General features: G+C 42.7%; 4 protein-coding genes, 1 non-coding gene and 1 pseudogene across 6 annotated transcripts in view; 3 read left to right on the plus strand and 3 right to left on the minus strand.

Moving 5' to 3' along the window:
- Window positions 1–8,587: 8,587 nt before the first annotated feature.
- Window positions 8,588–27,678, plus strand: LOC139565151 (casein kinase II subunit alpha-like). The gene is made up of 13 exons (XM_071385271.1): window positions 8,588–8,684; window positions 11,623–11,889; window positions 12,078–12,189; window positions 12,320–12,421; window positions 12,514–12,564; window positions 13,416–13,475; window positions 13,797–13,880; window positions 14,143–14,253; window positions 14,474–14,575; window positions 14,853–14,953; window positions 16,737–16,882; window positions 22,695–22,784; window positions 24,641–27,678. The coding sequence occupies exons 2-13, from the start codon at window positions 11,789–11,791 to the stop codon at window positions 24,757–24,759; spliced, it is 1,179 nt and encodes a 392-aa protein (XP_071241372.1). The 5' UTR covers window positions 8,588–8,684; window positions 11,623–11,788; the 3' UTR covers window positions 24,760–27,678.
- LOC139569002 (small nucleolar RNA SNORA57) lies at window positions 12,885–13,022 on the plus strand. The gene has a single exon (XR_011673839.1). It is a non-coding gene; the product is annotated as a small nucleolar RNA SNORA57 (small nucleolar RNA).
- LOC139565156 (putative nuclease HARBI1) lies at window positions 18,190–21,996 on the minus strand. 2 transcript variants are annotated; one of them, XM_071385295.1, is made up of 9 exons: window positions 20,912–21,996; window positions 20,760–20,821; window positions 20,591–20,677; window positions 20,462–20,503; window positions 20,220–20,393; window positions 20,105–20,140; window positions 19,452–20,006; window positions 19,267–19,382; window positions 18,190–19,170 (listed from the first exon to the last, which is right to left on the minus strand). In XM_071385295.1, the coding sequence occupies exons 1-6, from the start codon at window positions 21,012–21,014 to the stop codon at window positions 20,105–20,107; spliced, it is 504 nt and encodes a 167-aa protein (XP_071241396.1). In that variant the 5' UTR covers window positions 21,015–21,996; the 3' UTR covers window positions 18,190–19,170; window positions 19,267–19,382; window positions 19,452–20,006. The 2 variants fall into 2 exon arrangements, with proteins under 2 accessions (XP_071241396.1, XP_071241387.1); XM_071385286.1 differs by lacking the exons at window positions 20,105–20,140; window positions 20,220–20,393; window positions 20,462–20,503; ... (1 more) ...; window positions 20,760–20,821; window positions 20,912–21,996 and having other exon boundaries at window positions 19,452–20,102.
- Window positions 27,679–31,157: 3,479 nt separating the features above from the next.
- slc2a10 (solute carrier family 2 member 10) lies at window positions 31,158–43,072 on the minus strand. Its single transcript, XM_071385258.1, has 7 exons — window positions 42,961–43,072; window positions 41,835–41,917; window positions 39,731–41,008; window positions 38,957–39,079; window positions 31,985–32,120; window positions 31,775–31,874; window positions 31,158–31,462 (listed from the first exon to the last, which is right to left on the minus strand). Exons 2-6 carry the CDS (start codon window positions 41,836–41,838, stop codon window positions 31,775–31,777), a joined length of 1,641 nt encoding a protein of 546 aa, XP_071241359.1. The 5' UTR covers window positions 41,839–41,917; window positions 42,961–43,072; the 3' UTR covers window positions 31,158–31,462.
- Window positions 43,073–43,522: 450 nt separating this feature from the next.
- On the plus strand, window positions 43,523–44,825 carry LOC139551106 (EKC/KEOPS complex subunit TP53RK-like; annotated as a pseudogene).
- Window positions 44,826–49,343: 4,518 nt separating this feature from the next.
- LOC139565166 (serine incorporator 1-like) overlaps window positions 49,344–71,586 on the minus strand; it is a 25,373-nt gene continuing 3,130 nt past the window's right edge. Inside the window, exons 2-10 of the mRNA XM_071385308.1 lie at window positions 70,788–70,949; window positions 69,577–69,755; window positions 65,443–65,522; window positions 64,455–64,592; window positions 63,819–63,988; window positions 55,317–55,407; window positions 54,737–54,938; window positions 54,142–54,387; window positions 49,344–52,514 (exon numbers count right to left, since the gene is read on the minus strand). Coding sequence (XP_071241409.1) covers window positions 52,376–52,514; window positions 54,142–54,387; window positions 54,737–54,938; window positions 55,317–55,407; window positions 63,819–63,988; window positions 64,455–64,592; window positions 65,443–65,522; window positions 69,577–69,755; window positions 70,788–70,949 — 1,407 coding nt within the window. The 3' untranslated portion in view covers window positions 49,344–52,375. The remainder of the gene's footprint in view (window positions 52,515–54,141; window positions 54,388–54,736; window positions 54,939–55,316; window positions 55,408–63,818; window positions 63,989–64,454; window positions 64,593–65,442; window positions 65,523–69,576; window positions 69,756–70,787; window positions 70,950–71,586) is intronic.

Consider the following 71,586-nt stretch of genomic DNA (forward strand, 5'->3'; position numbering starts at 1 on the left):
ACATCTGCAAGGCCTGGGTGACATTTCATATGGATCCAGTCTAGCCTAACCATTTTGAAGTGGGGAAGTGGCAAGCAAGACCGAAAGTAGACAGCAACAACCCGCATTTACAACTGTGTGTGCGAACACAGGTTCAGTAGGCATACTATAGCCTTTCTGTAACTCACAGTGAGAACTTTCACAGACGCAAGTTACATATCGCCCCCTTGGGTTGAAAAATATATATGGAGTGGGGTGTATTTGTTTTATGCTTTTATTCATTTCTCTTTAAATTAATTAACATTTGACTGTTGTCTGTTAGATGTCCAGATGCCTCTTAAAATATTGGAAGTTTACATACACCTTAGCCAAATATATTTAAACTCAGTTTTACACAATTCCTGACATTTAATCCTAGTAAAAATTGCCTTTTTTAGGTCAGTTAGGATCACCACTTTATTTAAAAAATGTGAAATGTCAGAATAATAGTAGAGAGAATGATTTATTTAAGCTTTTATTTCTTTCATCACATTCCCAGTGGGTCAGAAGTTTACATACACTCAATTAGTATTTGGTAGCATGCCTTTAAATTGTTTAACCTGGGTCAAACTTTCGGGTAGCCTTCCACAACAAGTTGGGTGAATTTTGGCCCATTCCTCCTGACAGAGCTGGTGTAACTGAGTCAGGTTTGTAGGCCTCCTTGCTCGCACATGACGTTATAACGGAAACACTGTAACTTGAAAAGCTTTTACACTGTGTATATCAGGTTTACACCCTTTATGTTGTGTAGAAAATATCAAGGATAAAGAGAATGTTTTTGTGACGTTAAGATTGTGATTTTTGTTCTCTAACGAGATCATAGTAAATTATGATACCTTGTCACGCCACAGGGAGCGTGGGTATAAAAGTTTGAATTAAGAATTAACATATGAGACTAAAATGGACCACAGCTGCAGCGAGGTCTACGATAGTCACGACCCGGAAAGCAAGACGAGGTTGAAGAAGACAAAAGAACCTCTAACAATCCAACGCTACGGTTGAGTAGCTGTTCTAAGTACTGTATCTAAGAAGGTGAATTTAAGTAGGACCATCTGGTTATTCTCTTCAAATCACCGTTGCCTACACTGCTTTCATCACCACTCTGGGAACATCGACACGGCTGATTAGTCATCCTCAGGAGACCACTCTTCCAGATCGAGTGCAAGTAAACAGACAACTAAGAAGAAGGACATTGTGACCTCGTGGACAATCAGAGACTTACACCTGAGAACGAAGGAGAAGGCCATCCGAAATAAGAAGGCCCAATCGAACCCTTCTCACCAAGCGGAACCCTGCTCATGAAGGCCTCGGCCCAACAGAGATACCCAACAAAGAACTTCAACACGTAAATAAATGCATTACTTCCTACCCAAAAGAGTGGCAGTTGGTGGCAAGGTATTAGGGCTACTGTAAGCGTAGTTTACAAATGTATCCAAGTGTTGCTTCTCTTTCTCGCTTTCTCTCTCCCTCTTTAGCTCTCCATCTTGTGTAAGTGTCAAAGTGTGTTGTCCACTAGGGACTTGTTGTCATCGTATTACGTTTCTAATCAATAACCTATACCGTGTGTGTGTGTCTGTATCCTATGTTGTCATGTAGTTTGTTAGTAAATAAATAGTCAAATAAATTTGTGTGGTACGGAATGATCAGTGAGACTCGGGTTTGTGCAGATTCACGAAGTCTGCGACGTTCAGAATGAGATTGATATGAGGAAATTATTAATTAGTTACTCTTATGATATCTATATATTCTTGAGTTAATTCGGGAGATTGTAACTTGTTAAACAACAACCAAATTCCTAATGAGTTGATTGTTACATGATTAATTTAATCTAATAACAATTAAACATAGTAGGTAATTATTCTATGAATAACAGTCATCACATTAATGATAGTCACATCACGACATATTGGAGCCCTGTGTGAGGAATCTAAGAAAAAACTAGGCCTTACTATTGAATTCAGTCCATATGAATTGTGTAGCAAAATATGTTATACACCAATAGCGCTGTAGGCAGGACAAAGTGGAGTGGCGTGTGTGTGGTTCCTTTTCATCCAGATACTAGTAGGGAGAGATTGACTCTTGTGTTGTATATCAGATGAAAAGTCAGTGTGTAGGGAGGTCAGAAACCTGCCCGTGTGGTGCAAGGACAACAACCTCTCCCTCAACGCGATCAAGACAAAGGAGATGATTGTGGACAACAGGAAAAAGAGGACTGAGCACGCCCCCATTCTCATCGATGGGGCTGCAGTGGAGCAGGTTGAGAGCTTCAAGTTCCTTGGTGTTCACATCACCAACAAACTAACATTGTCCAAGCACACCAAGACAGTCGTGAAGAGGGCACGACAAAACCTATTCCCCCTTAGTAGACTGAAAAGATTTGGCATTCGTCCTCAGATCCTCAAAAGGTTCTACAGCTGCACCATCGAGAGCATCCTGACAGGTTGCATCACTGCCTGGTATGGCAACTGCTCGGCCTCCGACCGCAAGGCACTACAGAGGGTAGTGCGAACGGCCCATTACATCACGGGGCCAAGCTTCCTGCCATCCAGGACCTCTATACCAGGCGGTGTCAGAGGAAGGCTCTAAAAATGGTCAAAGACTCCAGCCACCCTAGTCATAGACTGTTCTCTCTACTACCGCACAGCAAGTGGTACCGGAGCGCCAAGTCTAGGTCCAAGAGGCTTCTAAACAGCTTTTACCCCCAAGCCATAAGACTCCCGAATATCTAATCAAATGGCTAACCAGACTATTTGCATTTCCCCCCCTTTTACACCGCTGCTACTCTCTGTTGTTATCATCTATGCATAATCACTTTAATAACTCAACCTACATGTACATATTACCTCAACTAACCGGTGCCCCCGCACATTGACTCTGTATTGGTACCCCCTGTATATAGTCTCAATATTATTTTACTGCTGCTCTTGAATTACTTGTTACTTTTATTTCTTATTGTTATACATATTTTTTTAAGTAAGCATTTCACTGTAAGGTCTACTCTAGAGGCGAAAGAAACGCACACCTATTTAGGAGAGGTGCTGGCTAGCGGAGTAATTACCTAATAACCAGACAAGCTGTCGAAACGTTGGATATTAGGTTATTCTATTATTGCATCTGAGCTCCTCCTTTAATTTTTCAACTGAAAGGTGTACACCTGTTGTATTCGGCGCATGTGACTAATAAAATTTGATTTGAAACCCCTACTCCCTTTCTCTCCCGCTTTCTTACTCCCCCTTTTATTTGTACCACTATGCTCCATACTTGCTTCACTTTCTTCTCCATCACTATCTCCTACCATCTCTGACCAAGTCACAGCACAGCCGTGCCGAACAGCCGCCACACAGAGTAAAATTTGATTGTTTGTTTATCAACGATTGATACCGGAGCTCTGATCAGTATCTAGCTATCAGATTATGTCGCCTTTAAATAAATAATGGTGTGTCTAATTGAACACATTTTTGAAGTAACAAAGACATAGAAGTTGCTTACGTGGAAGAACTTACTGACATTGTCAAAATCTAATGACTGCAACTTTCTTCTGTCTTTTTCTTCTTCTATGATATCACGTTGAAGGTGCATGCTGCCACCTACTGTGCTGGAGTGTTCGATCAATGTTTGCCTAATTCTGTAGTACTAAGAAAATAAAAGAAATCCATACTAACTTCTACTCCCCCAACAAAAAAACTCCCAATCCATTAAACTTGATCTTTTTCATGCTGAAACAATCCACCCATAGGATTATTCAGCATGTCAACAACCATTGACAGTAACATCTGTTATCCCCAATAACTGTTTTGCCATATCCACTACCACCTTCAACCTGGCATTTCTGTCTACCACAACCCGAGTCGTGTTGATAACCTTACCAATGAAAGCTATGAAGTTAACTTTATTAACTATCAGCGTCCTTTGACACAGCACATTCATGATCGCAAGATTCCTGAACAAGTCTTCGAAACCATGCCAGACTCAGCAGAAGCACCAGGTCCACTTAGTACAGGAACAGCCATGGAAGCTCCATCAGTCCGCACTGTAGTTCCACCAATCTATCTCACAACCTCTGCATATGATACATCTTGACTGATTCTATGCTGAACAAAATTAAATGCAACATGCAACAATTTCAAAGATTTGACTGAGTTACAGTTCATCGAAGGAAATCAGTCAATTGAAATAAATTCATTTGGCCCTAATCTATGAATTTCACATGACTGGGCAGGGGTGCAGCCATGGGTGGGCCTTGGAGGGCATAGGCCCACCCACTTGGCAGCCAGGCCCAGCCAATCAGAATGAGTTTTGCCCCACAAAAGTGCTTTATTACAGACAGAAATTACTCCTCACGTGGGCTGAGGGGTGGTCTGCGGTTGTGAGGCCGGTTGGACATACTGCAAACTTCTCTAAAATGACATTGGAGGCAGTTTATGGTAGAAAACAACATTGAATTATCTGGCAACAGCTCTGGTGGACAAGCAATTGCACGCTCTCTCAAAACTTGAGACATCTGTGGCAATGTGTTATGACAAAACTGCACATTTTAAAGTGGCCTTCTATTGTCCCCAGCACAAGGTGCACCTGTGTAATGATTATGCTGTTTAATCATCTTCTTGATATGCCACACCTGTCAGGAGGATGGATTATCGTGGCAAAGGAGAAATGGTCACTAACAGGGATGTAAAGAAATGTGTGCACAACATTTGAGAGAAATAAGCTTTTTGTGTATATTGATTTCAGCGATGATTTCAGCATGTAAATCTTGGTGGGGCAAACCCCAAACATTTTTGGGGATGCATGCCAGCAAAGCCACTACATGACACAATGCTAAACAATACATCAATTGCACTATAACAGTGACAAATGGTGCCTACATAAAGCTGTCCCAACACCTTACCACTGCTACACCTGGCTATCAGCGGAGTCTTGTCTGGCAGCGAAACAGTTAATTCAGCCTCATTTACCGCCTTTAAAAAAACAGCTGATATGGCTGACTTGCCACAAATGTGGTTTCTACTTACAATTGAGATGTACAAACTATGGCTTAAGAGAGGCTGTCACGCCCTGATCTGTTTCACCTGTCCTTGTGATTGTCTCCACCCCCTCCAGGTGTGGCTGATTTTCCCCAGTGTATTTATCCCTGTGTTTCCTGTCTCTCTGTGGCAGTTTGTCTTGTATGTTTTTCCAAGTCAACCAGCGGTTTTCCCGTTCTCCTGCTTTTTGCTATTCTCTTTTTTCTAGTCCTCCCGGTTATGACCCTTGCCTATTTCTGGACTCTGTACCCGCCTGCCCGACCATTCTGCCTGCCTTTACCACGAGCCTGTCTGCCACTCGGTACTTCCTGGACTCCGATCTGGTTTTGACCTTTTGCCTGTCCACGACCATTCTCTTGCCTACTCCTTTTGGATTAATAAACATTGTAAGACTCCAACCATCTGCCTCCTGTGCCTGCATCTGGGTCTCGCCTTGTGTCATGATAGAGGCAATTTGTAATTTAGATGAAGACATTAATGAGCGAGCTAGGACGGGCGTAGTCAATATAATTATTTGCAGTGGTGGAAAAAGTACACAATTGTCATACTTGAGTAAAAGTATACATACCTTAATAGAAAGTTAGTCAAGTAAAAGTCAGCCAGTAAAATACTACTTCAGTAAAAGTCTAAAGGTATTTGGTTTTAAATATACTTAAGTGTCAAAAGTAAATGTAGTTGCTAAAATATACTTATGTATCAAAAGTAAAAGTATAAATCCCTTAATTCCTTATCTTAAGCAAAGCAGATGGCACCATTTTCTAGTTTAAAAAATGTACGGATAGCCAGGGGGACACTCCAACACTCAGAGATTATTTACAAAAGATGCATTTGTGCTTAGTGAGTCTGCCAAGCCAGAGGCAGTAGGGATGACCACGTGTTCTCTTGATAAGTGCGTGAATTTGATTATTTTCCTGTCCTGCTAAGCATTCAAAATGTAACAAGGACTTTTGGTTGTCAGGGAAAATGTATGGAGTAAAAAGTACAATATTTTCTTTAGGAATGTAGTGAAGTAAAAGTTGTCAAAAATATAAATAGTAAAGTAAAGTACAGATAACTAAAAAAATGACTTAAGTAGTACTTTCAATTATTTTTACTTAAGTACTTTACCCCACAGATTATTTGTTCAGCACTTTTAAACTGTACAGCGACAGAATTCAGAACATGGGCCATTCATAAAGTATTCTCCCTGTACACTAAGTCAGAACCATAGGATAAATAAAAGGGGCATATAAGCAGACAATGAAAGCTCTTAAAATATTCAATGATGCTATTTCTCTAAAACAGGCTACAGGCTACATGTGCACCACCAAGTCAGAACAGTAGGCTAAGTTATGAGAAAAAAAGGGACCAAATTATTAGGGTCATGCACATGGGCTACTAACAGCTTACTACACAACATACACTTACTATTACATTCTTAGCTACAGTATACATATCTCCCTGGCATATTACATCCTTTATGCATCAGCATACAATACATTTTTGGACTCATTTGAACAGGAAGATGGTGCAGCAGTCCTTCGTGGGCAAATTTTGGCAACGTCTGGCATTCTCTGGATTTATGGTGCTTTCAAGACAAATGGGAACTCGGAAAAAAACAAGGTTGAATCATGACGTCGGAGCTCTAGAAAGATGCCCGAGTTCCTGACTTGGAATACCGAGCTTGATGACCGTTCAAAACGTATTTTCCCAGTCGGAGCTTGTTTTTGTTTTTTTTCCAGAGTTTCCAGTTGTCTTGAACTCACTGAAGTCTGAGATTTCCCAGTTCCAAGTTTTCAGTTATTTTGAATGTGGCAGAAATCATGCTGAATTGACAGCATGGCCAAGCTTGGAAAAGAGACCCTTCAACCTAGACTTGGACCACACACACTCCACCGAATAGCAGGCTAGTGATTGCGTTGCAATGCTTGCAGTTAGCCACTAATTCCTTCCAAACCACGCATTGTTGAATTTGCAATTTCCAACTTGTTGTGTAATGTTTATGTCCAATTGCCGATGATTTCATCTATAATTTCTCTTCATATGACAAGGATTTAAATGGATTTGTCAGTAGATAGTCAAGTTAATTCATGATGATGACTGCTAGCTTGCTAGCTAAGATTTTGAAAGTATGATGTTGACATGATCAGTCCAATCAAAGCTACCGTAGATATAACATGATTTGACGTCATTTTATCAGTGGCCAGTAACTCTAGAGGCTTGAATTTTCGAGCTTTCCCCATAGATTTTGTGGTGGCGTAGTGTCCCCATGAGTGACAGAACACTGAGCCAATCATGGCGCAACTAGAGAACATTACCAACCCTTTAAAAAAATTTTTTTAAAGCTTAACAGGTGGGGCTCAAAAGAGGTGGGGTTCTGCCCCACCTGCCCTGAATGACAGATCGCCACTGGTTCTAGGAATTTTTATTTCAGCTCATGAAACATGGGACCAACACTTCACATGTTGCTTTTATTGTTTTGTTCAGTGTATATCGCTGAGCTCTGCACCTGGCATCCACCAAATGCTGCACTATGTTCCCCCCCACATTTACAACACTTAACCTTCCCATTTCTCCCACATTCACCATAGTCACGTTCCACTCCACACTTGGCACATTTTTTCTTTCCTTTACACTGAACAACTACATATTCAATTTTTTGGCATTTAAAACACCGCAGTGGGAATGGGACACATTCTCTGACATTGAAACTAAGGAATCCTATCTGTACTTTTCCAGACAAAACCTTCTCAAACCTCAGCAGCACCGACACGCTTTCACTTCTTTGACCCTCTTTCCTACTGATCGAACTTTTGGCTTCGATCACTCTGCCTCCCTTCACATTTTCTTTGATATCATCTATGGACATATATATTTGGGCCCCAGTGATGACTCCCCTAAACCTAGCACCAGAGACAAAACTGACTTTTAATCTTCTTCCCGTTAAGCTCTTCAATTTGCATAATCTTCCTTTGCTAAGTCTGACTACCATAACATATGATTAATCTACATTTTCCAATCAACCGGGCTAGTTTGACTTCACCTATCTTTCTCTAAGCCATTAGTTAGTCACTGTGGTCTCATCAAACACCATCACCACTTCTCATCAAACACCATCACCACTTTCCACTCCAACACATTATTACTCTTGCTTCATACCTTGGCCCTCTTTATGCTTTCTTTACTAGACGTGCCACTGCTTTCAGTATCATGAGCTCTCTTCTCCCTATGTACAATAGTTCCAGTGCAGACCATTCAGGTCCTCTACCTTCACCCTCCCGCTCCATGGCTTTAGAACTGACGGCCATATATAGTTTACATTCCACCACAGCTGTTGCTTCTCCAACGTTTTCCCCATTTCCATCCCGAGCGCATTGTCAAGCCCTCTCTCACACATAAAACACTGGCCAGCCTTGTCCAGATTTATTCGTAGATCAAAAAAATATTCGTAGATAAAGAAAAGGCGTTATACCCATTAATGGTAATAACTTGACATCAAGAAACGCCCCTATCAGAAAACGCCCTCAATTGCTGTCTGCAATTACACCCTTCGCGATAGTCCGCCATATTGTCTCTGAGACAGCAGAAATCATACAGAAGTACACCGGCGAGAGGAAAGAAAGGGAACCTGCCTTCACTTGGATCCCATATTTGATCAAAGAGGTAGCTATATACAATGGAAGTTTGTCCTCTGGTTTAAATTATTTTATGAAATAAGCAGTCAGACATGCTAACCGATTTAGCTAGCCAAACCAGCAGTGGGACCCGGTGACTAGTTAGCTACCTACTAACGTTACGCATGTAAATTGGGGCGAGAGGGTGATGGTGGGGTAGGGAGACTACCGGTATCAATCCAGTTGGATAACAATTTACAGCTGACAGGTTGATTTCGCAAACTTTTGCCAATTAACGTTAGCGAACTTTAGTAGCTCTACGAGCTAACACACTTTTGTTATTCCTCAATACAACGAGACACGTTTCTTATCAAACATGGCATTAGTTAACTATTTTAGCCAGAGGGCAGCAACACCACTTTTCCCCAAGAGATTGCATCCATTACAGAAGGAGACTATTAATAGCCACATTTTTCAATTAAAACTAGCTAGTGTAACGTCATAATATTATGATATGTAGTGGATGTGAAACTCGCCTGTGGCATGTTGCAACGGAAACCGTTTACTCTATGAACCAAACAGAATTTGTCCAATAGAAACTCAAGTTTTCGTTTAACGTTTTGCAACGTAATCCGCTAAATGAATACACTCCATCAATATCACACCGTCCCTGAATTCTAAAGGCAACTGTTGCTCACATAGTGGTAACTGGTTCTCTCCCCATCCCTTATTGAGCAACAGGTGATTTTAGACCTCAGTGAAGGTGTGATGTACTCCAGGCGATTTTTCACATTCGCACCCCAATGGTGCGGTGACCCGGCAGCTGGTGTTCGGAGGAGTAGGAAGGGGTCAAATGGGGTGGATGTGAAACTCGCCTGGTTGCCGGAGTACATTGGTGATATCACACCTTCCCTGAGATCTAAAGCCGACTGACTAGCCTGTTGGGGGCGATGAAACAACGGAAGCCATTCAGTTTAAATGGAAGATGGCGCGGGAGCGTGAACTGGGCGGGACTAAAGTTGGAAAGCTGAACGTTGTGCAAATACTCTGCCATATCAGGGCGCGATTGACCAATCGAAGCTCATTTATGGCTTCCAGACCCTACTGGATTGACGTGCACTCTGTTGTACTACTTAGCTGACAAGTTGTTGCATTATGAACGCTAGTCAGTGAGAGTATTGTGCAATGAATGTTGCAGATCTTATATTCTTGCAGATCTTATATTCTTACCTATCCCAGAAGATGGTACTTCAGTTCTTCAAGTCTAGTCTAATCTGAGGTGTAAGAGCTAGGTCAAAGGAGCCTCTGGGTAAAACCGTTAAACCACAAATGCGTTGACTGCTTTGTTAAGTTGGCTCCAGTGAGGATATCTATGACGGGCACCACAGTTATGACCGTTTGTCCATTGCTGGCAAAGATAAGCGAAGGCTTGACTTACTATATTGCAGATGGAATTGGTATATTGGCAAGAAATATGGATGGATATCTTAATTTAGCAATTCAAGCCTGTATGAGTATTATGCGCCTTTTGCTTAAGAAATGCGATTTTTTTCAGTTAAAAATAGAATAAAAAGCCAAATGCTATATTATTTGTGTCTTAAAGTTGCAGCGTTAATGATGAATTCCATCAAACATATTCATGATCATGGACGTAAGAGATGCAGGGTTTTTCCTGGACAAAAATGGGGCATGGTGCTGGGCGTGGCCATTGGTGCGGTCCGGCGACCAAACATTTGAGGTCTGGTGTTGGCCGCAGTGACAACATTTTGCAGTTTTAAAGCAAATTTCCTGCAATTCTACACATTTTGCTATGACTTATGCAATCTGAATGGCTCAAACATAACAAAATTATGCCATGACAAAAATCATTCTTGGAATTTTAAATTCTTCCTGTGCAGCTTTTATTTTGTTGATTGTTTGTTCTCAAAGATGATCTTATTAAAAAAGACATAGGTCCGTTACGCCGCGGGGCGGCAGGTAGCCTAGTGGTTAGAGCGTCGGACTAGTAACCGAAAGGTTGCAAGATCGAATCCCCGAGCTGACAAGATAAAAGTCTGTCGTTCTGCCCCTGAACAAGGCAGTTAACCTACTGTTCCTAGGCCGTCATTGAAAATAAGAATTTGTTCTTAACTGACTTGCCTAGTTAAATAAAGGTGAAATAAATCATCTTTTAACATATTTTTTAAATCAACTGTTTGGACATAGGTGGCCCGTCCAAGACTTTACTATGCAGATAAAACCCTGGAATGGATTTAGCATTAATTAATTTAACTAGGCAAGTCAGTTAAGAACAAATTCTTATTTACAATGACAGCTTACCCCAGCCAAACCCTAACCGGGACGACACTGGGCCAATTGTGCGCCACACTATGGGACTTCCATTCACGGCCAGTTGTGATACAGCCTGGAATCGAACCAGGGTCTATAGTGACGCCTCTAGCACTGAGTAGACCGTTGCACCACTAAGTCAGTAGTCATATAGCTTATCCCCGCCAGCAGTAGTAATTTAACATTGTGTCAATACTTTGGCGGTGGTGCAGTGACCCATTTTTAAAAACAACCTACTGGTAGTCAGGCCTGGAATTTTGTATGCAACAATCCATAGCCTTCTAGCTTCTTCTTCACTTTTTTTAGACTTATGGTCAACAAATGCAGTGATATAACTGTGCATCAAATAGATTTTACACACACCTGTTGAAACTTTGTGATTGTCTGCACTGGCCATCAGTTCTTCGGAAAGTCCCCCCTCCCCCCCATGTCAATGATGCTTATTTGATCTGGCCTTGGTGATGGTCTCAAATAATCTAAATAATATATGCCATTTAGCAGATGCTTTTATCCAAAGCGACTTACATTCATGCTTGCACACAGTCCCGGGAATCGAACCCACTATCCTGGCGTTGCAAGAGCCATGCGCTACCAACTGAGGTCCACGAATATAACTGACATTGTTTATTTTGTCCCCTCTCTCCCCCCTGTTGTCTCAGCTGTCCAGAGGTTCCCCTGGTGGCTTCCCTTGCTTACAGCCAAAGCCCCCCCCCCTTACCCCCTGCCCTGTCACAAAGAGCCCCCCCTACCTTCCCTCTCCCTCTTCCCTCCTCGTCCTTCTCTGCAGTAAGTGGCCCCTTCCCCTCCTCTGCCAAGCTGTTGGACATGCCAGGACCCGTGCAGAGTCGGGCCCGTGTGTACACAGATGTCAACACACACCGGCCCAGGGAGTACTGGGACTACGATTCCCATGTGGTGGAATGGGGGTACATACCAGTCTCAAGTCACAGTGACATTGGTGCTTGCTAAACTATTATGAGGCTGAAATGACTATTTCTCTTCATTCCATGTTAAATCTCAAGGCTAGATCAAGGTCTGCTCCCTTTGTGTCATTTGCAGTTTAATTTTAATTGCCTTGAATGGTGTAATTGACAAAAAAAAATTCTGCCCGCAGAAATCAAGATGACTTCCAGTTGGTGCGGAAGCTTGGACGCGGGAAGTACAGTGAAGTGTTTGAAGCAATCAACATCACCAACAATGAGAAGGTTGTGGTGAAAATACTCAAGGTAAGGCCACAATGAGAAATCAATATCATTCAGATCATAGATTGCCATTCGATACAGACTCGCATTGGATTCATATTGAATTAAAATCACCCAGACAATCAATACAATTGGTCTTTATTTGTGTTCATAGCCCGTCAAGAAGAAGAAAATCAAGCGTGAAATTAAGATCCTGGAGAACCTCCGCGGAGGCCCTAACATCATTGCCCTCAAAGACATTGTCAAAGACCCAGTGGTGAGTAGGAATGGCGGGAAAGGTGTGAAAACACTATTGTTCTTTTAGAGCATGCCATGACTTTGGTGCAACAACCCTTTCTCTTCTTTCAGTCTCGGACACCCGCCTTGGTCTTTGAACATGTCAACAACACTGACTTCAAGGTAAGCCAGTAATCAGTTTTTTTACACCTGAGTCTTATGCACATCGCAGCAAAATGTTTTGCAACGGAAAATGTAAATGTTTCTGATTGGACAAGTTCTGGGGTGTATTCACTAGGATCCAAATGGAAGCAAACTAAACGGGGAGGAACCTACCTGAATTTATCCAGTAGACTCTAATTTTCAACTGTTTGGACTAATGATTACACCCCAGGTAGTCCCTCTCCGTTTTAGTCTGTTTTCTTCCATTTGGTGCCTAATGAATACGACCCTGATTCTTGACCGTGTACAACATCTCTATTCTGAAACAAAGCCCTGTGAAACCTTCGTTCTTGGCATGCATGCTGTTTCCCCAGTCTCGTGTGTGTGTGTGTGTGGAGGGACAAAAAGGTGCAGTGCTATGTCTTCCGTGCCAGGATGTTTGTTGTCCTGTGGTTCTATCCTCAATCGCTGGTACACTATGATCAAGTTTGGTGTTGAATTACTTAATAATAGACCTAAATGTTACCATTCAGATGCCCAAGTTGATAGCTTGTGATTTGAATATGGGAATTCTTTGTATTGGATAATGTGTTCAGGTTGCAAAGACCTATACGCGTGTTATTTTCATTTCACTAGGCAAGCCAGTTAAGAACAAATTCTTATTTACAATGACGGCCTAGGAACGGTGGGTTAACTGCCTTGTTCAGGGGCAGAACGACAAATTTTTACCCTGTCAGCTCGGGGAGTCGATCTAGCAACCTTTCGGTATTGGCCCAACGGTCTAACCACTAGGTCCATTATCTACCTGCATGTACTGTTCAGGGTGTCGTTAAATCACTGTATTGATTCACTGCATCTGTTCTTACTTGCAGCAATTGTACCAGACCCTAACAGACTATGACATCCGGTTCTACATGTTCGAGATCCTCAAGGTTAGTCTCGTAATGTTGTAATTTGTGTGAACTATCCCATTAATTTGTGTTAGAAGCCCAGAGACTTTGACGGACATGAGTCAGCATTTCCCCCTCTCAAAACAAGAACATTCAGGTGCTTAGAGTATAGGGCCCTTGTTTGTCTTTGTCCAATGGTTACATACCAGCTCTCTATTTTGCCATCAACATGTTTGTGCACCGAGACTGGTAGACAACATCTGTTTTGTAATTTCTGCCTTTTATTGCATTACTGTGTTGAGTAAATCCCCAGCCTCATCGTTGCTAACCAGAGGCAATTTTGGCTCTTGGCTCTGTGCACAGGCCCTGGACTACTGCCACAGCATGGGAATCATGCACAGGGATGTGAAACCCCACAACGTGATGATTGATCACGAACACCGAAAAGTGAGTGTTTACGACCAATGCGGCGGAGACACAATAACTATCTGATTCGCCCTAGTCAAGACCTTTGTCATCCATTGAATGTGACTACAATATGTAGGTTAGTTTAAATAGAAATTGGATATTGTTCCACAACAATCCTCAATACAATACCCCAAAGTCCAAGTAGTCTCTCCCAGTTTCACTCTGTTTGGTGCCCTAATGAGCACAACCCTGTTGTATTTCTCTCAGTATTGACTTGCCTCTGTTTTGTGTATTCTTCCAGCTGCGCCTTATTGACTGGGGTCTGGCTGAGTTCTACCACCCGGGACAGGAGTACAACGTCCGAGTGGCTTCTCGCTACTTCAAAGGACCCGAGCTTCTGGTCGACTATCAGGTATGTTGTCCTGCTACTGTTATGAATTGTGTGACCAGCTCAGTCTATATTATTTGCTGTTGTGTACATCCCATGTATATGCATACAGATACCCTTTTCACAATACTGAGCTGTGCTGGTTACGCATCCACCATAGTTACTGGAACCGTGCTGGACAGGGCAATGTGAAAACAAAATATCTTTATTATTTTATTTTTTTTCTCTCACCGTCTTTGTGCAGTTGTATGACTACAGTCTGGACATGTGGAGCTTGGGCTGCATGTTGGCCAGCATGATCTTCAGGAAGGAGCCTTTCTTCCACGGCCACGACAACTACGACCAGGTAAACACACACTCTTCAATACCTTGTCCACCATGTCTCAAAGGTCACACTCATTACCAGTGAAGAAAATAACCTTGGGCCTGTTCAGGAGGGTGTATGGTTACAGAACAAACAGATAGAAATAGACTGTGTAGAACAGATATGATTCTGTTGGGGACAATAGGGAATCCTGTCAGCTCTATTCATTCCATTTCTATCTGCAACGTTCAGAGCGTTTCACGTCACTGAATACGCCCCAGGTGAGATGAATCACCTGATGTTGTTTCTGACTTTGTAGTTGGTAAGAATAGCCAAGGTGTTGGGAACGGAAGACCTGTATGACTACATCGACAAGTACAACATTGAGCTGGAGCCTCGGTTCAATGACATTCTGGGAAGGTACGTTGTCTGTCTTCACTAGTGTGAGTTTTTTACACTGGGTTTGTAAACTCCTTTCTCATAGGGTTTACGGTATGTTGCATGTAAAAAATAAATGCAAGCAGGCCCATTTCCCCCCCCCCCCCTTTCCCCCCCCCCCCCCATATTCTCGCCTGAATACACCTTTTATACCTGTTGTGCGCATGCCGGTGAAGAGTGTGTAGATGTGGGTGGGTGTCTATTTTAATAAATCCAATGAATATATATACCATCACAAAGAAATCCATTAGTTTAGGCAGGTCATTATTCATTAGTTAAGATGAAAAAAATGTGTTTTTAAAAGAATAGAATAATATATTTGGAGTTAATTGTTACTGGTCTGTGCAGCCTGTAGGCTACATGGCAGCACCATGCAAATTAAATCACTAGTTTATTTTGTTGATTAAAGCAGACAATACACACTCACATTCCCTTGCCCTGATCAGTCAACACACATATATTTTATAGTAAAAATAGAATGGAATATAACAATAAAATAGAAAAATATGGGATCGTGTTGAACCGCGGTCATATAACAAAAGAGTGATAATTTTTAAACAGATCCCAAGCCAACACCTTTTTGAGAATTTGTATGTGCTTGAGAAACCTTAATCTGCTCTTTCCGATCATGTAACTAAAATCAAAATCGGACCTGAATGAACCTCTGTGTAATTTGAAAAAGTCACTTTTGATCCAGGTTTCATTTTTTTCCTATCCTCACTCCGCGTGTTAGGGAGTGATAAAAAAATAAATAGCAATCTATATTTTGAAAAGCATGCGTGTCTCGTGTTCATATTTCACAACATCTGCATGCTTTTGGAGTTGCTTGTACCCGATCGAGCGAAACAATAGGCCTACACTTGATTTCAGGCTTCATTGTTGCGTGCTAAATGTTTCTGATCAGTGATGGATGACTAGATGAGCTACCACCTCCACGTATTTATTTGCCCAGCCAGGGACCAATTGACCAAATTTACAAAAAGATTATGTGAAGCAAAATCACATTGCTTGATTATCAGGCAAGCTTTTGGTTGGGAGTAGGCTACTATGTGAGTGAAGAGCAAAATAATAAACGTGTTAAGCTACATAACTTGCTAGCAACATGTTCTGATTAGTGCTAATACAGCCAACTAGACTATAAGGTGATCATGAGCAGCACTCGCCTCAAACTAGCTAACATTTCCCCAGCCTAATTGTAACCAAATATCCAAACAGATTCAGTGAAAACAAAAACCTGACATTGATTGATTTATCCAGAGTCCCCACGCTGTCCCAGTCAAAACAGTGCTGAAATGATCATGTAGTTGACCACACGCAGGTATCGCTTCAAATGTATTATAACGATTGGATAAGTTGAGGAGTTTCGGCGCGCAACAAAGTGATACATGCCTGTCAGTGTAGTGTGCGCCAATGCCTCTTCAGCATTACTGCCATTTTTGTGTTTAACATTTTTCATAATGGCAACAACAATAGAATGTTCATGATTTAATGCATGACGGTAAGATGAAAGGGGACTTTTATACTGAGGGGTTGGTGGGACTTTTAAACACATTGCAGCAATCATGACTAGGTCGGTTGGCAGGAAAAATAAAACTACAGGCTTTGTTGCTGGAAATACCCGCCCCCCCCCTCGGTTTCGTCTTAGTTTGAAAGGGATATTAGTTGTTCCTGCCATAAACAACACCTGAATCTAGACACTGCTGTGCATAGGGGTTTTTCTTTTCTTCTTTTTTTGCACTGCTGCTAACCTGCTCTCCCCTTCCAGACACTCTCGTAAGCGGTGGGAGCGCTTCGTCCACAGTGAGAACCAGCACCTGGTCAGCCCCGAGGCCCTGGACTTCCTGGACAAGCTGCTGCGCTATGACCATCAGGCCCGGCTGACCGCCCACGAGGCCATGGATCACCCTTACTGTAAGTGCGAGGAGGGATCCAGTTGCCAGTACATTTAGCCGAACTGCAAAGTTAAAATGGGCTATATCGTGAAAACAAAATGTAAGGTTAGGGGTATGGTTAATCAGACCATGGACCCATATTGATGAGATTGGAAGGGACCTGTGGTTTATCGCAGGGGTGGGCAAAATACTGCAGAATTATTATTTTTTTCAGCCCTCAGTGGATTTAGTTTTCTGGGTAGGCTGGAAATTATTATTTTGGTTTAGAAAACTCCAGGGCACAATTGAATGCCTTAAACTCAATAGAAAATGATGTAGAAATGACAATGGACCTACAGGTAACTGACAAAAAAATGGAAACACTTAAGTAAATGAGGGTTACAAAGTATATTGAATGCGGGTGTGGTTTCTGAGTTAATTAAGCAATTAACATCCTATCATGCTTAGGGTCATGTGTAAAAATGCTGTACTGGCCATTATTTTGGCTACCATGGCTATGACCCCATAGGATGACAATGCCCCCTTAAACAGGGCACGAGTGGTTACTGAATAGTTTGATGAGCATGAAAACAATGTAAATCATATGCCGTCTCAGTCACCAGGGGCCTGTTGCACAAAACTAGGATAAGGGATTAAGCCAGGATATCTTGGTGATCCTGGCTCAATTGATCCGTAATCCGGTTGCACTAAAGATGGATAGGGGGCAGGAGGATATGTTATGGTATAAATTACCATGGAGATTTATTCTGTGGAGCTAGCCTGCTCCAGACCAGGCTAAATTCCAGGATCTATTTAATCTCATCCCTAATGTCAGTCAGCAGTCACCACAAATGGAAACCAATAGTTATTTCACTGCTCACTATACATTGTTATCACATATAACTAGACCCACTGTTATTATTTAAACGTTTGTGATCATTAATTTCAATGATTTTGGATAAAAAATGATTTTTAGATGATGTTGCTATCATTAGATAATTTACAGTTTCCCATAGACTATAAGGCTATATATAAAATGATAGAATATTAGGGCCACAGAGGGGAAAAAAACACAAGTCATAATATTGTAACCAGTTGTTTTAAAGGAGGACAGTTGTTAAAATGACAGATGTGGGGCATTTCGTGAAATTGTACTTCAGTATGGTTTCATAAACAAAGACATGCTGATGTGCCAGAATATTAAGTATCACATTGTCATAAGTATCAAAACTGTAAAAACAATATGTAGCTTTTCTGCAGAAAGAACCAGCCTCATAAATTTATGACTTTATCCTTTTTCTTCAGTGTGGCCCTAGTACTCTGTCATATAAACAAATACACATTCCATATGAATATAAAAACACAATGTGTAACATTATGTTCCTTTATTGAATAAGGACAAAACAAAGCAGGTAAACCATCAGCTCCTTTCGAAACTGAAGTCACAGTGACTCTACAAGATGGAAAGCACAGAATCCAAGCATATTATACAAAATGATACATACACATTCAAAGGTCTGTATATAACACACCCTGCATGTCTGCACACTAAAATAAATGCAGGACAAATCCATACACATCAACTGAACAGACAAATGAATGGATGCAGTAGCCTCCCTGCAGCCTTGTATTACACACAGTATACCGCACAAACATCATAAGAGGCCAAATTCGTCAAAAAACGAACCCAAAAAAAACCAAATTCCTCTGCCACCGCAGGACATATTTAACCAAAATTGAAAGCACACATACTAACTAAAATAATTCAACACATATTGGTCCCTCAGCAGCCGACCACTGTCGTCATCAGGGAAGATTGCCGGATTGTCCCAGTCCATGGCTGGTGGCACTCTGGGGGCCCTCTCCTTCCTCAGGCAGGCCACATTGTGGAGGACAGCACAAGCCACAGTAATATCACATGCCCTAACAGGGCTGACCCTTAATTTGTGAAGGCAGTGAAAGCGTGCCTTCAGGAGGCCAAAGGTCATTTCAACTCTGGCCCTGGTCCTGGCATGGGCATGGTTGTAGGCCTGCTGTGCTTCCTGGGGGTCTGTGAAAGGTGTCAGGAGAAAAGGCTGGCAGCCATACCCCCTGTCTCCCAGCAACACACCAGAGAATTCACTTGTCAACACAAAATCTCATCATTACTACCTCATAAACACAGTGATATTCTTGACACAGCCATGATGGTTATAAATAGGGGTTGTGTGGCTTACCTTGTGATAGGCACTGATAGATTTCAGAGGCCCGAAAGATTCTGGAGTCATGGACTGAGCCAGGCCATTTTGCCACAACATTGCTGATCACACAGTCAGCATTGCAGACCATCTGAAATCATAAGATGAGGAATATTACACCAATCAATGCACATCACTGGCAATGCAGAGTGTTCGTCAATGGACAATATCAAAAAGTTATGTTCACCTGAACATTAATGCTGTGAAAGGATTTCCTATTCACAAAATCGGCCTCATGGGCACCTGAGGGGGCTTTTATCCTTATGTGTGTGCAGTCCACTGCACCAATGACATTGGGGAAACCTGTCACACAAAGTAATGAGTATCCTACTATGTGTTAACAGTTGTCCTGTAATTTGTAGATCCTCTTACCTGCAATCCTATAGAACTCCTCTTTGATGTCACAGAGTCTTCTGTGGCCAGGGAAGGAGATGAAGACATCTGCTAATGCTTTGATAGCCAGACACACACTCCTTATTGTGCGGCAAATTGTGGCCTTGTTCAGCTGTTCTGCATCCCCCACTGAGTACAGGAAGGCTCCACTAGCAAAAAAGCGCAAGGCCACACAAACCATTTGCTCCACACTCAGTGCATGGCTCCGTGCAGTGCGGTGCTTAATCCTGGGACCCAGTAGTCTGCATAGATACCTGATGCCATCTGCAGAAAACCTGTATCTTTCATATAGATGGTCATCAGGGAAGGCCAGTGGGTCCAACCGGTCCCTGAAGACCCTTTCTCGCCTGAAGGCTCTCCTCAGCACAAGTGCTTCTTCATCCACCACATCTCGCACGAATGGGCATGCCATTGTCAGAGCAGAAAGGAACACACAATTTTGGGCCTTCATATAGGCTAGTGGCCACACCTGGTGCTGGGGGGGTGGGCAAAAGAGGGCGATGCCTTATAACGATGACTTGGTTGTACTGATTGCTGGGAAAATAAAAAAAACCTTAGAAAGATGCCACCGTCCTGTGTGCTCACAATAAGAGCTCATATGTCATGGCTCACTTGACTTTACGAGAATATACCTAATTTTTATTTTGAGCTGTGTCATCTTCTTGGAGCTGGGGGAGGAAAGAAAAATAATGAATAATACATTTGTGTTACAGTTAGCATACAGTGTACATTGAAGGCATATCTCACCTCCCTCTCAAGTTTTTTTATTTCAAGGTCCAGTTTCCTAATTGTCCTCTTTTTTATTTCGGACTCCAGTGCAAGATTTTCCATCTTTTTCTTCTTGTACTGAATGTCTATGTCTGCCAGTTCTATTTGGCGCCGGAGGTGGTTGCCATACAACTTTCTGATAGCTTGTGAGCTCTGTGAACACAATACAATTAGCGCAGCTGGAATTTGGCAGGATGTGGTGTCCTTTTATTAATACGCACTATGTTGCCAGGCTGGTTTTCCCACTGTATAGCATCTGGGTCCTGTAAAAGAAATTAGATTTTTTGATTTTGATGAGGACTCCTCACCATTGTAGAGTAAATAGTACTTTCACAGTCTTAACATGATACCTCATGCCTTCTGGAATCCAGAGAGATGGTCTCCTCCTCATCATCGTCTCCATCATGTGCTGTTGCTGCTGCACTGGGGCCTTCACCCTATCACATTTAATCGGATTCATATTGAAGCTAGTAGACAAGACATGCCAGGCCTACAGTATGCCTTTGATGGAGTACTCACTGGATCAGCATCGTCTGGTGCTTGTGCTGGTGGCTCTAACAGGAACACAGTGCTGCCAGACACTGCAAGGCAATAGGTAAACCAAAGTCAGACAGTCCAAATTGATTCAATATGAATGTGGTTGTATCCCATGTAGAGATGGAAGGACATACCTTGAATGAAGCGGGTGGCATCTTGGGAGGAACCTATGCTCGTCTCTTTCCCCCCAGGGATCCCCTCTAAGACGGGCCTGCCTTTATTTAGCTCCAAGGCCATGTCCTCTGCTGGGGTAAGGTCAGCCTTTGGTGACCCACCACCCGTGCCTTGTCTGTGGGTATTCTTTTTCACTGCTAAAACAGTACAGACAATGTGTGAGCAGGCACCTTCTGGGTACAATATATGCTTGTGCTTTGTTAAATATTAGTCAGGGACCATACCATTCTGCAGAATGTTCTTGTATTTGATTTTGACCTGCTGCCATGTCCGTTTTGGCCCGTTCATGTTTAATCTACACACACACACACACACACACACACACACACACACACACACACACACACACACACACACACACACACACACACACACACACACACACACACACATTTAATGGAGTCACACTGCAAAAAATTACTTGGTATTTTTGTCTTGTTTTCAGTAAAAATATCAAAAAATTTATCATAGCTTTATACAGTGTGATGGAGTTACTTTACACAATTTCACTCATATCTGCAGTGCATTTCAATTAAAAATTTAACCGTTTCATAATTACAGTACAACTGCATTTTTGGAGATGTGAATTAAATATTTGAATTGTAATTGTGATGTTTCAGCGGAGCGGTGAGTGTGTAATTGTGCACTACTTACGCATTCAGGCGGTCTGCAATACTTTGCCACGCTTTTTCTCTTTGCTTTATCACTGTGGCGGTGTTGCCTTTCTTCTTAATTATATCTTTTACCTCCTCGTATGCCTCCATGAGGATTTGTGCTTCCGACGGGGAAAAGTACGCGGCTCTAGTTGCCATGGTAAATCAGTTAATCTGTGATCTGTGGCGGGGTCTATTTGAGTGAGCCGTGAGCGCGCACCTATCCAGGATTGGTTTCACCTGGCTTAATGAATCCGTGTCTGCTCATCCTGGCTTGGTCTTTGTGCAACCAATTAAGCCTGGACGCACATGTTTTGGCTTCATTGAGCTCAGCTGAGTCATTTATCCCGGATGTCTTAATTCTACTTTTGTGCAACAGGCCCCAGATCTCAACCCAATTGATCACTTGTGGGAGATTCTGGAGTGGTGCCTGAGACAGCTTTTTCCATCAACAAAACACTAAATGATTGAATTTCTCATGGAGGAGTGGTGTCACATCCCACCAATAGAGTTCCAGACACTTGTAGAATCTACGCCAATGAGCATTGAAGCTGTTCTGGCTCGTGGTGGCCCCACACTCTAAGACACTTTGTTGGTGTTTCCTTGATTTAGTCAGTTACCTGAATATTAACTGCTGTTTTTCTGCCCCGCAAATGTATTTTGACACAAATCAAAGGCTTGTTATGACCGGGGTTACTTGGCATCTCAACCAAATTTCTCTGTTGAATGCAACTCGCAGCTAAAAGGTATAAGTTATTTTCATGTAATGAAGGAGCAGGGAGTTTTAGTCATTCGTAGGCTGTATGTCATGCTATAAGAAGATTATTTTGTTTGCTCTAATCCGGGTCTTGTTCATTAGGGCACACTAGCAAAACGTTTTACAACGGCAAACAAAAACAAGCATGTCTTGTTGGAAACGTTCAGGTAGCGCCGCCTCGGTTTACTCTGCTTTCCTTCATTTTGTGTGTAATGAACACGACCCAGTTCACTGGTTATCTGCAGTTCCTTATGACCATCTACTTGCAGTGACTAGGGACTCGAGACTAGAGATTGTTCACTGTTTTTAATATGAGTTCTTTTGTCCACAAAGATACTGTTGTGAAAGACCAGGGTCGCATGCCGGGGTCGGCCAACCCGTCCGGCGGAAATACTGCTGTAAGCACAGCCAACATGGTCCCTGGTGAGTGCAAACACACACACCCTAATCATCCTAACCCTCCCACCCATGCATCCTCATCTGAACTCCCAGAGACTCCCATCACTCAGTGTTAAGGAGGATGTTTTGTCTGCGGGAGGCCAAGTTTGGAAATCAAATTGAATTAAGCAGCCGACTTGGTCTGTGTTAAGATTGAATTAAGCAGCTATATTTGTCCATGCAAATTGGACAATCTTCTATCAAGGGTTACCACATTGTCATAATTGACATACTGTAATTCAATCCAATACATTTCATAAGAGCTAAACTCACCATATGCCAGTGCGCATCCCTTGTCATCTTTCTTATGTAACTCATTGGTTATACAGACCTGCCAACATGCACGCATTTTGCGTACCAACTACGCAATTCTCTGTCCATGTACGCAGGTACGAGATCCGAGTTAAAAGTACACAGAAATAAATAAGGCCTCATTTAAATAAATAAAAAACATGTGTATATATATATATATATATATTTTTTTTTTTACATTTCAGTAATAAAAAATGTATCCACTGAGTGAATCTAACATCCCGATTCTTGAGCTGCAACACACGGGCATGTACGAAGTTTGTGTCAACGGACATGGAGATGAATACATCATTATTGGATGTAGCTACCCCGTGTCTGCCCCTCCTCCTGTTTGTTGTGATGCTGAGTTCGCCGACTGTCAGCTGTACGTAAACACATGGACAAATCCCTTTCTCGAATCCGTGTGTTGTGGAAAGGTTAACACTAATTGTTTCAAGCTAATGTTAGCGAACACAAGATTGACATTCAGTGGGCTCTAAAGTGCCAGCAGTTCACTTGCATCTGCTAGTGAAAGAAATTAAATGCATATGCGAAAAATAACTGGTCGCATTTGTTCGAGTGTGATATACATTTTAATTCTGCGTCCCATTAGTTGTATTTTCCACGTAACATCACGAGGATCACGCAACCTGATAGACAGCAACTGTAATGATGATCCACGTCACAAAAAGCATTACAAAAGTATAATAAAATAATAAATCTAACATCTTGGCATTAAATGGAGTCGGGAGTTTAGAAGACCGCTCGATGAAGAATGAATGAGCGTCCAGTATTAGCTATAGAGGCAATGCTTCTGAAATGCCTTTGCACCAGATTTGAGATTTGATCAATTTTGAAAATCTGAAATCTTGTATGCGCTGCAAAGAAACACAATAGAGACCTTCACATCGGCTGAAACACCGGGCTCTTCTAGCGAACCGCGTTCAGATTCCCTTTGCGGTAGCCTACTTAAGTTTAGCCAGTTTGCTGTCTGTGTCGATGCGATGATTTGTTTTTATCTTGTTCAAAATGATTTTGCTTTTAGGGTTGATTAGGAACCGTGTCTAAAAAGCCAATACTTGTGAGCTGGCCCTAGTGATTGGCCCTGTTTGAGAGGTGACAAGCGTTCCTCTATTATAGAGACTAAACTTGGGGGCATGTGCTAAGAAAAACGTTATAGATAACTATCTCCATTCTACACTTGTACATGTAATGGAATAAACATACAATCTGTGCTAATTACACAACATTTATTTATTTGAAATGTTCTGTACTTATCAGTGTGAATCTTTTATTTATGTTTTGTACATACCTTTTCAGAGGGCTGAACTGAACCAGGTGTGATCCATAATGTTTGTCTAAGCACACGAATCTCCAATTTCCCGCGCGCCTCTGGTACTCTAAAAAGTTGGACAGGGTTGGCAGGTCTGGTTATACTGTAGCTCACTGCATCATCAAAACACCCTTGGAAGAGTGTTTTCTAAGTAACCCCCGTGGTTATCTCTGAGGTGTTCGGTGGTTAAGCTAAATTCCCCTTTTTTCCTCTCAAGGTATATCTGCCTTGCCAGCTGCTACTGCCCTGGGCACCCTCACCGGCTCGCCTGTCCTCTCTGCTGCCACCAACGCCCTGAGCACCCCTGTGCCCGCCGCCGTTAGTGCCCCCCAGTGATGGCACCCCTAGGGGAGCAAACCTATGGGTGCCACTCATGCAGGCACGCACCAACATCTCTACTTACTCAGTCAGTCCGACTGCCCTGAGATCCAGGAATGCCAACCTCTGAAGACTCTCTCGCCTGAACAATGTTTATCTGTTTCTCCTTGAATGAACTTGAGTTAACCAGACATGAAATGAATGTTCTGTGTAATCGACACATGCAGGTATTTATTTCATCTTGATGGCTGTGTGTGTGGCTATGTCCACAATCTGAGAATGAGTCACGAATCCAAGGGTGATGGGGGTTTCTCCCCCTCGAACACGTTTTCTTTTGTACATTACTGACAAGTAGTTAATCGAAAGGTAACAGGAAAGGGACATTAGCATTTAGACCAAAAGGAGCAGTCTGCAGTTTACTAATGCAACCTTGTCAAACGAGCGCTGGCGAGCACACCTTAAGCAATTCCCATATTTAGTCCAGTCTACTACTCTATACCACCATTATGAAAGACTTCCCCACGGTATTTGGAAGTGTTTGGTGCTGTTCTGTGCTCCAGTGGTGTGTTGAAACACTGAAGCTGCCTCACTCAACGTATCCTAATGACACTTCAGCCTGAATAGTATGTCTTGCCTTTCTACTATACTGGATACCTAGTTTTTGATGTAAGGGTTCCCTGACAGTTTTCCTTTTTTTTTACTGAAATGCTGTGGTATTCTGGATGGGTTTAATTTACTGTGGCAATGGTTTGATGGCAGTATTGTCATTCAATCCCTTCGAAAGCCAGGCAAAGCTATCTGTTCTGTTATTTAGAAAAGTTTCTCTCAAACTTGCTGCTTTCCAGTTCCTTGATTTAATTCAAGTCGTGAAAAACTGTTTACTCAATCGCTTGAGAAAGAGGAGACTGACTAAACCTTTTTGTTTTCTCGGGGAGAGTAAGTTATATGTGGAGAAAATATGGATGGTGTTAGATATAAGATCACAACTGAATATGAAGGCACCGGAGTCCTGGTTAAGTTGGCTTGAAATGTGTTTATCTATCTGCTGAGGAAAGTGGTTTTCTTTTTGTATTAAGTTTGTTTCGGGGGTAAGTTTCTTGGATCGATCACCTGTTTGGCTAACACTTACGGTGGTAAGAAAAAGTATGTGCACCCTTTGGAAATACCCGGATTTCTGCATAAATTGGTGGTAAAATCTGATCTTCATCTAGGTCACAACAATACACAGTCTGCTTAAACTAATAACACACAAACAATTATACGCTTTCATGTCTTTATTGAACACACCGTGTGAACATTCACAGTGCAGGGTGGAAAAAGTATGTGAACCCTTGGATTTAATAACTGGTTGACCCTCCTTTGGCAGCAATAACCTCAACCAAATGCTTTCTGTAGTTGCGCATCAGACCTGTACAACGGTCAGGAGGAATTTTGGACCACCTCTTTACAAAACTGTTTCAGTTCAGCAATATTCTTGGGATGTCTGGTGTGAATTGCTTTCTTGAGGTCATGCCACAGCATCTCAATCGGATTGAGGTCAGGACTCTGACTGGGCCACTCCAGAAGGAGTATTTTCTTCTGTTGAAGCCATTCTGTTGTTGATTTACTTCTGTGTTTTGGGTCGTTGTCCTGTTGCATCACCCAACTTCTGTTCAGCTTTAATTGGTGGACATATAGCCTTACATTCTCCTGCAAAATGTCTTGATAAACTTGGGAATTCATTTTTCCGTCGATGATAGCAAGCTGTCGCGGCCCTGAGGCAGCAAAGCAGCCCCAAACCATGATGCTCCCTCCACCATACTTCACAGTTGGGATGAGGTTTTGATGTTGGTGTGCTGTGCCTTTTTTCTCTCCACACAGTGTTGTGTGTTCCTTTCAAACAACTCAACTGTAGTTTCTTCTGTCCACAGAATATTTTGCCAGTATCGCTGTGGAAAATCCAGGTGCACTTTTGCAAACTTCAGATGTGCAGAATTTTTTTTTTTTGGACAGCAGTGGCTTCTTCCGTGATGTTCTGCCATGAACAGCATTCTTGTTTAGTGTTTTAGGTACTGTAGACTAGTCAACAGAGATTTCTTTAAGTCTTTAGCTGACATTCTAGGATTCTTCTTAACCTCATTGAGCATTCTGCGCTGTGCTCTTGCAGTCATCTTTGCTGGACGGCCACTCCTAGGGAGAGTAGCAACAGTGCTGAACTTTCTCCATTAATAGACAAATTGTCTTACCATGGACTGATGAACATCAAGGCTTTTAGAGATACTTTTGTAACCTTTTCCAGCTTTATGCAAGTCAACATTTCTTAATCTTAGGTCTTCTGAATTCTCTCTTGTTCGGGGCATGGTTCACATCAGGCAATGCTTCTTGTGAATAGCAAACTCAAATTCTGTGAGTGTTTTTTAAAGGGCAAGGCAGCTCTAACCAACATCTCCAATCTCGTCTCATTGATTGGACTCCAGGTTAGCTGACTCCTGACTTAATTTAGTTTTTGGAGGAGTCATTAGTCTAGCGGTTCACATTCCAACCTACACTGTGAATGTTTAAATGATGTATTCAATATAGACAAGAAAAATACAATAATTTGTGTTATTAGTTTAAGCACACTGTTTGTTTATGTTGTGACTTAGATGAAGATCAGGTCAAATTTGATGACCAATTTATGCAGAAATCCAGTTAATTCCAAAGGGTTCACATACTTTCTTGCCACTGTAGATACTGGAAGATGTATTGAACTTGAAGGGGTAACATTTTCCCTGCGTTTTAGTGCCATAAATGGGAATCTTGTGTAAGGATAGACCCTGCTGTACATATGCATCCTTTTTTTCCATTTGAAATCTCAATATATGAAAAATACATGCATACATGAACAAAGTTGAGTCCTTACATCACTGTATATATTTTTATGTCCTTATATGTGTTAATAAACACGTGTTTTATTTATCAAGTAAATCTGATTGTATTGCAAAAAATGTCAGTGTCCCCTGATTGTAAGATTTTACAAACATTACTTTCCTTAGTATTCTTTTGAGAGGTCACTTACAGTGCATTTGGAAAGTATTCAGACCCCTTGCCTTTTTCCACATTTTGTTACAACCTTATTCTAAATTGTATTAAATAGTTTTTTTTCTCATCAATCTACACACAATACCTCATAATGACAAAGCATAAACAGGTTTTTAGAAACAGTTACACATTTATAATAATGTATTTTTAATATATCACATTTACATAAGTAATAAGTCCTTTTACTCATTACTTTGTTGAAGCACCTATGGCAGCGATTACAGCCTCGGGTCTTCTTGGTTATGACGCTACAAGCTTGGCACACCTGTATTTGCGGAGTTTCTCCCATTCTTCTCTCCAGATCCTCTCAAGCGCTGTCAGGTTGGATGGGGAGCTTCGCTGTACCGCTATTTTCAGGTCTCCAGAGATGTTCGATCAGGTTCAAGTATTTTATTAGGATCCCCATTAGCTGTTGCAAAAGCAGCAGCTACTCTTCCTGGGGTCCACATGAAACAATACAGAACATCTATAGACAAGAACAGCTCAAGGACAGAACTACATAGATTTAAAGTCTGGGCTCTGGCTGGGCCACTCAAGGACATTCAGAGACTTGTTCCGAAGCCACTCCTGCATTGTCTTGGCTGTGTGCTTAGTGTTGTTGTCCTGTTGTAAGGTGAACCTTCGCCTCAGTCTGAGGTCTTGAGCACTCTGGAGCAGGTTTTCATCAAGGATCTCTCTGTACTTTGCTCCTTTCATCTGCGACTCGATCTTGACTAGTCTCCCGGTCCCTGCCGCTGAAAAACATCCCCAGAGCATGATGATGCTGCCACCACTATGCTTCATCGTAGGGATGGTGCCAGGTTTCCTCCAGGTGTGACGCTTGGCATTCAGGCCAAAGATTTCAATCTTGGTTTCATCAGACCAGAGAATCTTGTTTCTCTTGGTCTGAGTCCTCTAGGTGCCTTTTGTCAAACTCCAAGCGGGCTGTCATGTGCCTTTTACGGAGGAGTGGCTCTACCATAAAGGCCTGATTGGTGGGGTGCTGCAGAGATGGTTGTCCTTCTGGTAGGTTCTCCCATCTCCACAGAGAGACTCTGGAGCTCTGTCAGAGTGACCATTGGGTTCTTGGTCACCTCTCTGACCAAGGCCCTTCTCCCCCGCTTTCTCAGTTTGGCCAGCTCTAGGAAGAGTCTTGGTGGTTCCAAATGTCTTCCATTTAAGAATGATGGAGGCCACTGTGTTCTTGGGAACCTTCAAAGCTGCAGACGTTTTTTGGTATACTTGCCCAGATCTGTGCCTCAACACAATCCTGTCTAAGAGCTCTACAGACAATTCCTTCGACCTCATGGCTTGATTTTTGATCTGACATGCACTGTCAACTGTGGGACCTTATATAGACTGGTATGTGCCTTTCCAAATCATGTCCAATCAATTGAATTTACCACAGGTGGACTCCAATCAAGTTGTAGAAACATCTCAAGTATGATCAATGGAAACAGGATGCGGCTGAGCTCAATTTCGAGTCTCATAGGCAAAGGGTCTGAATACTTATGTACAGTTGAAGTCGGAAGTTTGCATACACTTAGGTTGGAGTCATTAAAACTCCTTTTTCAACCACTCCACAAATTTCTTGTTAACAAACGATGCTTTTGGCAAGTCGGTTTGGACATCTACTTTGTGCATGACACAAGTCATTTTTCCAACAATTGTTTACAGATTATTTCACTTATAATTCACTGTATCACAATTCCAGTGGGTCAGAAGTTTACATACACTAAGTTGACTGTGCCTTTAAACAGCTTGGAAAATTCCAGAAAATGATGTCATGGCTTTAGAAGCTTCTGATAGGTTAATTGACATAATTTGAGTCAATTGGATGTATTTCAAGGCCTACCTTCAAACTCAGTGCCTCTTTGCTTGACATCATGGGAAAATCAAAAGAAATCAGCCAAGACCTCAGAAATAAGATTGTAGACCTCCACAAGTCTGGTTCATCCTTGGGAGCAATTTCCAAATGCCTGAAGGTACCACGTTCATCTGTACAACAATAGTACGCAAGTATAAACACCATGAGACCACGCAGCTGTCATACCGCTCAGGAAGGAGACGCGTTCTGTCTCCTAGAGATGAACGTATTTTGGTGCGAAAAGTGAAAATCAATCCCAGAACAACAGCAAAGGACCTTGTGAAGATGCTGGAGGAAACAGGTCCAAAAGTATCTATATCCACAGTAAAACAAGTCCTATATCGACATAACCTGCACATGGGGACAAAGATCGTACTTTTTGGAGTAATGTCCTCTGGTCTGATGAAACAAAAATAGAACTGTTTGGCCATAATGACCATCGTTATGTTTGAAGGAGGGACTGGTGCATTTCACAAAATAGATGGCATCATGAGGATGGACAATTATGTGGATATATTGAAGCAACATCTCAAGACATCAGTCAGGAATTTGAAGCTTGGTCGCAAATGGGTCTTCCAAATGGACAATGACCCCAAGCATACTTGCAAGCAAAGTTGTGGCAAAATGGCTTAAGGACAACAAAGTCAAGGGAATGGAGTGGCCATCATAAAGCCCTGAACTCAATCCTATAGAAGATTTGTGGGCAGAACTGAAAAAGCGTGTGTGAGCAAGGGAGCCTACAAACCTGACTCAGTTACACCAGCTCTGTCAGAAGGAATTGGTCAAAATTCACCCAACTTATTGTGGGAAGCTTGTGGAAGGCTACCTGAAACATTTGACCCAAGTTAAACAATGTAAAGGCCATTCTACCAAATACTAATTGAGTGTATGTAAACTTCTGACCCACTGGGAATGTGATGAAAGAAATAAAAGCTGAAATAAATCATTCTCTCTACTATTATTCTGACATTTCACATTTTTTTAAATAAAGTGGTGATCCTAACTGACCTAAGACAGGGCATTTTTACTTGAAATAAATGTCAGGAATTGTGAAAAACTTGAGTTTAAATGTATTTGGCTAAGGTGTATGTAAACTTCTGACTTAAACTGTAAATAAGGTGTTTTTGATTTTTAATAAATATGCAACAATTTTTTAAAACCTGTTTTCACTTTGTCATTATGGGGTATTGTGTTTAGATTGAGGAACATGTTTTATTTAATACATTGTAGAATAAGGATGTAACGTAACAAAATGTGGAAAAAGTCAAGGGATCTGAATACTTTCCGAATGCACTGTAGATACGTTTTGCTATGTTTGAAATTGTGACAGTGATGATACATTTTTATTGTAATGCTAGGTTTAATTACTACTGTTTTAGAGCTTCATAATCTGGCAGAGTGCCATTTGATGAATTCTAGTGAACGTGAAAGACTAACGACTTTGAATGACTAATTCGATTAGATCACCAATTGCGCTGTAAAGGCCCAGTTAAGGAGCCCCATGCGGCTATGGAACCGAGGTTATAGATTTATTTGATTTCAAACACAATACAACCACACGTGGATAATGCATTTAAAATCTTTGAGGATGACACAAATGTTTGAAAACGTTATGGTTCTCTAAATGGTTAAACATTTTACACACATAAACATAGTAGGCTAGACATACTTGGGTTATACATATTACATCGAACAAAATGAAGGATAGGACAACATTGTCATTGGTTAGAGCAAGACTCCCTCAGTGGATCAGCGATCTCAGACTCCTAAACTGATGATGGTGATGCCAGATGATGACCCCCGTATAGGTTGACTCTTGATGGAAATGGGAAACTGCTGTTATTTTTCTCGCAGACTATTGGAAGGTAGTAGAATGGCAGAGTGACTTGCAAAAAAACATTGTGCTTCATTTTCATTTGCAAAAACAAGTGACAGAAAAATAAGTTTGAAATATCAGTGCAATAAAACATTGTTCAGTCATGCCGTAAGCTCTGCTATGGTAGCTGGACGGATCACTATGCTCAACTTTTCAATACCGACATTAGCATCAGTCCGTTGTTTCAGTCAGGTTGCAAGGGTGTAAAAAATGATATATATACTTAGATTGTAACACTTGGATAGACTTACTCAACATTGGGTTGCTGAGCTAACAATGTGCACTCTTTGATACCCGGGGGAGGCGATTCTCCTGCTAAGGATGTTACAGCATTCTTCACTGTTGTGTACCCTACAAAAGAAGAAACAGATAAGTTCCTAGATCTAACTGCATTTCAGATCACGTTGAAAATAACATTTATATTTTTACTGCAAAATGATAGATTGAAGTTTGAGTTATACCTTTTCAAACAGAGCTCCCTGTCTATTTGCTCCAGTGATTTCCCTTTGGTCTCTGGTAACATGAAGTAAAAGAACACCACCGCTCCCACTCCAATCAGCCCATAAGAAAGGAATGTCCCAGACAAACCAATCACATCTGGTGACGAAACATAATCAACTTAATTGCCAGGTAGATACTTTTTAACTAAAGATACTGCACTGCATTCTAGGTTGAGCGGCATAAAAGGAATATAGTTCAATCTTTGAAGATTGAACTAGCATCCTAGTGTTTTAGCATGTTCCTATCGGATACATCTTCCATTGCTCGTAATACCAACACATACAGTACCTGTCAAAAGTTTGGACACACCTATTCATTCAAGGGTTTTTCTTTATTTTTACTATTTTCTACATTGTAGAATAATAGTGACGACATCAAAATGATGAAATAACACACATGGAATCATGTAGTAACCAAAAAAGAGTTGAACAAATCAAAATATTTTTTATATTTTAGATTCTTCAAAGTAGCCACCCTTTGCCTTGATGACAGCTTTGCACACGCTTGGCATTCTCTCAACCAGCTTCACCTGGAATGCTTTTCCAACGGTCTTGAATGACTTCCCACATATGCTGAGCACTTGTTGGCTGATTTTCCTTCACTCTGCGGTCCAACTCATCCCAAACCATCTCAATTGGGTTGAGGTCGAGTGATTGTGGAGGCCAGGTCATCTGATGCAGCACTCCAACACTCTCCTTCTTGGTGAAATAGACCTTACACAGCCTGGAGGTGTGTTGGGTCATTGTCCTCAAGTCAAATCAAATTGGTTAGTAGATGTTATTGCGAGTGTAGCGAAATGCTTCTAGATCCGACAGTGCAGCAGTATCTAACAGGTAATATCTAACAATTCCACAACAAAACCTAATATCTAACAAATTCCACAACAAAACCTAATACACACAATCTAGTAAAGGAATGGGATGAGAATATATAAGTATAAAATATATGGATGAGAAGTGACAGAGCGGCTAAGATGCAATAGATAGTAAAGAATAGATAGTGAAGGATATAGTATACCGCATATACATATGAGATGAGTAGTGTGAGATATGTAAACATTCTTAAAGTGGCATTATTAAAGTGACTAGTGTGCCATTTATAAAAGTGGCCAATGATATGAAGTATGTAGGTAGGCAGCCACCTCTCTGTGCTAGCTGTTTAACAATCTGACTGAATCTCTCGGTCCCAGGTTTGATGCACCTGTACTGACCTCATCTTCTGGATGGAAGCGGGGTGAACAGGTAGTGGCTCGGGTGGTCATTGTCCTTGATGATCTTTTTTGCCTTCCTGTAACATCGGGTGTTGTAGGTGTCCTGGAGGGCAGGTAGTTTGCCCCCGGTGATGCGTTGTGCAGACCGCACCACCCTCTGGAGAGCCCTGCGGTTGTGGGCGGTGCAGTTGGCATATTTTTTATTTCACCTTTATTTAACCGGGTAGGCCAGTTGAGAACAAGTTCTCATTTACAACTGCGACCTGGCCAAGATAAAGACAAGCCGTACCGGGCGGTGATACAGCCCGACAGGATGCTCTCAATTGTGCACCTGTAAAAGTTAGTGAGGATTTGCGCATTGTGGAAGTTAGAGTAGCAGTGGTCGAGTGTGTTACTCGCTCGTGTACTGCAATAGATATGCTGATAGAATTTAGGTAACTTTGTTCTCAGATTAGCTTTGTTAAAATCCCCAGCTACAATAAATGCAGCCTCAGGATATATGGTTTCCAGTTTGCATAAAGTCCAGTGAAGTTCCTTGATGGCAGTCTTGATATCCGCTTGCGGGGAGATATACACGGCTGTGACGATAACCGAGGAGAGGTCTCTTGGGAGATAATATGGTCGGCATTTGATTGTGAGGAATTCTAGGTCAGGTAAACAAAAGGACTTTAGTTATTTTATGTTGTTACAATTACACCATGAGTTGTTAATCATGAAACATACAACCCCGCCTTTCTTCTTACCAGAGAGATGTTTGTTCCTGTCAGCGCGATGCACTGAAAATCCCGTTGGCTGTACAGACTCCGATAGCATGTCCCCAGCTAATCATGTGTCCATGTAACAGAGTATGTTACAATCCCGGATATCTCTTTGGAAAGCAACTCTTGCCCTAATTTTGTTGACTTTGTTAACTAGGGAATGGACATTAGCAAGTAATATACTCAGAAGCGGTGGGTGGTGTACGCGCATCCGAAGCCTCACTAGAAGACCGCTCCGGCACCCTCTCCTCCGACTGCTTTGTTTTGGGTCTGCCTCGGGAATCAGTTCAAATGCCCTGGGAGGGGCAGACTAAGGATCCGCTTTGGGACAGTCGTATTCCTGGTCATAGTGCTGGTTGTGCTGGTAAGTTGACGTCTCTCTGATATTTATTAGTTCTTCCCGGCTATAAGTAATAACACTTGAGGTTTTCTGGGCTAACAATGTAAGAAATAATACATAAAAAAACTAAATACTGCACAGTTTCCTAAGGACTTGAAGTGAAGCTGCCATCTCTATCGGTGCCATAGTCTTTCCTGTTGGAAAACAAATGATAGTCCCACTAATTGCAAACCAGATGGGATGGCGTATCGCTGCAGAATGCTGTGATAGCCATGCTGGTTAAGTGTGCCTTGATTTCTAAATAAATCACTGACAGTGTCACCAGCAAAGCACCCCCACACCATCAAATCAAATCAAAGTGTATTTGTCACGTGTGCCGAATACAACAGGTGTAGTAGACCTTACAGTGAAATGCTTACTTACTAACCAATAGTGCGGAGAAAAAAAAGTATGTGTGTGTGTGTAGGTAAGTAAAGAAATAAAACAACAGTAAAAAGACATTTGAAAATAAGAGTAGCAAGGCTATATACAGACACCGGTTAGTGAGGCTTATTGAGGTAGTATGTACATGTGGGTATGGTTAAAGTGACTATGCATATATGATGAACAGAGAGTAGGTGTAGCGTAAAAAGAGGGGTTGGCGGGTGGTGGGACACATTGCAGATAGCCCGGTTAGCCAATGTGCGGGAGCACTGGTTGGTCGGGCCAATTGAGGTAGTATGTACATGAATGTATAGTTAAAGTGACTATGCATATAAGATAAACAGAAAGTAGCAGCAGTGTAAAAGAGGGGTTGGGGGGGCACACAATGCAAATAGTCCGGGTAACCATGTGGTTACCTGTTCAGGAGTCTTATGGCTTGGGGGTAAAAACTGTTGAGAAGCCTTTTTGTCCTAGACTTGGCACTCCGGTATCGCTTGCTATGCGGTAGTAGAGAGAACAGTCTATGACTGGGGTGGCTGGGGTCTTTGACAATTTTCAGGGCCTTCCTCTGACACCACCTGGTGTAGAGGTCCTGGTTGGCAGGCAGCTTTGTCCCAGTGATGTAATGGGCCGTACGCACTACCCTCTGAAGTGCCTTGCGGTTGGAGGCCGCGCAATTGCCGTACCAGGCAGTGATGCAACCGGTCAGGATGCTCTCGGTGTTGCAGTTGTAGAACCCTTTAGAGGATTTCAGGACCCATGCCAAATCTTTTTAGTTTCCTGAGGGGGAATAGGCTTTGTCGTGCCCTCTTCACGACTGTCTTGGTGTGTTTGGACCATTCTAGTTTGTTGTTGATGTGGACACCAAGGAATAAGAAGCTCTCAACCTTCTCCACTACAGCCCCGTCGATGAGAATGGGGACGTGCTCGGTGCTCCTTTTCCTGTAGTCCACAATCATCTCCTTAGTCTTGGTTACGTTGAGGGATAGGTTGTTATTCTGGCACCATCCGGCCAGGTCTCCGACCTCCTCCCTATAGGCTGTCTCGTCGTTGTCGGTGATCAGGCTGACACTGTTGTGTCGTCAGCAAACTTAATGATGGTGTTGGAGTCGTGCCTGGCCATGCAGTCGTGGGTGAACAGGGAGTACAGGAGGGGACTGAGCACGCACCCCTGGGGAGCTCCAGTGTTGAGGATCAGCATGGCAGATGTGTTGCTACCTTCCCTCACCACCTGGGGGCGGCCCGTCAGGAAGTCCAGGATCCAGTTGCAGAGGGAGGTGTTTAGTCCCAGGTTCCTTAGCTTAGTGATGAGCTTTGAGTGTACTATGGTGTTGAACGCTGAGCTGTAGTCAATGAATAGCATTCTCACATAGGTGTTCCTTTTGTCCAGGTGGGAAAGGGCAGTGTGGAGTGCAATAGAGATTGCATCATCTGTGGATCTGTTTGGGCGGTATGCAAATTGGAGTGGGTCTAGGGTTTCTGGGATAATGGTGTTGATGTGAGCCATTACCAGCCTTTCAAAGCACTTCATGGCTACGGACTTGAGTGCCACAGGTCTGTAGTCATTTAGGCAGGTGGCCTTTGTGTTCTTGGGCACAGGGACTATGGTGGTCTGCTTGAAGCATGTTGGTATTACAGACTCATTCAGGGACATGTTGAAAATGTCAGTGAAGACACCTGCCAGTTGGTCAGCACATGCCCGGAGCACACGACCTGGTAATCCATCTGGCCCCGCAGCCTTGTGAATGTTGACCTGTATAAAGGTCTTACTCACATCGGCTACGGAGAGCGTGATCACACAGTCGTCCGGAACAGCTGATGCTCTCATGCATGCCTCAGTGTTGCTTGCCTCGAAGCGAGCATAGAAGTGATTTAGCTCGTCTGGTAGGCTTGTGTCACTGGGCAGCTCGCGGCTGTGCTTCTCTTTGTAGTCTGTAATAGTTTGCAAGCCCTGCCACATCCGACGAGCGTCGCAGCCGGTGTAGTATGATTCAATCTTAGCCCTGTATTGACGGTTTGCCTGTTTGATGGTTCGTCGCAGGGTATAGCGGGATTTCTTGTAAACTTCCGGGTTAGAGTCCCGCACCTTGAAAGCGGCAGCTCTACCCTTTAGCTCAGTGCGAATGTTGCCTGTAATCCATGGCTTCTGGTTGGGGTATGTACGTACAGTCACTGTGGGGACGACGTCCTCAATGCACTTATTGATAAAGCCAGTGACTGATGTGGTGTATACCTCAATGTCATCGGAAGAATCCCGGAACATGTTCCAGTCTGTGATAGCAAAACAGTCCTGTAGTTTAGCATCTGCTTCATCTGACCATTTTTTTTTTTTAGACCGAGTCACTGGTGCTTCCTGCTTAAATTTTTTACATATATTTTTTAAATAAATATTACCCCCTTTTCTCCCCAATTTTCGTGGTATCCAATCGCTAGTAATTACTATCTTGTCTCATCGCTACAACTCCCGTACGGGCTCGGGAGAGACGAAGGTCGAAAGCCATGCGTCCTCCGAAGCACAACCCAACCAAGCCGCACTGCTTCTTAACACAGCACGCCTCCAACCCGGAAGCCAGCAGCACCAATGTGTCGGAGGAAACACCGTGCATCTGGCCCCCTTGGTTAGCGCGCACTGCACCCGGCCCGCCACAGGAGTCGCTGGAGCGCGATGAGACAAGGATATCCCTACCGGCCAAACCCTCCCTAACCCGGACGACGCTAGGCCAATTGTGCGTCGCCCCACGGACCTCCCGGTCGCGGCCGGCTGCGACAGAGCCTGGGCGCGAACCCAGAGACTCTGGTGGCGCAGCTAGCGCTGCGATCACAAATGAACTTTTAACAAGGCACACCTGTTAATTGAAATGCATTCCAGGTGACTACCTCATGAAGATGGTTGAGAGAATGCTAATAGTGTGTAAAGCTGTCATCAAGGAAAAGGGTGGCTATTTGAAGAATCTTTTTTTTTTTGTTTAACCCTTGAATGAGTAGGTGTGTCCAAACGTTTGACTGGCACTATATACAGTACATTCGGAAAGTATTCAGACCCCTTGACTTTTTCCACATTTGTTATGTTACAGCCTTATTCTAAAATTGATTAAATTGTGTTTTATTTCTCATCAATCTACACACAATACCCCATAATGAAAAAGCAAAAATAGGTTTTTAGAAAATACATAAGTATTCAGACCCTTTACTCAGTACTTTGTTGAAGCCCCTTTGGCAGCAATTACAGCCCCGAGTCTTCTTGGGTATGACGCTACAAGCTTGGCACACCTGTATTTGCGGAGTTTCTCCCATTCTTCTCTCCAGATCCTCTCAAGCGCTGTCAGGTTGGATGGGGAGCGTCGCTGCACAGCTATTTTCAGGTCTCTCCAGAGATGTTCGATTGGGTTCACATCAAGGCTCCGGCTGGGCCACTTAAGGACATTCAGAGACTTGTCCCGAAGCCACTCCTGCGTTGTCTCAGCTGTGTGCTTAGGGTCGTTGTCCTGTTGGAAGGTGAACCTTCGCCACAGTGTGAGGCCTTGAGCGCTCTGGAGCAGGTTTTCATCAAGGATCTCGCTGTACTTTGCTCCGTTCATCTCTCCCTCGATCCTGACTAGTCTCCCAGTCCCTGCAGCTGAAAAACATCCCCACAGCATGATGCTGCAACCACGATGCTTCACCGTAGGGATGGTGCCAGGTTTCCTCCAGACGTGATGCTTGGCATTCAGGCCAAAGAGTTCAATCTTGGTTTCATCAGACCAGAGAATCTCATGGCTTGGTTTTTGCTCTGACATGCACTGTCAACTGTGGGACCTTATATAGACAGGCGTGTGCCTTTCCAAATCATGTCCAATCAATTGAATTTACCACAGGTTGACACCAATCAAGTTGTAGAAACATCTCAAGGATGATCAATGGAAACAGGATGCACCTGAGCTCAATTTCGAGTCTCATAGCAAAGGGTCTGAATACTTATGTAAATAAGGTATTTTAAAATGTTATTTTTAATAAATGTGCAACAATTCTAAAAACATGTTTTCGCTTTGTCATTATGGGGTATTGTGTGTAGACTGATGAGGTGAAAAAATATTTAATCAATTTTAGAATATGGCTGTACCGTAACAAAATGTGGAAGAAGTCAAGGGGTCTGAATACTTTCCGAATGCATTGTAGCAAACCAGACTTGATTGAATGTGAATTCATAGAGGTAGACACTTACTGATGACATTCAAGAAGGAGAATGTGACAATTAAGTTGGCAGCCCAGTTGAAGCAGTTAGTGAAGGCAAACGCTCTCCCTCTGACCGCAGCAGGAAATATTTCACTCAAAATGAGCCAGGTCACTATGCAACGGAAAATTCACAAACATTAACCTCTAGTCATTCACAAGACAACACCATATGATTGTCAAAAGCAAGTTCTAGCTAAGTTTAACAATAATCTTGTTGCCCCACATATTTTTGAATTTTTACCCCCTTTTCTCCCCAATTTCGTAGTATCCAATTGTTAGTAGTTACTATCTTGTCTCATCGCTACAACTCCAGTACGGGCTCGGGAGAGACGAAGGTCGAAAGCCATGCGTCCTCCGAAACACAACCCAACCAAGCTGCACTGCTTCTTAACACAGCGCGCCTCCAACCCGGAAGCCAGCCGCACCAATGTGTCGGAGGAAACACCGTTCACCTGGCGACCTGGTTAGCGTGCACTGCGCCCGGCCCGCCAGAGGAGTCGCTAGTGCACGATGAGACAAGGATATCCCTACCGGCCAAACCCTCCCTAACCCAGACGACGCTAGGCCAATTGTGCGTCGCCCCATGGACCTCCCGGTCACGGCCGGCTGCGACAGAGCCTGGGCTCGAACCCAGAGTCTCTGGTGGCACAGCTAGCACTGCGATGCGGTGCTCTAGACCACTGCGCCACCCGGGAGGCCCCACATTTAGATAATTTGCCAGAAAATACGATAATTATGAATAATCCTAGGAGAGAGTACTTACTTGGTCCAAATCCAATTGAGTATGCACTGACGACTGCCATCATACAGAGTAAAATGATCCAGTTAACCACTCCATTGTGGACAGCTGGAGAAGCCACTGGCATCAAAGTACCTAAGGATCTCTCAGCATCGTAAGCGATATGCCTTACTTCGGTCCTATCGTGAAGTCCAAGGCGTTGACTGACAGAAATGTCAAAGCTTGATTGATTTTCCACCGTTAGCTGTAATAGGGGTGTGCTGTTATTGACATAATCCCCAGCATTACAGGGTGTCTTGGTGTTGACCACTGAACGCCCGCTCAAAAGTCCTATGGTGATCAAACACACGGACATTACTGTACATCCACCAATGAGCAGAGGCCTCCTGCCAACCCTATCGGCAAACACCATGGAGACCAAGGTGGCGATCACCTTGACTACCCCCAAGCCCAAGGACGCCAGCACTGCCGAGGCATTGCTCTTGAAGCCCACTGAATGAAAGATGGTTGAGGAGTAGAAGAGCACATTGGGCTGACCTGTGAACTGTTGAAAGATCACCAAGCCTAGCGCAATGGTAGTCCTAGTCCTCATGTTGTCCTTCTGTTGAAAGAGGTACAGAAAGCTGTACTGTGGGTTATCGAGTATGTTGGAAACATGTGCCGAATTCTCCACTTTGTGATTCTCAATGGAGTGAATAAGACCTCTTTGGCTTTGAGCACCTGCCCTTTGGCCTACTGCAGGTGTTCCGGCATTGGACGGGAGAAACCAAATGGAGACAAACTGAGCCAAAGTAGGCACGATGGCTAACCCAAACATATACTTCCATCCCTGCCTGGCATCCGACAGGATATAGTTTACGGCGTAAGCTCCCAGGATGCCCACGGTGATACCAACTTCGTACAGAGTCACCAAAAAACCTCTGTGCTTGGGGGTGACCATCTCCGATACAAAGATACAGCAGGACATGGAGGAGATGCACATGGCGAAGCCCACTGTGATTCTGCCCACCACCAGTGCCAAGTAAGAGTTGCTGACCAGAATCAAACTCCCGGCCAGGATGAGGACGTTGCTGTGGAGGATGGAGTTCCTCCGGCCGTAGCGGTCGATCAGCCACCCACCGACCAGGGAGGCCAGCAAGGCCCCGATCAGAAGGGCACTGACCACAGCCTCCTGCTGGACACAAGTGAGTCGGAACTCGGCCTGGAGCTGGAGGAGAGCCCCGGAGATAATCCCCAGCTCGTAGCCAAAGACCAGGCCACCAAGTGTGGACACCACACTGGAGAGGGCCAGGGTTGAGCAACCTAGGGAAGAAGAAAAAGGTTTGGAGTATATAATTATACAATTCATTATGTGAGTATAGGATTCATCTCGTTAACATTTGAATGATCCTTGGATGATGTGATACAATTGATAATGGTTTCCACAGAAGGTAAAACATATTAAGGTGCAACACTATGTAATCATTTGTGTCTATTTTCATATTACTGAATGTGTGCCTATATAGAGGACATTTAGTAAAGCAGCAAAAAAAATTGCTTATCATACATATTCTGTGTCCCATAGAAGAAACATTAACTATTCAAATGTATGTTCATGTTTGGAGAAAGGACATTAATAATTGATTATGTTCTTCATGTCCAGATATACATGTTTTATATGCAATATCTATTTCTGATTAATCTTACAAAACTCCAGGATAATGGTTGTAAACTCTACAAAGCGGTGTCTTCAATGATGATAACGTAGTTCTTTTGACACTTCTGCATATGCATAAGTATTGCATTCATGTACTATTAGGCACTACTGTACATCTACATTATTTTAGTTGTTAGTGGTTGTATATTCAGGCAAAAAATGTTTTATGTATTTTCTATGCCACATGGTTTTATTTCATGAAGGGGTTTTACCAATGAGATGTATATATATATATATATATGTATGTACATAATTGGGTTTTATGCACATCCAATGAAATAACAGGAGCTGGACAGTAGAACATAGTGGCAATGTGCAAATATTTCACCTGGATTTTACAATTAGTGGTCCCATAAGTTATTTTGTGTCATTTCATAACAGCTTGCCTTGATGTTGTAAGATAATTAGGTTGAAATAATCAAAATAACTTACCCATAATATTGAGTTGCTATTCCTTCAACTAAAAACACATTTCAGTTAAAGCAAAGCTCAGTCCATGTTGACGTTTCTCGCCTCTAAAACAGAAGCAAAAATAATCCATGAAACATAAAAAATTATGTTTATAAATAGAGAAATAAAACGCTTATGACCTCGCGCGCCCAAAAGGAGACGTCCTGCGGCGCATGAACAAGACAGCGAGCGCAAGAGGCGGCACAGCTCTGTAGTCATGACAACTCCCCTGTTTATGCCACTGATTTCATTAGACAAGACCACTTGAGATTGCCTCAACAAAATGCACTCTGGCCGTTAATCAGATCATTGCTCCTTTTCTGTTTGGAAAAAGCCCCTTATGCACTGGTAGCAAATGTAATATTCCTTGCAAATAGGCTGCAGAGAGGAGATGACAATGCATTGATGAATTTAACATGTCCATTCAAAATACTGCAGCAGCGTTGTTTCAATTAGAATAACGGTAATACATTAAGTACAAGGCCTTTTAATCTATTATATCCCATCTATGCTATTTAATGTACAGTATAATAATATTATATTCCATTCCATTATATTCTGTCACCATCCAAACACCACAGTTTTATTGCATGCTCAAAACAAACAGGCCTATATGGTTCATACTAATGGCTATATGGAAAATAAGAAATACATTGAAGGTACAAAAGATTTATGATATTCACCACTATTTTACCTGTTGCCATTGTTGATGTGCTTATCAGTAAAACACCAATATGTTTTATCTTTATCATATCAGAAGTGTAAAATAAATGATTGCTTGATTGTACATTTTTGGACGGTTGGCATCCTTGCTATCATGGAATACCGTTATTGAATGTTCGCATATTAATTAATAGGCTAAAGCAGAGATACAGACTAGACAGTAGACTACATACATTAACTACACTTACCAAAATTGGTTGAAAGTTAAAATCAAAGAAGAAACGACGAGTTAAAACCAAGTTTACGATTTCCCATCATGCGGATAGACTATCAAAGGCAAGTATCCCGTTAAACTTCAGAGAACGCGCTCGAGTGCACTCATTTACGTAAGGCAATGACTAAGATGCTTTGTTTTTTGTAGCCTTTTTGTAGTAAATTTGCTTACCATGTTGTTACAATGTTTCTGGTGAAGATGCATTTGGTTAACTTCGGAGCAACACAATGTATGACTTTACATTTCAGGAAGTTGAAGCTACGTGGCAGAGAAAAGCGTCTCAAATTGCAAGTCTCAAATTGCAAGAGACTCCATTTCAAACTTTTGACACCAGGGGCCGACATCTCGACAACATTTAAAATATTCCAAGGAAATCGAACTCCTAATGAAACTTTTCCCATGCTTCACTTAGTGAAACTATCGTTGGAAAATTGTAGGCCCATAAATCGATTAAGCCCATATGAATGACAACACGTATGGAAAAACGTAATGTGTGATAGTTATTTTACAAAAAATTTATAAACCTCGCAGTAGGCTATCATTTGCCGTCGTGAATTATTCCTACAGATGTGATAGTGATAGCATCTGTGACCTGGCTGAATCTCCATTCTTTAAATTTCGACTGTTGAAATATCCCTGTCAGTTTTACACCGAAACTAAGGGTGGCAGAACTTTTAAATACTTGCAATTGTGCAAGAGTTTTGCAAGCAGAAAAAAACAGTGATTTGAAAACATGGCCGTTGAGGCGAACAGCGTGGCCCTCCTGCAGTTTCTCAAGAAAATAGAACTGATGAAACAGGGTGCAGAAGCTCGTGTATATCGGGGACGTTTTTGGGCAGGCCGACCATTGTAAAATAAAGGTTTCCTAAATTGTATAGGTACCCGGTGCTGGATGAAAAACTCACACATCGCAGAACCATGCAAGAGGTGCTCTCAATACTTCGCTGTTGAGTGACTGCTGGGGATCTACATGGTTTCAAATCATGAAATAAATTGAAGTTGCAGAGCTGCACCGCACTGCAGAGGTGTTGCCATGGTGTCTTTGTGAGCTGGACAACTGTGAAATACTTCCAATTTACAGGATGTTGATGATTGCAAGGTCTATATGATAAGTATTCTATCTTATTTATGTGAGGTCATACATATCAAATAATATATTTAAGCAAAATGGCCCAAGGGATTGTGGTATATGGCCAATATACCACGGCTAAGGACTGTACCTGCATACAGCCCTTAACCGTGGTATATTGGCCATATACACCAAAGTCCGAGGTGCCTTATTGCATTATAAACTGGTTACCAACGTAAAAATAATAAATGTTTTGTCATACCCGTGGTATACGGTGTCTAATATTAGTGTCTAATATTCCTCTCTCTCTCTCTCTCTCTCTCTCTCTCTCTCTCTCTCTCTCTCTCGGTTCCTCTCTCTCTCACCCTCTTTCTCTCTCTCCAGGCATATCTGCACCAGTTGTCTTTGTAGACTACACCTCCCACTGCATCTTTCTTGAAGACATTGTGGGCTACATCACCGTCAGAGACCACATCGCCTCCACGCAGCTCTCCTCCACCCAGAAAATCCCAGAGGACCGCCTGGAACAGCTCGCTAAGAAGATGGGTCGGATTCTGGCCAAAATGCATGACGAGGACGTCGTCCATGGAGACTTGACCACGTCCAACATGCTGCTGAAGCTCAGAGTGGAGAGACAGAGCTGGTCTTCGTAGACTTTGGCCTGAGCTACATATCGGCCTTGCCCGAGGACAAGGGAGTGGACATGTACGTGCTGGAGAAAGTTTTCCTGAGCACCCTCCACAACACAGAGGTTCTGTTCGAGAAGCTGCTGAAGGCCTACGCAGCCTCGTCCAAGAAGCCCCACGCCGTTGTCAATAAGCTTGACAAAGTTCGGGTGAGTGGGAGAAAGAGGTCGATGGTCTGTTAAAGGGAACCTATGAGATTGTTTGTACCAATGCATTTACAACCCTGGTGCGGCAGGGTAGCCTAGTGGTTAGAGCGTTGGACTAGTAACCGAGAGGTTGGAAGTTCAAATCCCCGAGCTGACAAGGTATAAATCTGTCGTTCTACCCCTGAACAGTCAGTTAACCCACTGTTCCTAGGCCGTCATTGAAAATAAGATTTTTTTCTTACCTGACTTGCCTAGTTAAATAAAGGTAAAAAAAAAAGATAAAAAAAAGGACATGGCCCGTTTGGCACTGATTTGTTAAGTGTTCTATTTGATATTTAGATGGTAGCATATAGGCATAGACGGTGAAGAAGCTGTTGGTCCGACAATGTTATGTTACTACAAATATTTATTGAAATAAAAGACCCTTGGCTTTATTGGTTTGTGTTTTTTCCTGACATAATAATATACGCTATTTAGCAGACTCTTTCATCCAAAGTGACTCAGTCATGCATTCTAAGGATGGGTGGTGGATCAAACCCACTATTCTGGTGTTGCAAGCACTATGCTCTACCAACTGAACTACAGAGGACCACTTCTTTCACTGGTTAATTCAATGTGATGAGAATCTAGAATGAGGTTCTTCATTCTGCCCCACACGGTGTGCAGGCAGGCAATGATTTCTCAATCCAATTTCTATTGTGCCTTTCTGATGGCCCACAATCATATTCCTTGTTATGTAAGGAAGGCCTTACTTGGGATCTTTTATGAGCTTTCCTGTTTCAATTGGAGCTGGGAAATCACATGACTGAGATAGGCGTGTAATTGTTTACTTTCAGAATTGCTCTCCTGTTCTGTCACGGTAAACATCCCAACCAAACGTGAATCCCAATGAATAGCTGCTGGGATATTAACAATGTCTATATGTGTCACGTTCTGACCATAGTTCTTTTGTGTTTTCTTTGTTTTAGTGTTGGTCAGGACGTGAGCTGAGTGGGCATTCTATGTTGTGTGTCTAGTTTTCCTGTTTCTATGTTTGGCCTGATATGGTTCTCAATCAGAGGCAGGTGTTAGTCATTGTCTCTGATTGGGAACCATATTTAGGTAGCCTGTTTTGTGTTGGGGTTTTGTGGGTGGTTGTCTTCTGTCTTTGTGTCTATGCACCAGATAGGACTGTTTCGGTTTTTCACATTTCTTGTTTTTGTATTTTGTAGTGTTCACGTTATTTGTCATTATTAAACATCATTATTATGATGAACACTAACCACGCTGCGCTTTGGTCCTCCTCTGCTTCCACCGACGAAAGCCGTTACAATATGAGGAAAAACGCTCAGTATTTTGATTGTCATTGCAATTTCACTAGGGTTTTCTTAGAAGTAACGTTATTGGGACAAAGGTCAAAGTCAGACCCACAAGCAAACAACAGTACTTGTCTTGGCTATGAACCAAGTTCAGTTTTCAGTTTTTATTAGTGTTGTATTACTAAAGCTCTCAGGTTGGATGGGGAGCGTCGCTGCACAGCTATTTTCAGGTCTCTCCAGAGATGTTTGAATGGGTTCAAGTCTTGGCTGGGCCACTTAAGGACATTCAGAGACTTGTCCCGAAGCCACTCCTGCGAAGTCTTGGCTGTGTGCTTAGGGTCGTTGTCCTGTTGGAAGGTGAACCTTCGCCCCAGTCTGAGGTCCTGAGCGCTCTGGAGCAGGTTTTCAGCAAGGATCTCTCTGTACTTTGCTCCATTCATCTCTCCCTCAATCCTGACTAGTCTCCCAGTCCCTGCAGCTGAAAAACATCCCCACAGCATGATGATGCTGACACCAACATGCTTCACCATAGGTATGGTGCCAGGTTTCCTCCAGATGTGACGCTTGGTATTCAGGCCAAAGAGTTCAATCTTGGTTTCATCAGACCAGATAATCTTGTTTCTCATGGTCTGAGCGTCCTTTAGGTGCCTTTTGGCAAACTCCAAGTGGGCTGCAATGTATGTGCCTTTTAACTGGGGGACCTTATATACACAGGTGTGTGCATTTCCACATCATATCCAATCAATGGAATTTACTACAGGTGGACTCCAATCAAGTTGTAGAAACATCTCAAGGATGATCAATGGAAACAGGATGCACCTGAGCATAATTTTGAGTCTCATAGCAAAGGGTCTGAATACTTATGTAAATAAGTTATTTTTGTTCTTTATTTGCAAAAATGTCTAAAAAATTGTTTTTTGCTTTGTCATTATGGGGTATAGTGTGTAGATTGAGATTATTAAATATTTAAGACATTTTAGAATAAGGCTGTAACGTAACAAAATGTGGGAAAAGTCAAAGGGTCTGAATACTTTAGACTTAGAATTAACACACTCTTTTCACTTTTCACTTTTCACTTTCCCTCGTTCTTAAAGATGTCCAGCATCCCTCAGATCCCAAAGGTGGAGAGGTTGCTGGTGCTATGCTGTTGGGTTGAGAAGTTCTACCTGGACAAAGTCCATCTCGAGTGGTCGAGAAACGATTGGGGGCAGGTGTATAGCTTGTGGAGTAAAATCGAGCTGACCATGGCTCAGGAGGACGAGAGGGCGGTCTACAAGTGTATCACTCCAGTTTCTCTGTGCCAGTATACAAAGATGGTGGCCATTTTAGCTCTTGGTCACAAACTCGTTCGGCCCAGGGCCCACATTCTGGCACACAGGCCGCCAGTTTGAGACCCTTGTTTTAGTTACCTGTTTACATTTATCTCAAACATGTATTCTGCCAATCAGAGCTTGGCTATAGGGTGGTAATTGTCATAAAGATTGAGTGTAGATGAAATACAAGTTAGTGGGGAAGTCTTCATCCTGGAAATTGAATTCTACATCTTTGGTTTTCATAATGTTGGTCATGAGAATGCATCAACAGAGACAGAATATAACTGATGGAGCTGATATTCAAGATATATATTCAAGTGTCTTCTTATAACTTTTTAGCGCAAACGTAATGTGCCCCATCATGTTATGTTCACTAGGGCTTATCATAGCAAAACAAAAAGTCCAGCTACTCCCTACCTGTTTCTGTAAATTCTCTTCCATTTTATGCCTAATGAATAGGACCCATGTGTCTTCTTCAACAGGCTCCCCTATGAATGTGATATTCATCAAGTGTGAGCCACTACGCCCTCTGCAGGATGAGGAGTGCACGCTCTACCTCTGTGTCCTGAACAAGTGTCGGTCAGCTGGTCTAAGGACGGACAGAGGGTCCCTGCTGGCCAGGTCTTCAACTCACCGCCCAGCCTGAACGTAAACGGCCTGTACTCTATGTGGAGCTTCCTCAAACTGAGTCCCACCACGGAGGACTACGTCTCAGAGTTCAGGTGCCGTGGAGAGAGTGTTCACACTGTCAGATATCATAGGCACATAATAATAATAATTTTGTGGGCACTTATATTTGTCCTATTTCACGCATGTACAAGTGTGTATTATACCAATGTGTGAATAGGAAATGTTTTTTGTTTTTTTCCCCCCTGAGACAACCCTCGGAGAGTGCGGTCACAGCCCATAGGCCTAGTGTATACTCAGGTTGTACAAAGCATTTGACACAATGGTTGTGATACAATAGTTGTGTGATGTCTGCAAAAACACCAGTTGTATCACAACCATTGTGAAAATGTGTTGTACATCAGTTGTTCAACCGGAGTACTAAGGCATAGTCAAAGGATGTATAGAAGGATATTACCGCTCAAGTTTGTAGCATTATGTAGTTCATTTTGTACGTTCAGTAGTTTGATGTCTTTATACTTGTTTTTGTTTATTTCATTCGCTCTATTCATCCTCAAAAGATGGGAAATGTTGACGTGAGTCTGAGTGCATCTATGATCAGATGATCTAAAAGGCTAAACTGATCCTAGATCAGCACTTAATGAATACGGGCCCTGATCACTGAAAAGATGTCCTGCTTTGTTGATAGAGAATTACAGTCAGCGTTAGTTACTCGTAATTCTCTTGTTGCTAGACAGTCTATCATGGCACAAGGCGAGGCCCAGATGCAGACACAGGAGGCAGATGGTTGGAGTCTTACAATGTTTATTAATCCAAAAGTAGGCAAGAGAATGGTCGTGGACAGGCAAAAGTTCAAAACCAGATCATAGTCCAGGAGGTATAGTGTGGCAGACAGGCTCGTGGTCAAGGCAGCCAGAATGGTCAGGCAGGCGGGTATAGGGTCCAGAAACAGGCAAGGGTCAAAACCGGGAGGACTAGAAAAAGGAGAATAGCAAAAAGCAGGAGAATGGAAAAACGCTGGTTGACTTGGAAAAACATACAAGATGAACTGGCACAGAGACAGGAAACACAGGAATAAATACACTGGGGAAAATCAGCGACACCTGGAGGGGGTGGAGACAATCACAAGGACGGGTGAAACAGATCAGGGCATGACACAGTCATAGTATGTAGTATATATAGTATATATTTTTTATTTAACCTTGATTTAACTAGGGAAGTCAGTTAAGAACAAATTCTTATTTGCAATGACGGCCTACTGGGGAACAGTGGGTTAACTGCCTTGCTCAGGGAAGAACGACAGATTTTTACCTTGTCAGCTCGGGGATTCGATCAAACAACCTTTCGGTTACTGGCCCAACACTCTAATCACTAGGCTACATGCCGCCCCAAATATAACTCACAGTTGCACCAAACATTTGTAATAAACTTTATTTTTATTTATCGTACAAGACTTTATAAACAGTTGTGGTTCAATGGGAACTGAAGCAGGTTCCATAAGCAGACTCTCATCACAACTATAGCTTACAGAAGGTTTTGGTCTCAGAATGAAATTAAATACTTATGATACATTTTCATCAATATCACAATGGCAGTGTTAATCTATAAACCATCATGCTCCGATCAAGTGCATCAACATTTTTTCAATTTCTTTGTATTTGCGGTCATAACTGATCTTGAGGATATCATTCTAATTATGTCATATTTACTAAATATCCGGTAACATTTTGTGGTATGTGAATATGACATAATGTATGTCCATTTGGAACTGAACCTTAGGCCTAAATGCAAAGCATAAATTGCAAAAACATACCTAGATGGCTTGTAGAGGCCTATATTTAAAAACAAATGACGCTGGGTTTTTGTTGTAGATACTGTACATGCATTTCAAAATATACTTAAGTTACTTCAGTAAGCATTATTGATTCAGTCAATTACATTCATACATTCAATCTCCAAGACACGAACATTATAAGATAACACAAATATTTGGCAGAAGCATGAATCATTTAAGTAGATTGTGGATCGCTTTCCAAAAACGTATTTTTGAAACACTGATTGCCAAGCTCTCTTATTTTGTGATGATTTCAATTCAACAATTCAAAATACACAAACATTTACAGATATGTAAGGCATTGGAAGGCATAGCAGCTTACTACAATATCAAATAATGTAAGGATAAACCTATGCAAATTCAATTACTACTGAACAGTGTTGGCTACAATTAAATAAGCATCTGTAAGACTGAAAAGTTTGAGGGTATAGGTGCAAACAAAACCGTTACCGAAAATCATGTCACCAAATGTCATACTAAGCAGCTTCTTCAAACACAAAAGATAAATATAACAGAAAAGGGAATCAATGCTTTTGAAAATAAAAATTCATCTCAGATATCAAGCAATAATTGTGACATAGTCAATAGATGTGATTATAAGTGCTAAATATTTGTGGGCCAAATATAACATTGGTTGAACAATATTTTTTAATTCTCCTTACATCACTTATGGTCCTTGGAGAAGGTCAGGACTGGTCAGATTCGTAGTTTGAGTCTATTGTTAACCCAACATTTCCCATAATGCAGGAATATAACATCCATAGACATACAGTGGCAAGAAAAAGTATGTGAACCCTTTGGAAATACCTGGATTTCTGCATAAATTGGTTATCAAATTTGATCTGATCTTCATCCAGGTCACAACAGACAAACACAGTCTGCTTAAATGAATAACACACAAACAATTATACATTATCATGTCTTTATTGAACACACCGTATAAGCATTCACAGTGCAGGATGGAAAAAGTATGTGAACCCTTGGATTTAATAACTGGTTGACCCTCCTTTGGCAGCAATAACCTCAACCAAATGTTTTCTGTAGTTGCGGATCAGACCTGCACAACGGTCAGGAGGAATTTTGGACAGTTCAGCAATATTCTTGGGATGTATATTGGGATGTCTGGTGTGAATTGCTTTCTTGAGGTCATGCCACAGCATCTCAATCGGGTTGAGGTCAGGACTCTGACTGGGCTACTCCAGAAGGCATATTTTCTTCTGTTGAAGCCATTCTGTTGTTGATTTACATCTGTGTTTTGAGTTATTGTCCTGTTGCATCACCCAACTTCTGTTGAGCTTCAATTGGAGAACAGATAGCCTAACATTCTCCTGCAAAATGTCTTGATTAACTTGGAAATTAATTTGTCTGTTGATGATAGCAGGTTGTCCAGGCCCAAACAACTCAACTGTAGTTTCATCTGTCTACATAATATTTTGCCAGTAACGCTGTGGAACATCCAGGTGCACTTTTGCAAACTTCAGACGTGCAGCAATGTTTTTTTTGGACAGCAGTGGCTTCTTCCGTGGTGTCCTCCCATGAACAACATTCTTGTTTAGTGTTTTACATATCGTAGACTCGTCAACAGAGATGTTAGCATGTTCCAGAGATTTCTGTAAGTCTTTAGCTGACACTCTAGGATTCTTCTTAACCTCATTGAGCATTCTGCGCTCTGCTCTTGCAGTCATCTTTGTAGGACGGCCACTCCTAGGGAGAGTAGCAACAGTGCTGAACTTTCTCCATTTATAGACACTTTGTCCTACTGTGGAGTGATGAACATCAAGGCTTTTAGAGATACTTTTGTAACCCTTTCCAGCTTTATGCAAGTCAACAATTCTTAATCTTTTGTCTTCTGAATTCTCTCTTGTTCGGGGCATGGTTCACATCAGGCAAAGCTTCTTGTGAATAGCAAACTCACATTTTGTGAGGGTTTTTTATAGGGCAAGGCAGCTCTAACCAACAATCTCCTCTCATTGATTGGACTCCAGGTTAGCTGACACCTGACTCCAATTAGCTTTTGGAGAAGTCATTAGCCTAGGGGTTCACATACTTTTTCCAACCTACACTGTGAATGTTTAAATTATGTATTCAATATAGACAAAAAAAATACAATAATTTGTGTGTTATTAGTTTAAGCACACTATGTTTGTCTATTGTTGTGACTTAGATGAAGATCAGATCAAATTTGATGACCAATTTATGCAGAAATCCAGGTAATTCCAAAGGGTTCACATACTTTTCTTGCCATGAGATAAAGGACATTTAAAAAAAAAAAAAGAAAGATGTTCCTTTAACATGAAGGTCAACTATCCCTGCGTTTGGTCCCAAATTGCACAAAATGTAAAATATACCAATACAAGGCTGGAGATTTAACACCAGGTTCATGTGTGGATCTATCTATTGTAATAGATCTAAAACGCTAACTAAAGAGATATTTTTATGAAAAACCATCAACATCTAATACACAAAACAACACAGTCCATTTTGACTGTAAATCACGTGAAATGTACAGTAGGCAATAAGGTCAATGTTTATGTAAAACGTAAAAAAACGAAGCAAAATCAGGAATCAAGATAAGGAAAGTGAAAGAAGAATACTGCATTAGCGGAACACTTTTCAGCTAAAGTCCCGGTTGATGAGTATCATGGGGGCGACCAGGGTCCAGACATAGAGGGTGAGACATACCCAACTGGAGCTGATCTTCACCCAAACCGCCGGCCACTTGCTGGTCATGGCATTGTATTCTGCATCAGGACTGTGTAGGAAAAAAGTAAGATTTCTATATCAATATCTGAACAAATGTAATGGTGTGAATAAGACAAATATCTATGGTTGAAGTATTGCTTTGCAGCATTGCTGTGTTGCTTTGCGGTCACTTTCATGTTAGAGAGCTAGAGCTGCCTTGTGTTGTGTGAGAGAGTTTAAATATAAATGTTGAACTATAAAATATGTGAAGAGGCGACTCCAGGATGCTGGCCTTCTAGGCTGAGTTGCAAAGAATAAGCCATATCTCAGACTGGCCAATAAAAAGAAAAGATTAAGATGGGCAAAAGCAACTCTGCCTAGAAGGCCAGCATCCTGGAGTCGCCTCTTCACTTTTGACGTTGAGACGGGTGTTAAGCGGGTACTATTTAATGAAGCTGCCAGTTGAGGACTTGTGAGGCATCTGTTTCTCAAACTAGACACTCTAATGTACTTGTCCTCTTGCTCAGATGTGCACCGGGGCCTCCCACCCCTCTTTCTATTCTGGTTAGAGCTAGTTTGCTCTGTTCTGTGAAGGGAGTAGTACACAGCGTTGTACGAGATCTTCAGTTTCTTGGCAATATCTTGCATGGAATAGCCTTCATTTCTCAGAACAAGAATAGACTGACGAGTTTCAGAAGAAAGGTCCTTGTTTCTGTCCATTTTGAGCCTGTAATCGAACCCACAAATGCTGATGCTCCAGATCCTCAACTAGTCTAAAGAAGGCCAGTTTTATTGCTTCTTTAAGGAGGACAACAGTTTTCAGCTGTGCTAACATAATTGCAAAAGGGTTTTCTAATGATCAATTAGCCTTTTAAAATTATAAACTCGGATTAGCTAACACAGCGTGCCATTGGAACACAGGAGTGATGGTTGCTGATAATGGGCCTCTGAACGCCAATGTAGATATTCCATAAGAAATCAACCGTTTCCAGCTACAATAGTCATTTACAACATTAACAATGCCTACACTGTATTTCTGATCAATTTGATGTTATTTTAATGGACAGAAAATTTGCTTTTCTTTCAAAAACAAGGAAATTTGTAAGTGACCCCAAACTTTTGAATGGTAGTGTATATACTGTATTCTATACTATTCTACTGTATCTTAGTCTATGCCGCTCTGACATTGCTCACCCATATATTTATATATTCTTAATTCCATTCCTTTACTTAGATTTGTGTGTATTGGGTATATGTTGTGAAATTGTTAGATATTGCTTGTTAGATATTGCTGCACTGTCGGAACTAGAAGCACAAGCATTTCGCTACACCTGCAATAACAACTGCTAAACACATGTATGTGACCAATAACATTTTATTTCATTTTATTTGGAAGTCAACTTCACTTCAATCCGAATCTGCATAACCAAACTTGACACCATGGCTGTGTCTGAAAATGTTACTAGCTGTCAAATCCTTGCTTCCTCCGTCCTTATTTCCTCAATTACTTTTAAAGCTCATTGGAGAAGGAAGTGTGAGGGAGGGACCTTGGATCCTCTCCAACGTCTGTCAAGAACAAATCCTCAAGGGGGAATTAAGGAAACAAGGACGAAGGAAGCTAGGACTTGACAGCTAGTAACGTTTTCAGACGTAGCACTTCACGACGTTGGTAATCTGTGTAGTTTGGCCTTACTGACCTATACCAGTTGGTGAGAGTCATCATGATGTAGAGCGAAGCCAGGAAGAGCATGAAGTGGAAGAAGGAATAGCTGTACTGGACGATGTCCCTCTCGTTGTCCTCCACACGCCTGGGTCCCTTCCTCTCTGTACCCGTCCCTCCCACCTCCTCGTCCGGTGTGCCCGCGTTACTCTCCTCCAGGGTCACAGTGTCGTTGGAGGCCATGGTCAACTTGTTCACCTGGCTGGTGTTGGACGAGCGGATGCTACAAGGACGTGAGCATTTATAATCATTATAAGAATTACAATTCATGAGAAATTTTGTAATTTTGCATTTGTAAATATTTATAAGCATGTATAATTATTCAGTAAAGTTATAATGAAGTATAACCAAAGGTATTAGATTAAAAAGTCACAATCATGGATTGGATTGATAAAGCACTTTTCAGAATGCTCAAACTGCAAACTGATATTCTAATTCCATGAACTGGGGGAGGGTCACCAGTCACCAAATCCACTGATACTGTGTAGCAACAACAAATTGACATTACTTATATTTCCCAAACCACTATGTGCTATAGCTGTACCAAGGTCTGCCTTGCTGACCAATCATACCTGGAGTAGAGGATGCATAGGACGAAGATGGCCAATCCCACGATGCTCTGGGCGTCCCACCACTGCAGATAGGGAGAGGACAGGATGGGCTCCTCGGTGCCGATGATCACCACGGCCGTCTGGTTCTCAATCTGCAGAGGGGCCAGCGTGGGCACCAGTGTCTGCTGGAAGATGCTCAGCAGGCTGGGGTTGCATGTCCGGTCTAAGAGGGGAATAAAAAATATATATATATATTTTTCTTATTATTATTTATTTCGTTTATATTTTAATATTAATAATTACTTTTTTAAGAGGGGGTGGTGACTTTTGAGTTTAACTTGAGATGAACAAATACATTTGCAATTAGTGTGGAGAATGGCGATGTGTTTGCAATTCATGGGCAAATGTTTCAAAGGATGTCAGTCTGACTGAGAAGCTATTTGATTGTTCCCAATAATTATGAATATGATTGCATTTAAACGGTTAGATATATGAACAATGAACTGTTCATTTATTTGGTATTAATGAATAATGAACATAGATGAACAAGTCAGGGAGGCAGTGCTGTTAGGGCAGCAGCTTGTGTAGCAGTGGCTCTGACCAGGCTCGTTGGTCATGGCAGACCAGGTCAGATACATGGTGTACATGGTCATGATGGAGGACTGGAGTAGACCAGATCGGGGCTGGGATTCCTAAAAAAACAAACAAAGTAACTGTGATTTACAAAGGGATACCAAACATAATGGAAATGCTGTCTGACTAGGCCTCAGTGGGGGTTTCTACACGTAGCAAAGGGAGGATGGACCTCCGTACATTTTTTAAAAACAACAATAAAAACATATTTAAAAATCCTCCTTGTAATAAATATTTTATTTTATTTTAAATACTGTTAACCGCCACAAGTTTTTAAATCATCAGCCGCTACTGATTAGGGCCCGGATTTGTTCTTGACCACATGACATTTTAGGATGTACTTTACCTGTACTAGGCCCACTGTGACATTCACAGCCATTTTTGATCATTTAAATTAGGCTGTGGCTGCACCTTGCATCACAAAGTTGGTCACAACTCAGAATCAACTGAATGTGAGTTGAAACTTAGTTTAGGCACGTCTCTCCACTAGATGCGCACTGACTCTTGCAAATGGGTGGCAGGTAGCATAGTGGTTCGAGCATTGGGCCAGAAACCTAAAAGGTTGCTAGTTCAAATCCCTAAGCTGACAAGGTGAACAATCTGTTGATGTGCTCTTGAGCAAGGCACTTAAGCCTAATTGCTCCAGGGTTGCCGTTGATAATAGCAGACCCTTGTTGTGACTACACTCTCTGACGGTGTCTCAGGGAGAGTTGGCATATCCAATTCACACATGTGTATTAATACACCCTTGTACAGTCGTGGCCAAACATTTTGAGAATGACACAAATATTTATTTCCACAAAGTTTGCTGCTTCAGTGTCTTTAGATATTTTTGTCAGATGTTACTATGGAATACTGAAGTATAATTACAAGCATTTCATATCTGTCAAAGGCTTTTATTGACAATTACATGAAGTTGTAATATTGAAGTCAATATTTGTAGTGTTGACCCTTCTTTTTCAAGACCTCTGCTGTCAATTAACTTCTAGGCCACATCCTGACTGATGGCAGCCCATTCTTGCATAATCAATGCTTGGAGTTTGTCAGAATTTGAGGGTTTTTGTTTGTCCACCCGCCTCTTGAGGATTGACCACAAGTTCTCAGTGGGATTAAGGTCTGGGGAGTTTCCTGGCCATGGACCCAAAATATTGATATTTTGTTCTCCGAGCCACTTAGTTATCACTTTTTCCTTATGGCAAGGTGCTCCATCATGCTGGAAAAGGCATTGTTCGTCACCAAACTGTTCCTGGATGGTTGGGAGAAGTTGCTCTCGGAGGATGTGTTGGTACCATTCTTTATTCATGGCTGTGTTCTTAGGCAAAATTGTGAGTGAGCCCACTCCCTTGACTGAGAAGCAGCCCCACACATGAATGGTCTCAGGATGCTTTACTGTTGGCATGACACAGGACTGATGGTAGCGCTCACCTTGTCTTCTCCGTACAAGCTTTTTTCCGGATGCCCCAAACAATCGGAAAGGGGATTCATCAGAGGAAATGACTTTACCCCAGTCCTCAGCAGTCCAATCCCTGTACCTTTTGCATAATATCAGTCTGTCCCTGATGTTTTTCCTGGAGAGAAGTGGCTTCTTTGCTGCCCTTGACACCAGGCCATCCTCCAAAAGTCTTCGCCTCACTGATGCGTGCAGACGCACTCACACCTGCCTGCTGCCATTCCTGAGCAAGCTCTGTACTGGTGGTGCCCCGATCCCGCAGCTGAATCAACTTTAGGAGATGGTCCTGGCGCTTGCTGGACTTTCTTGGCTCCTTGAAGCCTTCTTTACAACAATTGAACCGCTCTCCTTAAAGTTCTTGATGATCTGAAAAATGGTTGATTTAGGTGCAATCATACTGGCAGCAATATCCTTGCCTGTGAAGCCCTTTTTGTGCAAAGCAATGATGACGGCACATGTTTCCTTGCAGGTAACCATGGTTGACAGAGGAAGAACAATGATTCCAAGCACCACCCTCCTTTTGAAGCTTCCAGTCTGTTATTCAAACTCAATCAGAATGACAGAGTGATCTCCAGCCTTGTCCTCGTCAACACTCAAACCTGTGTTAACGAGAGAATCACTGACATGATGTCAGCTGGTCCTTTTGTGGCAGGGCTGAAATGCAGTGGAAATGTTTTTTGGGGATTCAGTTCATTTGCATGGCAAAGAGGGACTTTGCAATTAATTGCAATTCATCTGATCACTCTTCATAACATTCTGGAGTATATGCAAATTGCCATCATGCAAACTGAGGCAGCAGACTTTGTGAAAATTTATATTTGTGACATTCTCAAAACTTTTGGCCACGACTGTACATGTGTGAAATAGGCCAAATATAAGCACCCACCAAATCAGTGAGCATTCTTTGTGTCAATGGTGTGCCCTTTGTTTGTCAATGTTTATCAATTTCCCGTTAAATATATACTCAGTATTGAAGTTACCGTTAATCCCTGCATTTCCCCAATAATCTAGAATGTTTGGTTATGGTGACTTCTGCTAATTCATTGAATATAATATTAATCATTTACCATTCTCATTCTCGTAGTGGACACGTTGTTTGGAGTGCTCAATAACTGCGCAACACTTTTGATGGAGAAGCTTAGGTTTATTTAATTCTATTTACCAGTTTTCTGTCAATTTCTTAATTATCTTTGTTTGGAGCATGTCTGGTTTCTCTGTTTTGTCTAATGTTGTGTGAGCGCATGCGCTTCAGCGCGCATAGATGTATACCTGGCTTGCGTGCCAGGATAGGTTTGGCTTATGGTATTTACAGTGCCATTAGAAAGTATTCATACCCCTTGACTTCTTCCACATTTTGTTGTGTTACAGCCTGAATTCAAAATGGATTACATTTATTATTTTCCACACCCATCTACACACAATACCCCATAATGACAAAGTGAAAACATGTTTTTAGAATTTTGGGCAAATTTATTTAAATAGAAATACAGAAATATCTCATTTACATAAGTTTTCACAGCCCTGAGTCAATACATGTTAGAATCACCATTGGGAGTGATTCCAGCTTTGACTCTTTTTGGGTAAGTCTCTAAGAGCTATGCACACCCGGATTGTGCAATATTTGCCCATTATTCTTTTCATAATCCTTCAAACTCTGTCAAATTGGTTGTTGATCATTGCTAGGCAAACATTTTCAAGTCTTGCCATAGATTTTCAAACAGATTTAAGTCAAAACTGTAACTTGGTCACTCAGAAACATTCATTGTCTTCTTGGTAAGCAACTCCTGTGTAGATTTGGCCTTGTGTTTTAGGTTATTTTACTGCAGAAAGGTGAATTCATCTCCCAGTGTCTGGTGGAAAGCCGACTGAACCAGCTTTTCCTCTAGGATTTTGCCTGTGCTTAACTCCACTACGTTTCTTTTTTATCCTGAAAAATTCCCCAGTCCTTAACGATTACAACTTCCGGCGCCGGAAAGAGATGGCCGCCTCGCTTCGCGTTCCTTGGAAAATATGCAGTATTTTGTTTTTTTATGTGTTATTTCTTACATCGGTACCCCAGGTAATCTTAGGTTTCATTACATACAGTCGGGAGGAACTACTGAATATACGATTAACGTCAACTCATCATCGTTCCTACCAGGAATATGACTTTCCCGAAACGGATCCAGTGTTTTGCCTTCCACCCAATACAATGGATCTGATCCCAGCCGGCGACCCTGTGCGACGCCGTAAAAGGGGCAAACGAGGCGGTCTCGTGGTCAGGCTTCGGAGACGGGCACATCGCGCTCCACTCCCTAGCATACTACTCGCCAATGTCCAGTCTCTTGACAATAAGGTTGATGAAATCCGAGCACGGGTAGCATTCCAGAGAGACATCAGGGATTGCAACGTGCTCTGCTTCACGGAAACATGGCTAACTCAAGAGACGCTAACGGAGTCGGTGCAGCCAGCTGGTTTCTTCATGCATCGCGCCGACAGAAACAAACATCTTTCTGGTAAGAAGAGGGGCGGGGGGGGTATGCCTTATGATTAACGAGACGTGGTGTGATCATCATAACAACACACAGGAACTCAAGTCATTCTGTTCACCTGATCTAGAACTCCTCACAATCAAATGTCGACCGCATTATCTACCAAGGGAATTCTCTTCAATCATAATCACAGCCGTATATATTCCCCCCCAAGCAGACACATCGATGGCCCTGAACGAACTTTATCTGACTCTTTGTAAACTGGAAACCACACACCCTGAGGCTGCATTCATCGTAGCTGGGGATTTTAACAAGGCTAATCTAAAAACAAAACTCCCTAAATTCTATCAGCATATCGATTGTGCTACCAGGGCTGGAAAAACCCTAGATCATTGTTATACTAATTTCCGCGACGCATATAAGGCCCTCCCCCGCCCCCCTTTCGGAAAAGCTGACCACGACTCCATTTTGTTGATTCCAGCATACAAACAGAAACTAAAACAACAAGCTCCCGCGCTCAGGTCTGTTCAACGCTGGTCCGACCAATCTGAATCCACGCTTCAAGACTGCTTCGATCACGCGGATTGGAATATGTTCCGCATTGCGTCCAACAACGCATTGACGATGTCGTACCCACAGCAACGATTAAAACATTCCCAAACCAGAAACCGTGGATTGACGGCAGCATTCGCGTGAAACTGAAAGCGCGAACCACTGCTTTTAACCAGGGCAAGGTGACCGGAAGCATGACCGAATACAAACAGTGTAGCTATTCTCTCCGCAAGGCAATCAAACAGGCTAAGTCCCAGTACAGAGACAAAATCGAGTCGCAATTCAACAGCTCAGACACAAGAGGTATGTGGCAGGGTCTACAGTCAATCACGGATTACAAAAAGAAAACCAGCCCCGTCGCGGACCAGGATGTCTTGCTCCCAGACAGGCTAAACAACTTTTTTGCCCGCTTTGAGGACAATACAGTGCCACTGACACGGCCCCCTACCAAAACCTGCGGGCTCTCCTTCACTGCAGCCGAGGTGAGTAAAACATTTAAACGTGTTAACCCTCGCAAGGCTGCAGGCCCAGACGGCATTCCCAGCCGCGTCCTCAGAGCATGCGCAGACCAGCTGGCTGGTGTGTTTACGGACATATTCAATCAATCCTTATCCCAGTCTGCTGTTCCCACATGCTTCAAGAGGGCCACCATTGTTCCTGTTCCCAAGAAAGCTAAGGTAACTGAGCTAAACGACTACCGCCCCGTAGCACTCACTTCCGTCATCATGAAGTGCTTTGAGAGACTAGTCAAGGACCATATCACCTCCACCCTACCGGACACCCTAGACCCACTCCAATTTGCTTACCGACCCAATAGGTCCACAGACGACGCAATCGCAACCACACTGCACACTGCCCTAACCCATCTGGACAAGAGGAATACCCATGTGAGAATGCTGTTCATCGATTACAGCTCAGCATTTAACGCCATAGTACCCTCCAAACTCGTCATCAAGCTCGAGACCCTGGGTCTCGACCCCGCCCTGTGCAACTGGGTCCTGGACTTCCTGACGGGCCGCCCCCAGGTGGTGAGGGTAGGTAACAACATCTCCACCCCGCTGATCCTCAACACTGGGGCCCCACAAGGGTGCGTTCTGAGCCCTCTCCTGTACTCCCTGTTCACCCACGACTGCGTGGCCATGCACGCCTCCAACTCAATCATCAAGTTTGCGGATGACACTACAGTGGTAGGCTTGATTACCAACAACGACGAGACGGCCTACAGGGAGGAGGTGAGGGCCCTCGGAGTGTGGTGTCAGGAAAATAACCTCACACTCAACGTCAACAAAACAAAGGAGATGATTGTGGACTTCAGGAAACAGCAGAGGGAGCACCCCCCTATCCACATCGACGGGTCAGTAGTGGAGAAGGTGGAAAGTTTTAAGTTCCTCGGTGTACACATCACGGACAAACTGAATTGGTCCACCCACACAGACAGCGTTGTGAAGAAGGCGCAGCAGCGCCTCTTCAACCTCAGGAGGCTGAAGAAATTCGGCTTGTCACCAAAAGCACTCACAAACTTCTACAGATGCACAATCGAGAGCATCCTGTCGGGCTGTATCACCGCCTGGTACGGCAACTGCTCCGCCCACAACCGTAAGGCTCTCCAGAGGGTAGTGAGGTCTGCAGAACGCATCACCGGGGGCAAACTACCTGCCCTCCAGGACACCTACACCACCCGATGTCACAGGAAGGCCATAAAGATCATCAAGGACAACAACCACCCAAGCCACTGCCTGTTCACCCCGCTATCATCCAGAAGGCGAGGTCAGTACAGGTGCATCAAAGCAGGGACCGAGAGACTGAAAAACAGCTTCTATCTCAAGGCCATCAGACTGTTAAACAGCCACCACTAACATTTAGCGGCCGCTGCCAACATACTGACTCAACTCCAGCCACTTTAAAAATGGGAATTGATGGAAATTATGTAAAAATGTACCACTAGCCACTTTAAACAATGCCACTTAATATAATGTTTACATACCCTACATTACCCATCTCATATGTATATACTGTACTCTATATCATCTACTGCATCTTGCCATCTTTATGTAATACATGTACCACTAGCCACTTTAAACTATGCCACTTTATGTTTACATACCCTACAGTACTCATCTCATATGTATATACCGTACTCTATACCATCTACTGCATCTTGCCATGCCGTTCTGTACCACCACTCATTCATATATCTTTATGTACATATTCTTCATCCCTTTACACTTGTGTGTGTGTATAAGGTAGTAGTTGTGGAATTGTTAGGTTAGATTACTTGTTGGTTATTACTGCATTGTCGGAACTAGAAGCACAAGCATTTCGCTACACTCGCATTAACATCTGCTAACCATGTGTATGTGACTAATAAAATTTGATTTGATTTGATTGCAAGCATACCCATAACATGATGCAGCCACCACTATGCTTGAAAGTATAGAGAGCGGCACTCAACAATGTGTTGTATTGTATTTGCCTCTGGTTTACTGACCCCTGCCTGCCTTGACCTGTCTATTGCCTGCCCCTGTTGGAATATTAAACTATTGTTTATTCGAAGTGGTCTGCATCTGGGTCTTACCTTCATACCTGATATGTGCCTTTGTAGTGACTGAGTGTATTGATACACCATCCAAAGTGTAATTAATATCTTCCCCATGCTCAAAGGGATATCCCACTCAATGTTTGCTTTTTTTTCTTCCAATAGGTACCCTTCTTTGCGAGGTATTTGAAAACCTCCCTGGTCTTTGTGGTTGAATTTGTATTTGAAATTCACTGAGGGACCTTACATATAATTACTTGTGTGGGTTACAGGGATGAGGTAGTCATTCAAAAATCATGGTAAACACTATTATTGAAAAATTAAAGGAGAGCCGCACACTCTAGGAGCTCAGATGCAATACTTGAATAACCAACGTTTCGACAGACAAGCCGTCTTCATCAGGGTATATAACGGGTGTCGTCGGAAGGAAGAGACCAAGGCGCAGCGTTCTTTGAGTTCCACATAATTTAATGACGAAGTGAAACCTTGAAAGGACAAAACAATAAAGAATACAACGACCGAACAGCTTCGATGTGCCAACTACCTGCACACAAACAAAGAACAAGATCCCACACAGAAGGAGGGGAAAGGGCTGCCTAAGTATGATCCCCAATCAGAGACAACGATAGACAGCTGCCTCTGATTGGGAACCACACTCGGCCAGAAACAAAGAAATACAAAACCTAGAAATAAAGAACATAGAATGCCCACCCAAATCACACCCTGACCAAACCAAAATAGAGACATAAAAAGGCTCTCTAAGGTCAGGGCGTGACAATAACGCTATTATTGCACAAATTGTGAGTCCATGCAACTTATTATGCGACTTGTTAAGCACATTTTTACTCTTGAACTTATTTAGGCTTTCCATAACAAAGGGTTGAATACTTATTGACTCAAGTCATTTCAGCTTTTCATTTTTGTACAAATGACATTGTGATGTATTGTGTGGTAGGCCAGTGACAAAATAATCTACATTTTAAATTCAGGCTGTAACAAAACAAAATGTGGAAAAAGTCAAGGGGTGTGAATACTTTCTGAAGGCACTGTGAGTGCCCGCTTGGGTATGTTCCGGTCGGTTCTGTTTGACGATTCGTTTGGGGAGGATGCAACTGAGTGTAGTAGACCCCACCTGTTTCTTTATGCTTAGGACAGGTTATGTCTGATAGGAGGCTTTTTTCTTTTTGAATACTGACATTTTGAAGTCAGATATTTGTAAATATATCAACTTGTGAATTGACCACCGTCATCACCATCGCTGTCTAAATAAATACAACACTCATTTCCACCTCTACCTCCTTGCCTCCTACTGATTCTTTTGTCCTTGCGACTGCTACAAGGTCCCTATTTTACACTCTAATAGTCCTACCTGTTCTATACAGTACCTTTGGAGCAATTTCATAAAATGAAATGATGAATATTGAACGTTGAACATTGAATGAGCGTTGAACGAGGACTCACCTGTACTCTGGGCATGACAGACACAACAGAGGCTACGGCACAGAGGAGCAAGTTGAAGCCGATGAAGAACTTGTTGAGTAGACAGCCCTCTGGCCGAGTGTAGAACATGTACATCAGGATGATGACGATAAAGGCCATGACGTAGTTGAGTCCAGTTACAGCGAGCAAGGCTAGAGACGAGAGGATAGACCGAATCAGATTCAAGTTGCATTGTTATTATAAAGCCGAACAGATTCTGTCTAAGAGCATTATACAGAGTGTGAGCACTATTGACACCTGCACTTGCTGTATGTTACGGTTACCATTTATTTAGCTGGTATTTACTCTTTTGGATTCATTCAAATAATTACTGTTATGTGCTATTTGGTACCAGGTAGTTACCAATTGTGTTGAATTGATATCACTTACTTAAAAAAAAATATGTGTGAATACTTGCTAAAACATCAAATTAAACCTCCCATCAGCATTCCTAATCACCAAAACATCAATAATTTGGCGAATCATAATGACTGTTTGAGTGTGTGTGTGTTCATGTTCTTTTCACCCCCTCTTTCATTTTACTGCTTTACTGTTTATTAAGTGTGTTGCGATCGTAAGTGGATTTTAAAGTGGATTTGATTTGCCAGGAAGACTCACCTGCGTACCAGCCCCTGGAGTTCCCTCTCTCCATGTTGTCCACCCAGGATTCATTCCAGGAGTGGGCAAAGTCCACCAGCAGAACCAGCTGGATCAGGATGAAGCAGAACGCCCCACAGGTACCCACCACAAACCACGCTACATGCGCACACACACACACACACACACACACACACACACACACACACACACACACACACACACACACACACACACACACACACACACACACACACACACACACACACACACACACACACACACCATCATCATCATATGACACTTTTTTTTAATTACAATTTTTTTTTACCACCTTTTCCTCCCCAATTTCGTGATATCCAATTGCAATCCAAATACGATCTTGTCTCATTGCTGCAACTCCCCAACAGGCACGGGAGAGGCGATTGTCGAGTCACGCGTCCTCCGAAACATGATCCACCAAACCACGCTCCTTAACACCCACCTACTCAACCCGGAATCCAGCCGCACCAATGTTTCGGAGGTAACGCAGCTCAACTGATGACCGAAGTCAGCCTGCAGGCGCCCGGCCCGCCAGAAGGAGTCGCTAGAGCGCGATGAGCCAAGTAAAGCCCCCACGGCCAAACTCTCCCCTAACCCAGACGACGCTGGGCCAATTGTTCGCCGCCCTATGGGACTCCCGGTCACGGCCGGTTGTGACACAGCCTGGGAAACAACCCGGGTCTGTAGTGATGCCAATCAGGAGGCCCTCGTCATTATATTACACTTCAATCAACAAGCAGTTCCTAAAAATATTACTATTACTTATTACATGATTATCATTGTGTATATCAATAATTAATAGTGTTGATATTACACTACATTGTAATATCAAAGACTAATAGTATATCACTCATATATGCTGATTGTGTATGGTCAAAGGCTGCATTGATAAATCATAATAATACACAAATATCAACTATCACATCACAAACTATGACTGAAAGGATTTCAATTGTGTCAATCTTACTGCGAGTAAAAGGCCCTTCAGGAATGTAAAAGGCACCGACAGTCACGGCAACCATGGCAGCCACCTTAAAGAACCAAAACCTGTGGGGGAGAGTGAGGTCATTTATCAACTAGTAAATATACGTGAATAGGCTTATGCTGTCTTGCTGTTACGGAAAACTCTAGTTCAGTTATTCTCCTCGGGTTCCTCGGCACGGTGGCCTGAAGAACGTTAGCTCAGTGACCCGTTGTGTATGAGATTATTTCACTAATATTGCCCTTGGTTGCAGCAGTGAGATAATCATATGACTGAAAGTCTTACCAGTCCCCCATTATGAGAATTGTTAAGTTACAAGCAGTGTACATGCTTTTTTTGAGGTAGCACATTACAATCGTACCAGGGTTGAACATTGCAGATTTGGGAACTGATATATATATTTTACCTTTATTTAACTAGGCAAGTCAGTTAAAGAACAAATTCTTATTTTCAATGACGGCCTAGGAACAGTGGGTTAACTTCCTTGTTCAGGTGCAGAACGACAGATTTTTACATTGTCAGCTCGGGGATTTGATCTTGCAACCTCTCAGTTACTAGTCCACTGCTCTAACCAATAGGCTACCCTGCCGCCCCATAAACACCTTAATTGGAACGCAGTGGCTGTACAGTAACATGCTATACATGACGTAAGACCTCTGGCTCTGCGCTGCACAGCGCTGCGTGGGTTTTGACTGACAGACGTTCTGAACATGAGCATCTCACGCGACAAGAAGTTGCCCACATCCCTCCTGCTAGTTTGGCAAACTTGCACATACTTTATTGTCTGTAAATGCTGGGAAATTCTGTAAATTAAGAGGACAATGTATTTTGAAAGATGAGATGTTGAGGATTATAATAAATACCGCTTTGATGTCATACAAGCAAGCCAAACAGCCGTGAGTCCAAATGTGCACTTCACATTTAACATATCATAAAACTCATGTCATGTACTGTAGTGTCAACGTTTATAATCACTATGTTCGATGTACAGTTACAAGATGACATGGTGTTATACCATTGGTTGTTCTGAACAGAATGAGCCTATGTTTGTCTATTGTGAAGAAAATTTGTCTCGGCACACACACCTGAATGCACTCATCACTCCTTTCTATGGTCACCAAAATGAAGATCTGTTTCCATGAATTACATTGTGAAAGCCTAAAGGTGTAATTCCGTATTGTATAACTTAACGACTCATGTTGGCAATAAACCAGGCTTTCAAATGACGCCCATCTGAACCAGATTGCGATTTATAATGGACCGTTTTTGGATTGTGTAAACAACATCAGTAATTGTGTGAGAGCGGGGATGCAGGGTTGTGTTCCAAACAAAACAACTACAAGTGTGCTTGCTCTGGTTCCTCAACGGCAGGAGTAGGATCGAGTCGCAATTCAACAGCTCAGACACAAGAGGTATGTGGCAGGGTCTACAGTCAATCACGGATTACAAAAAGAAAACCAGCCCCGTCGCGGACCAGGATGTCTTGCTCCCAGACAGGCTAAACAACTTTTTTGCCCGCTTTGAGGACAATACAGTGCCACTGACACGGCCCCCTACCAAAACCTGCGGGCTCTCCTTCACTGCAGCCGAGGTGAGTAAAACATTTAAACGTGTTAACCCTCGCAAGGCTGCAGGCCCAGACGGCATTCCCAGCCGCGTCCTCAGAGCATGCGCAGACCAGCTGGCTGGTGTGTTTACGGACATATTCAATCAATCCTTATCCCAGTCTGCTGTTCCCACATGCTTCAAGAGGGCCACCATTGTTCCTGTTCCCAAGAAAGCTAAGGTAACTGAGCTAAACGACTACCGCCCCGTAGCACTCACTTCCGTCATCATGAAGTGCTTTGAGAGACTAGTCAAGGACCATATCACCTCCACCCTACCGGACACCCTAGACCCACTCCAATTTGCTTACCGACCCAATAGGTCCACAGACGACGCAATCGCAACCACACTGCACACTGCCCTAACCCATCTGGACAAGAGGAATACCCATGTGAGAATGCTGTTCATCGATTACAGCTCAGCATTTAACACCATAGTACCCTCCAAACTCGTCATCAAGCTCGAGACCCTGGGTCTCGACCCCGCCCTGTGCAACTGGGTCCTGGACTTCCTGACGGGCCGCCCCCAGGTGGTGAGGGTAGGTAACAACATCTCCACCCCGCTGATCCTCAACACTGGGGCCCCACAAGGGTGCGTTCTGAGCCCTCTCCTGTACTCCCTGTTCACCCACGACTGCGTGGCCATGCACGCCTCCAACTCAATCATCAAGTTTGCGGATGACACTACAGTGGTAGGCTTGATTACCAACAACGACGAGACGGCCTACAGGGAGGAGGTGAGGGCCCTCGGAGTGTGGTGTCAGGAAAATAACCTCACACTCAACGTCAACAAAACAAAGGAGATGATTGTGGACTTCAGGAAACAGCAGAGGGAGCACCCCCCTATCCACATCGACGGGTCAGTAGTGGAGAAGGTGGAAAGTTTTAAGTTCCTCGGTGTACACATCACGGACAAACTGAATTGGTCCACCCACACAGACAGCGTTGTGAAGAAGGCGCAGCAGCGCCTCTTCAACCTCAGGAGGCTGAAGAAATTCGGCTTGTCACCAAAAGCACTCACAAACTTCTACAGATGCACAATCGAGAGCATCCTGTCGGGCTGTATCACCGCCTGGTACGGCAACTGCTCCGCCCACAACCGTAAGGCTCTCCAGAGGGTAGTGAGGTCTGCAGAACGCATCACCGGGGGCAAACTACCTGCCCTCCAGGACACCTACACCACCCGATGTCACAGGAAGGCCATAAAGATCATCAAGGACAACAACCACCCAAGCCACTGCCTGTTCACCCCGCTATCATCCAGAAGGCGAGGTCAGTACAGGTGCATCAAAGCAGGGACCGAGAGACTGAAAAACAGCTTCTATCTCAAGGCCATCAGACTGTTAAACAGCCACCACTAACATTTAGCGGCCGCTGCCAACATACTGACTCAACTCCAGCCACTTTAAAAATGGGAATTGATGGAAATTATGTAAAAATGTACCACTAGCCACTTTAAACAATGCCACTTAATATAATGTTTACATACCCTACATTACCCATCTCATATGTATATACTGTACTCTATATCATCTACTGCATCTTGCCATCTTTATGTAATACATGTACCACTAGCCACTTTAAACTATGCCACTTTATGTTTACATACCCTACAGTACTCATCTCATATGTATATACCGTACTCTATACCATCTACTGCATCTTGCCTATGCCGTTCTGTACCACCACTCATTCATATATCTTTATGTACATATTCTTTATCCCTTTACACTTGTGTGTGTATAAGGTAGTAGTTGTGGAATTGTTAGGTTAGATTACTTGTTGGTTATTACTGCATTGTCGGAACTAGAAGCACAAGCATTTCGCTACACTCGCATTAACATCTGCTAACCATGTGTATGTGACTAATAAAATTTGATTTGATTTGATTTGATTTGAGGAGAGAAAGAAAAACGTAAAGTTGAAGATTCTTCTTTGAGTCATAGAAGTGCATTGAAATGACTTAGGAACTGTGCACACTTTGGAGAGGCGTGTGGCCACTTGGAGACACCAGTTAGTCCTCTCACGCTAACCCTTGTAATGTTTTTTTTTCTTATGTTGCACCTACCACACATTTTCCAGGAATATTCCATAACATGTTACTGAATATATACAGAGTATTTTCAAATTTGAAATGTGGTGAAAAGTACAGTAAATGTCAAATGAACACAAAATCAACAGTGTAATGTTTGGATTCAGTCTCGTGTCAGGTGAACTGTTGTGTCCTCACCTTTGGTCTAATCATTTTACCATAATCTCAAACGGTTCCCTTTCCACTGCTACCGTGGTTATGCATAGGCTTTCCATATTTCTTCTGTAAGAAACGTTTCAATTCAGCCCTATCCATAAAGACCAATTCCCACAAGTGTAAAAGGTTCATAATAAAGGCTATTCAACGAAATACTGACTTTAAAGTCAAAGTTGTCATTTAAGTTTTATTATATGTAGTAATAAGTAGCATGTAGGCCCTTTTTCTTTTTTTTTGAGGGGTGCGTTGCGTTATGGGGGTGGTTACCCGTTGTGGATGGCGGAGCGCGGGTCTCGACTGTTCTTCACGTTGATCATGATCAGAGCGAACGCCAGGAAACACATGCTCATTCCGAAGCACACCCGGTACACGGCTTTATAGCCCACTAGGATCGTACAGTTGATGTTTCCATTGATGCCTGCTCCGTCTTCACAGAACCCAGGAATCTACAGGCACAGACGGACATAGGCACAAACCATTTAGGTAAGTCTTATCTACTGTCAATTTCCATAGTCTGGCTGTGCGATTCTGCATTCAATAACGTAACATTTTTGCTATGGTACTGTAAATCAACAACAAGTTGGCTACTGTCAGTACTGTACCACAAAAGTTTCACAATTTATAAGTAACCAACCATAGTCATTCAACATTCCCATTTGGAATGAATATATGTCAATGTTTAAATTTAGACAGAGTTGCAATGTTAATGCAACCTTAACATACAGTAAGGTTGCATTGGAAGTTGCAACTCTGTGTGTAGGCCCCCACCGTTTTAAGTACGTGTGACTTGACTCTTTCCACCAATAGTGTCACGTTCCTGACCTATTTTTATGTTATTTTGATTATGTTTAGTTGGTCAGGGCGTGAGTTGGGGTGGGCATTGTATGTTGTGTGTGTTTTGGTTAATCTATGGGTGTTGTATGTGTATGGGATAGAGTTTGTTAGGTTGTCTAGTTATGTCTATGGCTGCCTAGATTGGGTCTCAATCAGAGACAGCTGTCATTCATTTGTCTCTGATTGGGAGCCATATTTAAGGTAGCCATAGGCAGTAGGCTTTTGTGGGTAGTTGTCTTGTTTAACGTTTGTTGCTTGTCTGGGCACTTGCGTTATTTAGCTTCACGATCATTTGTTGTTTTGTTTGTTTGTAATAGTGTTTTCGTTTCATGTTCATCTTCGTTCGTTTAATTAAAAGAAGATGGCTTATTTTCCTCATGCTGCGTTTTGGTCCGTCTCTCCTCCACACGATCGTGACAAATAGCCTCCGCATGTATTCAAGCATTATTAAAGTAACAAATGATCATTCACCATATACACAAACATCTACTATGACACAACATGATTCATCGTCTCCATAACACCTCCACACACACACACACACACACACACACACACACACACACACACACACACACACACACACACACACACACACACACACACACACACACACACACACACACACACACACACACACACACCTTTTTTAGCTGCTCGTCCACTCCTGGTGACAGCATGATGCAGGCTATAATGGTCCCTAGCAACAGGATGAAGGCGTAGATGACTCGCGTTACCGTGGAGTTCTTGCTCTGGGGACAACATCTGCACAACAAGCATGTCGCACTGCTACACAGACACGGCACCTAGAGGGAAAGAGAGGAGGGAAAACCATTGTCAAACGTTCCTGTGAGGTTGTAGATAGAGGGGAAAACCATTGCCAAACGTTCCTGTGAGGTTGTAGATGGAGGGGAAAACCATTGTCAAACGTTCCTGTGAGGTTGTAGATAGAGGGGGAAATCATTGTCAAACGTTCCTGTGAGGTTGTAGATAGGGAGGGAAATCATTGTCAAACGTTCCTGTGAGGTTGTAGATAGGGAGGGAAATCATTGTCAAACGTTCCTGTGAGGTTGTAGATAGAGGGGAAAACCATTGTCAAACGTTCCTGTGAGGTTGTAGATAGAGGGGAAAACCATTGTCAAACGTTCCTGTGAGGTTGTAGATAGAGGGGGAAATCATTGTCAAACGTTCCTGTGAGGTTGTAGATAGAGGGGGAAATCATTGTCAAACGTTCCTGTGAGGTTGTAGATAGAGGGGGAAATCATTGTCAAACGTTCCTGTGAGGTTGTAGATAGAGGGGGAAATCATTGTCAAACGTTCCTGTGAGGTTGTAGATAGAGGGGGAAATCATTGCCAAACGTTCCCCTAACATTGTAGGTCAGCTAGGGACAAGCCAGAGTCAGTGCAGACACTCAAGTGGACTGATTAACCTTCGTCTTGGCA

This window comes from Salvelinus alpinus, chromosome 2 (assembly GCF_045679555.1).
Source record: "Salvelinus alpinus chromosome 2, SLU_Salpinus.1, whole genome shotgun sequence".
Taxonomy (NCBI): domain Eukaryota; kingdom Metazoa; phylum Chordata; class Actinopteri; order Salmoniformes; family Salmonidae; genus Salvelinus; species Salvelinus alpinus.

Bases quoted from the DNA above. Each gene is read 5' to 3' on its own strand.
- LOC139565151 (XM_071385271.1), top strand. From the start codon at position 11,789: ATGCCAGGACCCGTGCAGAGTCGGGCCCGTGTGTACACAGATGTCAAC. The intron at 12,190-12,319 runs GTAAGGCCACAA...TTGTGTTCATAG, and splicing joins TTGTGGTGAAAATACTCAAG to CCCGTCAAGAAGAAGAAAAT. The intron at 22,785-24,640 runs GTGAGTGCAAAC...TTTCCTCTCAAG, and splicing joins CACAGCCAACATGGTCCCTG to GTATATCTGCCTTGCCAGCT.
- LOC139565156 (XM_071385286.1), bottom strand. From the start codon at position 19,923: ATGAAGGCCCAAAATTGTGTGTTCCTTTCTGCTCTGACAATGGCATGC. The intron at 19,383-19,451 runs GTAAGAGGATCT...TTTGTGTGACAG, and splicing joins GGAGTTCTATAGGATTGCAG to GTTTCCCCAATGTCATTGGT. The intron at 19,171-19,266 runs GTGAACATAACT...TTATGATTTCAG, and splicing joins TTCACAGCATTAATGTTCAG to ATGGTCTGCAATGCTGACTG.
- slc2a10 (XM_071385258.1), bottom strand. The intron at 39,080-39,730 runs GTAAGTACTCTC...TCCGTTGCATAG, and splicing joins CTCAATTGGATTTGGACCAA to TGACCTGGCTCATTTTGAGT. The intron at 32,121-38,956 runs GTAAGTGTCTAC...TTTCGTCACCAG, and splicing joins CTCCTTCTTGAATGTCATCA to ATGTGATTGGTTTGTCTGGG.